The sequence below is a fragment of the Urtica dioica genome, chromosome 2, assembly GCF_054948205.1.
Source record: "Urtica dioica subsp. dioica isolate 48M chromosome 2, U.dioica_male_clone48M_v1_H2, whole genome shotgun sequence".
NCBI classification, from domain to species: Eukaryota; Viridiplantae; Streptophyta; class Magnoliopsida; order Rosales; family Urticaceae; genus Urtica; species Urtica dioica.
The window spans coordinates 37,348,661-37,406,148 of NC_142757.1; the positions used below are offsets into that span (position 1 = coordinate 37,348,661).

The window sequence follows — 57,488 nt, forward strand, 5'->3', positions numbered from 1 at the left end:
AATCGATGTTCTTTAGTTCCCCATTCGCATATTTTTCTACCAAGACTTTGCGCATAGTTTCGCAATTTATCGTGGCGTGGCCGTTGGTCTGATGGAAATCGCAGAATGCGTTTGGGTCCTTGGTCCATTTTTTTTCTTGGGGACCTCCCTCCTTGCCTTCATCTCCTATGTTGAAGGCAAAAACCCGGAGGGGCATGCTGCTTTCTAACCTGTGGCCCGGCCTCCTGGGGGTTGGGCCTTCGGGGGTTGCCCCCGACGCTTAAGGGCCGCACCCACGTGTTTTCGTGTGGCTTCTTTTCAGCCGTACGCTATTTTGCTAAGGAGGTGAATTCATCCTCGGCCTTTGCGTAGTTAGCGGCCTTGTGGATTGCGTCTTCCAATGTAAGGGGGCAGTTTATAGTCATCTCTAGTTTGAATCTCGATTCGTGCCACAGACCGTTCCTTAGGGAGGTTATGGCAGATTCGGGATGACCGTTAGAGATTTTTTTAGAGAACGTCTTTGTAACGAACCATGTAGTCCTTCAAGGACACGTTCTCCTTCTGCTGGACCCCCCACAAGTCTGCTATCGTGAGTTCGTCCTCTACGAACATCGAGTAATGTTTTAGGAATGCTGCCGATAGTTTGACAAAACTATCGATAGAGTTAGGCTCGAGTCTGGAGAACCACTCTAGAGCAGCTCCAAACAAGCTTTCAGCGAACAGTTGGCAATATCCCGCCTCTTGTTCTCTCTCTATCAGCATTGCCCGTCCCATTGCAATTCTGAAGGACATGATGTAAGCTTTCAGGTTCGAGGTCCCATTGTACCTAGGAAGGCGGACCTTCCCGGTACCTCCAATGAACACATCGGTAATGTTTTTAGCAAAATGAGTCCTTCCCGTTTTTGCAACGAGTCGGTCTATTTCGGGAGCCGAGCTGGTCGCACTGTGAAATTTGGAGCGGACTGGTTTCAATTCGGCCATTACCGATTCCTTGAACCTTTCGAACTCAGTCATGCTAGGTTCGCTCTCTTGAGAGGGGCGAAGTCATGTGCGCACTGGGGTGACTGTAGTGACTTCGGTCTGATTATACTGCGTATGGTTCTGCCCGCCAAAACATTGGGGGTGAACGTTCAAGAGGTCGTCACGGGGCGAGGTCCGAAATTTGCTGGGAATGATCCCGCGGGTGCTTCTGCTTGCGGGGGCGGGGGCAGTCCAGTTGGATCGATCGTAGCTTCAGTGGCGGCCTCTTCTGCAGTCCCTCCGAGTTGTGAGCTCGGGCCCGGGGATTGATCTATCCCTTGGGAGACCTGAATCCCGGTGAAGTCCAGGCGGACTCTAGGGGGAAGAACTCAGCTCGTCTGCGCGGCTGACGCCGCGTTCCGAGCAGATTCTGAGGCGGTCATTTCGCCGGATCCCGCCTGCTGATCTGGAGTATTCCGAGGGGTCAAGAGGGAATCTAATCGGGCATTGAGACTCCGGTTGGTTTCTTCCTGACTGTCTATTTTTTTGTTCTGCATATCCAGCATTGCCCTGATCCCCGGAGGGATTTCCTCTCCCGATTCATAGTGAGTTGGGGTGGAAGACATGGTATTTTTTCTCCGGTGAACTTGCTTCTTTCGAGGTTGGTCTTTCCGAAATTTCCCACAGACGGCGCCAAATTTTTTATGTCGATTTCAACAATCACAAATTATAATATGATATATATATATATTTGATTTATTTGAATATGGGTCTCAGAAGACGTCGTATAAGAAACAAAAAGAGATACGAAAATTAATGAATGAAAACGAATATAAGAACCTGATATTTTCATTAATAATCAGATGTATTACAATGAGGGGCGAAGTGCAGAACTCAAACGGGCGAACTCGGAGAACAAGAAATAGAAGAAAGAATATCGAGAATAAATGTATATGCTCGTGTGTGTGAAAATCGACATATCGACTTCTATTTATAGCGGGAGAGAATTCGTTTAAGAGGACACGTGTTGATGATAGGTGCGTTTATTACGCGTAAAACTCCTATTTCCTGTACTAAAAACTAACGAGTCCTCAAGTGTTTTTGATAGCTTTTGTGTGTTTATGAGTGATTTTCAGGTTTAAGAGGTCAATTGGGTCTTGAGGAGGTTATTAGTGTATCATATGACGATTCCGAACAATTTCAAGGAGATTCATACATATTTGGACAACTTGGAGCGAAGCAAGGAACACGACGTCATCTTCTTCAGGATTCTGGAATTTTTAAATGATGATTTGGATGATCCACTTCCAGAACTGGATAGAGCTCTCTCTTAGCTTTCCAACGCATGTTTATTTGCAAAAATCGGACGTTGGAGCTAGGAGTTACGACCGTTTAAAAAACGGTGTGCAACGGGTAGGAAGCGCGCGCCGCGCGGACGAAAATTTCGCCGTTTTCGCCTCCAGAGTCGTACGCGCGGACCGCGCGAAGCTGGAAAAATGGACTGCGCGCCGCGCATGGAAAAGGGCGCGCGGCGCGGTCCCAAAAACAGCATTTTCCAATGTTGCGTTTCTGAGCGGATTTTGGCCATTGGATCAAAATGAAAGGTCCATATGGCTCCGAAAATAACCTCATTCAACCTTAAAAACACAAATACTTTCAGAAGAAGTCATGCATGGAAGGGATTTTGTAGAATCTATCAAGAACATCTTTTCATTTTCTTAGTTTTTCATTATTTTTCCTAAATTTTCCAGACTTGTTCATACTTTGTGGCTCCAATTTGAAGAGAATGAGAGAGCTGCAGAGTTCTACCATTCCTACAATCCTAATAAAAGTTTTCTATTCTCTAAACTCTTATTTTTTTAATTCAAGTTCTCCATATGTTTATGATGTTTCTTGATGTGTTGTTCTTGTGTTCATCTTTAAGTATTTTTATTGTCATGGTTGTTAATATGAATTAGTCTCATGTAGGGCTATGGTGTAGCGGGTTCATTACGATGTAGGATTCGTGGTATTAGAATTGTTAGGTTGTTGTTTTTCTCATCAGTTTTACTTAATCCACAACTATGCTTAATGCTTGTATGAATGTCGTGAACTCATGCTTGTTTTATGTTCAACTCTAATGCTTGAGAAATATTAGGTTGTTGTGTTTTTGTGTGGATTACTAGAATTCATTCCTAGGCTAGAGATAGCTAGGTTGTTTTAGACTCGTGAGATTACTCTTGTTTTTTTAATGCTAGCCGTGCTTGTTAGGAGTTGAGATCGAGATATGATATTTCGGTATCGGTTTAGGTTGTTAGATGCTTGAGAGAGATCTATCAATTCTATTAAAGTGAGTATGAGTAGTGAAAAGTGTGAATCTCAATAGCTTGTTTCTTTTCTTAATTCAGCGAATCCAAGTTGTTTTATGAACCCGTGAACCATAGTCCTTCCCTTTATCCAATAGAACTTTTGTGCATCTAGTTGTTTCATTTTGTGACGTGTTAGTGAATTTTTGTGACAAACCTTCTATCATTACTTTTAGGTTCTCATTCAAACTTGTGAATCTTGAATCTTCAATTTAGCTAGTCCTCGTGGGATCGACTCGTTCTTACGATTTATTACTATTGCGACAACATGCACTTGCGTGTGCGAGAAAATTCGCAACAAGTTTTTGGCGCCTTTTCCGGGGACTAGTTTTAAATTGGGATTCATTTCATAAGTTTTTATTTGAACTTTCTTTTTTATTTTTGTCTAACGTTTGTTCGTTCTCTTATTTCATGGGCCATTCCAAAAATCAACGATGAATTACAATTGGCCAACGTACCAAACGCCGGAGAATGAGAACCACTACACGAAGGTGTGGGATGATCAATCGTGCAATGCGTGGGGAGGGCCGCAATATCATCAACAATACTACGCCCCACCGTCACATCAACATGAGCTCCAACACCAATACTCGGAGTACCACTACATGGAGGAGTGGGATAGTCAACACAATTACTCATATGACTACCCTCACTACTCTCCTCCTCCTCAAGATGACAACTCCAGAGCGTTGTTGCAAGCCGGGATTGATTGGATGTCCGTGCTCTCAAATAGACAAGAGGCTTTCATTGCCAGCCAAGAGGCCTTCTTTGCTCAACAAGAGGAATCCATATCAAGCTTCATGGAGAATAAAGGCCTCATGGTTGCCTTCGAGGAAGACGAGGAGGACGAGACGGACGCTCTAGGTGAAGACGAAGAGAGCGAGGCGGATCCTTCACTGACAAACCCACCGCCCACTTCACCACCGCCAATCCTATCTCCCACAAAGGAGAAATGCCCACAACGTCTCTTTGACATTGTGACTTCATCACCGACACTTGAGAAGCATGGTCTCCCGGTCCTTCATGCCACAAGCTTCAAGCTCCCTCAAGGAGACCTTCTTTGGAATCTGCAGATTCCTCGGTGCTTGTCAATTTCGGTGGCAAGAAAACACAGAGAAACTACCACAATTTAGGGCCAACCCATGTGCCTCATTGCGCCAAGCATGAAAAAATCCGTGGTGATCTCCATCGACCCCATTCGTCCACCTCCCCCACCTCCTTGGAGACGAAGGAAGACACCATCGCGGAGGAAAAAGAGGAGCCCATCACCGCCTCCATGGAGAAAGAAAAGGCGCAATCCGATACCTCCACAGCCGTCGAGTTATCCACACTCGGAGAACCAGCATGCTATCTCGCTTATTCCTACATGGGTCAATCAATGGACGAGGCCTCCCGAGCGAAATTGGAAGATGAGGAAAAAGAAGATCATCCGCATTAAGTAAAAATGTCGCGAGTAGGGGCGATCACCACCCCCGCAAGGTAAGTCTTTTCTCCCCGTTTTTCAAGTCTACATTGAGGACAATGTAGCATCCTAAGTTTGGGGGGAATTTTTTCTTGACTTGCGGGAACTTTTGTATATTATTAGGTTGTTTGTTTTTAGTTTTGTTTTGTGTGTTTAGGTAGAACTAAGTGCTTGTTTGCTTTGATTGATTCATAGTGTTTGCCAAGGATGTTGATAATCTTAAGCCTTAGATTTTGGAGTCTAACCTATGAACTACCTTGTATGAAAGAAGTTGTTGAGCTCTGTTGTTGCCATACTAGACCTAAATAATGCATGTCTCGAAGCTTAAGAAGGCTTGAGGAGTAGTCTAGCAGATCGTTTGAAAGAGAACACCGAACACACTAGAACCCTCTCCGATCTCTAATCGAAGCGAAATTGAGTGCACATTGATCTAAAAATGATGATTTAGGCATTAGGAATAGCCCGTCAAGCCAAAAAGCCAACCCATAATTGTTTATCTTTTAGAACCCACTCAAAAAAGGCCCAACTTAAGCGGTTTTATTATTTTTTAGAAAATTGATTTTTGACCCCTACAGTCAGGAGCCGACTTAAAGCTATAAAACTTGGCAAAGTCCTCCATAGTCGGAGGCAAATTATAAAACTTGGCCCACAAGGTAGTCATCCCAACAAAAAATTTGGGAATAAGCTGGGTCGGGCCGCATCCCAGGTCAGAGACAAATTGGGAGATAATCGGATGCATCGGTAAACCTCCGATTGTGCTCATAATAGCTTTGTTAAACGCGAGCTTCCAAGGAGGAGGATTGCATTCCCCTTTCATGCTCTTCAGAGCTGACACAGTAATTCCTTTAGGGAAATTGAACTCCTTGTATAGGCCTTCGATGTACTTATCTGTGACCCAAGAAGTCCAATGCGAGGCCGAGAACAGGCCCTCTTTACGTTAAAAAACTTCGTCCTCAGAATCATCAGTAGTGATATTAACGCCAAACGTATGCCCGCTGGTCCCAGGCTGCTCGGACCCACGAACTAATTCCAAATCACCTTTGACCTCCATAGTCGGAGGATCGGCAAGTCCCGATTCCAAGCCCAAATGGGCCTCGATTTTCTCTACGGTCGTAGAAGCGCTAGACTCCGTGGACATTTCTTCCCTTGCTTTATCAATAAAGCAATGAAAGATAAAAAAAAATCATATCCTTAAGCTTCTTATTCATGAGCTCAGGGTGGATGGGAGGTCGATGATATACTTTGGACAAAGCGATAGCGAACACTGGACGGTCCCAGCTTATCTCGAGCACAAGATACCAGTCGGTGTCCCAAAAAAAGAGAACGTCAAGCCCAGAGGGGATAATGACATCCTCAAGTTCCGATGCTATATCCTTCTTATCACTCGAGGGCCAATTCACATATCCGGTCTCGAAATACCCCCATTCCGTAACAGACCAGTTAAAAAATGCAAACCTTAAGAACAAGAGCACTGAAATGGTTCCAAGAATCATCGCGACTAGAGATCTTTTTCTCAAAATTTACAAAGAAGAAGAAACATGCATCATAAAAAAATCATAAAAAGAAAGATAAAGGGGACTTGCCCAGAAAGATTGAGAGCGAAGACGCCTGAAAATCAAAGGTTTCACCGAAAAAGTCGCATGGAAAGTTAGAGAAAAAAGAAAAGAAATTCTAAAATTGGAAAATAAAACGCTAAAAAACTCGATAGAAACTTTATATTCTCAAAACGGAGGACCAAGATGAAGCGTATCAAAGAAGCTTCTTAAATCCAACGGCTGAGGTGAAAGGTCGCAACGTTTCAAATAAAATGAACTCAAAACGACGCTGCATAAATAACCTCAGCCTAAAAGGCTCTGAGAATATTCCTTCTCGGCCAGTACCAAGGAGACTAAATAGTAAAAGTGTACAAGGTATAATTGAACTGAAGATCATATGATATTAGTTCCTTACCATTTTTACTAAAACACTAAGAAACTGGAAGGGTGTTGTTAGTCATATGATTTGCACAGTCCGAGAAAGTACTCGGACGATCCGAGAATAGAAGATATATAGCGCTGAGTTCGATTCAAATAGGCCTGAGAACTCTTGAAGGTTAAAGAACCACCCGTTCATAAGTCATGAACGAACCCTATCAAGCAGAACTTCGAAGAGAAGTGAAGATGGTAGGTCAAAGACTAGTCAAAACAAAGCAAACACATGTAAAATCAAAGAAAAACACTCACCTCGATAGTTTAGACTGAACGCACGGCAATGACCGCCTACTACTCACGTAGAAGGGGCAGCAACTTAATAACCATCAAATACGTGGGATTGATCACCCCACATCCTGAAACCTAATACGTCTTCAGAGTCAACATGTCCTTGGACTCAAAACATCTATAAATAGAGGAGAAGAACATCGAACGATGGACAATGAATATTTTCACGCACAAAGTATAAGCCTAAAGCTTGACCTATGGTTCAACGCACCCTCATTTACTTATTCTCTTTTATTAGATTAGTCTATACTTAAAAAAATCTTGTCTAATTTCTTTGAGTTCTCGGGACTCCGTTTTTGGTAACAAGTTGCATTTCGTGAGATAATTGTTGTACTAATTTTACTTGTCAAAAGTTACTATTAATTTTTTTTTTATATATAGTAAAGTGTAGAGAATGCTTAATGTGTGCAAAATTGTAAACTTATGAATAGTATTAATGGAATATATTTGAAAGAATATGGGAAAGATCTAACAGAATTATCACGATTAACTATCAATTTAGAGCAAAAATGCAAAAGGGAAATAATTAAAATATATCGCCTATCCGACTTCCAAATTTACAACTCGCAAAAAACAAGACAAATCACTTCTTTACGGAGATAAATCAAATGAAATAACAGAAAAAAAAAAATAAAAAAAACGTAACAAATTATCAAAATTTCAGATCCCAAATGTCAATGGATTAGGATTTGGTTTATATCTGTTATCAACATTTTATAAATGTATAATAATTATTGGCTTATACGTGAAGGATAAGACTAGAATGCTGAATTCAAATTATTTTCCACATCATCAAAATTGAATATTATAATTAAAAATCTTGAAATGGTAATTAAATTACAATTTCAACGTGCTTTAGTAATCTGTCTCATTTTTCTTAATTAAGAACATACCTCAAATTAAACAACATATGTATCATATTATATAAAAGAGTGTTAAGCATGAGTTTAACTACATTTTTTATATTTAAAGAGTCGGTACAATTTCAATATGGGGCAGTAATTTAATTATTTAAAACCATGTGATGAAATGCTTTATAAAATGAACAGCAGAAAATAGAAATAGAAAACTTGTTGATGACTTTTTGGGGGAACTAAATCTATATATAAGCGCATAAGAAAAATGCAGTAAACGATAATACAACTATAAATTTCTGTCTTCTGAAACTTATTTTATTAGCTAAAGTTTAAGCACTCATCAGATCGATGGAAAGAGAGAATCAAAGTCCCACGAAGGATTCTGAAAAGCTAGACGAGCATCAAAATCCAGCACCAGTAACTTCAGGTTTGTGTAATATGTATATATACGTATAAATATACCACACATAGCCTAACAGCATACAATGATTAGAGTTTAACTTGAAGGGATGATTTCTATTGTTTATTAGATTAAATTTAATGCTTCTGTTGAAGTAATAAAACTTTGAAAATACATAAAATTTGCCTAATAATAATAATAATACTAATAATAAGTTTGTATCTTACTTATGGCTATCACTTTCTTGTAAATACACTTTCCTGCGTATTTGCAATTCAAATGGTCCTTTAAAATTAAAAATTCCCAGTAAATTAATTATGAGTTAATAGCTATAAAATAAATACGATTATGTACATTAAGGATATCATTTCCTGAATTAATTTATAGAGACAGTACTTCCACGTTCCATTATGCATATATACATTTTTTAAAAAATAAATCCTTAAATTCTCGCCATCTTTATAATCATAATCATGTCTTGAAAAAGCTCCCTTCATCAGACTTGTTATGAAATCAATGGAAAAAACAAACCATAAGAAAAAACACAAAGCATAATTAAAAGGAGCATTATTATTTGATGATACAAAACCATATATATCTAACTAGTAATATTTTTTTAACTTTTTTTTTTTTTTTGGTCGTTCTAGTCGTCACTGATGAGGTCTCATACCAAGACTACAAGAAAAAAGAGATAATGAATGAACTCCAAAGCCTGAAAACAGTCTTTGTTTATGGCCCTCCCGGAGTAGGAAAAACACATATGGCCAGACAAGTCTCAACAGAAATCCTCACACACACAGAAGACGATGATGACGAACCCCTATTCGCGGCCACTCTATGGCTCTCTCTCAACAAAAAATACCTCAACCTCTCCGACAAAAACCCGACGCCTCTCCTCAAAGACCTCGCCAGACAGCTCTCCGTCCTTCCCTCCCCCAGTGACAGAGACGACAATCCTATTATGGAATTGGAGGGCTTGATCTCGAAGAAGATCGACACGATTTTTGGTGAGGCGCCAAAGGAGACGAAGAGCGAGAGGAAAAGAGCGGTGCTTCTGGTTCTGGACGGGGCGCCGGAGAAGATGAATGACGTGAGAGAGGACGTGATCAAGTGGATCGAGCCCCTGAGGAAGGAAGAGAAGCTCGGGGTTTTGGTGACGAGGAGGAGAGGGGCTGATCCGGTCGGGTTTCCGGTGAAGGGTTTGGGGGGGCGGTTGTGGTTAGAGTTGCTGGATAAGGTTGCGATGCAGGAGAGTCTTTGTCCGGCGAAGACGAAGATTGCGAAGGACAAGTTTCAGACGCTGTTCTTTGGTGGACGGAGCGGGGTTTCTTTGCCGGCCGCGGCGGCTGTTTTGGTAGTCGGAGCACTCAAACACAATTTCAAGGGTACGACCTCATTTTTTATTTTATTGTATTTTTAGTGTTTGATCATATGAATCAGGAGGGAAAATTGTGATGATTCAGCACCAGGGGGAAAAAATTAATAGAATGATACATACATAAACAAAGCATAATAGATCGAAATACAAAAAAAATAAATAAATAAATGAGAAAATATCATTAAAAACCAAGGATCGAAATACCGTTACCGTTACCGTTCCGAGCCTTCGAATTTACTGGTAACCCCCTGTACCGTAAAGGAATACCGGGGGAAGCGAGAAAAAAAAAAGGAAACCGGTACCGTTGAACTTACCGTTACCGTAGAGGAATACCGTCAAATACCGTATTTACCGAGGGGAATTCATAAAAGAAATATACAAAAAAAATAGTGTAGAATGTTTCAACACAATATAAAATTACAAACACAACAAAAAGTAAGTTCAATAGTACAAACCAAAATGATAAAGTTCAACGCAATCCATCAAATCATTTAATTAAAAGTTCGATCGGTTACGGTTTTAGTCACAAAATTTTGTGACAAGGACGTGGTTGTAATGTTTTTCTGGGCTTAGTTGAAATAAAATGTGGAGCTCGAGGTCAGTTTACAAACGGTGGAGAATTGAGGGTTTTCATGAGCAAATATGGAATACTAATTTCATTTTAAAAGGAATTTTTCTTTTTCTTTTTTCCTTATTTTCTTTTCTTCTTCTTCTTCTTCTTTCTTTTTCCTTCTTCTCGTTTCTTCTCCTCTGCATCAAAGAATAACAGAAAAAAAAAAAAAAAAAAAAAAAAAAAAAAAAAAAAAAAAAATTAAACAACCACAACAACTCCAGCACCTCCTTCACTCTTTCTTTTTCCTCACCCGTGCTCGGCCAACAGCTCCAGCACCGAGCCATCACCGCGCGCCTTGGCCGAGAGAGAACGAGTGCCGCGAGCCGCCGTGGACGCCGACCGGGAAATGAGGAGACCGGCGGGATCTGGGCAGAAATGGTCTTCGTCGCGTCGGGAACTAGGCGGATCGGCGGGATCCGGTCGGGAAGTGGGAAGTTTTGGTGTGGGTCGAGACGGTTTTTGGGCGAGCTCCCCGGAACCACCGGAAACTTCCGGTTTTGGTGGTTCCGGTGCCGGGGAGCTCCAAAAAGGGGGAACCGGACCGGTTCCCGTCCGGTTCCCCCGGTATTTAAATCAAACACACAATTTTGTATAAGGGACAATAAGACCTTTGACTTAACACTATATCATAGAGAACCTTCGCTTTTTATTTAATGACACAAAAAACCCTCAAAAAATATTTTGTTTCAAAACCCTTATTTTCACCTTTTTTTTTTCTTAGATATAAAATATTTTACCCCAGGTATGATTGATATCTACAAACAAATATTTTTAAAATAGTCAAAATTTATTGTATATTTACCAACTTCTAATCTAGGTTTGTCTAATTTAAAGGTCTAATTTTGCCATATATTTTATCCATAAATATTAAGGATGTTTGTGAAATTTATGATGTTTATTATTTCTTTATTTATTTTAAATAATAATCAACAAGATTTTGAGCTAGAGGTTGTTAAATATAAATATGATGTTAATGTTGGCAATTTAAAAGTATTTGAGTATAGAAATCATCAATAGTAAGGATTAAATATTTATTTTGACATAAAAAGGGAATATAATGGCTTTTAAATTATTTAAAAAAAACTCAGGATATTTTCGTGTCATCAAATATAAATTGAAGATTTTTATGATATAGTCTAAAATATAAGTTATTATTGCGAGGATTTTTAATGATATTTTCCCAAAATTTATCTGTTTAATTTTTCTTTTATGAAATTATCAATAACATTTTACAATGATAAAGGCTAAAACAAGCTGCTTTATGAAATTTATATTTCAGTTTGGCTAAAAAGTTATAGGATCACTCTATCATTAATAATGATGTAACTTCTCTTTGAAAAAAAAAATAAGGACAATTAGGCAGGCCAAGTAACTCGATAGTCTATTCTCATTTTAAAACATAATTCAAACTTTATTTTAATAAAATAATAAGAAGAATTTGTTGAAACTAACTGATCTCCAAACTTTTTTTTTAAGATAGTCAAAGTTTTATTTTATTTAGAAAATAGTTCATCAAACCGAAATAAATTAAACTAATAAAAATAATTAATTTTAGTTTTAGTTAATTTAAGGATAAATTACATAAATGCCCCCTGAACTTTTGACCATTTAAAATAAACAGTTAATTTAATTTATTTCGGTCTACTAAAATATTTTTTTAATTAAATAAAACTTTGACCGTTATTTTAAAAGAAGGCTAGACTATTGATCTAATTTCCCAAAAAATAATTCACCAGTCTGCATTAAATTAAATTAATTTAATTTACTGCAGACTGGTGGACTATTGTTTAATATTTTAAGGGCAGTTTCGTTGTTAGTGAGGATTGAACTCATAACTTCTACTTTAGAGATGATGTGAAATTACCAATTAAACTATATTAATTACCATTATGAACTATTTTTTTAATAAAATAAAATTTGTACTAGAATTTTATAGCCAATGAAATGGTTAGGTGCAATAAATTTCTGAAAAATATATGATGTGGTTAAAACTTATCACGCACTCGTGTCAATTGTTCAGGTTAATTTTGATGGCTATTTCTTTTACAAGTAGAAAGCATAACGTTTATAGTTTCCATTTATTTACAATAATAGCAACTTTCTTGTTTAAAAATAAAAAACATAATAATCACTTTCACACAATAGAGACAGACAGACAGTTCAAATTTAATTGCTAAGCAAATTCTTATAGTTTTTTTTTTTTTTTTTTTTTTTTTTTAAACGGATGAAAAAGGAACGTGCTTCAATAATTTTTTTGTTATAAATTATTTTAGAAGGTGAAAACGACTTGGAAGAAACTATAAAAAAGACGCTGGAACCCGCACTTGAAGAGGCGGCCAGGCGGCCCGAGGCGGAGCTGGCGGCGGCGGCGGTGGCGAGGTTCGCTTTCGAATCCCTGCCGTGCGATGACGTGGCGGTGATCGAGTGTTGCTGGCACTGCAAGAAGTTCTTCGGCTGCGACGAGAACCGCGCCGTCCACTACAACGAGCTCATCGCCAACTGGATTCTGGAGGGCTACTTCGACGACGCGCTCATGAAGCACTCCGTGGAGAGGGCCTACGCGGCAGGCTATCGGGCCTTCGAGGCCCTCTTGGCCCGCGGGTTTCTCAAGGCCCACCACGGCGAGGACTTTGTGGCCATGGAAAGCATCGCTCTCGCCGTCCCCGACGAGAGGATCCGCGGCTTCGACGAGCGGTCCAGCCTCGGCCTGCCAGCTGTCTTCGCCGGATACCCCGATGAGAGGATCCGCGGCTTCGACGAGCGGTCGAGCCTCGGCCTGCCAGCTGTCTTCGCCAGATACCCCGATGAGTGGAAGGGTCTCGGCACAATCGCGGCTGCCGAAGGGGTTATGAGATCCACGGAGACGAAGACGAAGACGGTGTTCATTGATGGAGAACGCCTCGGTCGTGAAGTGCTCGATACGTTCTTCAGGCCGGAGGTTAAGGAGTCGCTCGAGACGCTCGTCGTGACGAATCCGAGGCTGAAGAATCTCAACTTCCTCGCCGGAGCGGATAAGCTCCGGATCTTGGTCCTTCGCGGCTGCGGTGACGTGCTCGAGAACATCGACACCGTGGCTGAGCTCGGCTCGTTGACCATTCTAGAAGTCTCCGGAGCGACGCGCCTGAGTAGATTCCCCGACGGTTTGTTCGAGAAGACGACTCGGATCCGGAGCCTGAACCTCGCCGGGTCTCGGGTCGAGTGGCTTCCTTCCCTGTCGTTCGAGAAGCTGACCTTGCTCCGGTGGCTCGTGCTGAGGGACTGCTCAAAGCTCGCCGAGTTGCCAAGCCTAAGAGGCTTCGTTGATCTTGAGGTTCTTGACGTCTCTGGGGTTAGCTCGTTGGAGAAGTTCAAGAACAAGAATTTCGGAGAGCTCAAGAAGCTCAGGGCATTGGACTTTTCCCTAGCCCATAGCACGCCTCTGTTCGTCCACAGCCTGGAGAGCCTCACTAGACTGACGCTAAACAAGTGTGTTGAGCTGACGAGGCTTCCGAAAATGACTGGCTTGTCCGGTCTCCGAATTCTCGAAGTCACCGGGGCAGCGAAGCTCAAAGAGTTCTACGAACCTTGCTTGGAAAAGAAGCAAGCTCTCGAGATCCTCGATCTCTCTGGATCAGCGCTCCCTCGCCTTCCTTCCAGCTTCAATCACCTTCCCAAGCTTGAGCGACTCAACCTATCAAACATGGCTTCACTCGAAGACTTCAAGGACATCAGCTTCTCCGAATTCAAGTCTCTCAAGAGCCTCGACATTTCCAACACAAACGTGAAGACGATCCCCGACCTCTCGAAGCTCGAAAACCTCTGCAAGATCTCGCTCAGAGATTGTCGAAAACTTGAATCCCTTCCAGCAATGGAAGGACTATCGAGCTTGGAAGAAATCGACCTCTCTGGAGCGGTCGAGCTCAAGGAGATTCCAGAGCAGGCCGCGAATATCCAGGCTCTCCGGTGGCTCTTTCTCCGAGAATGCAAGAAGCTTGAGAAGATCGCAGCCCTGACCGGCAGAGCACTCGAAGTCCTGAACCTCTCGGGCTGCGAAGCTCTCGAGGCAACGGAGATCAAGAAACAGCCCTTCGGGAACATGGCTCGCCTTAGCGATCTCGATCTCTCCGGGACTAAGGTCCAGAGCCTGACCTTTCTCAGATGTCCGGACAGCCTCCGCAAGCTGTCGCTACGGAACTGCCTCGAGCTCCGAGAGATTCCGGAGCCAGAGTCGCTCTCGCGGCTCGAAGAGCTAAACTTGTCCGGCGCAAAGTCCATTCAAAACGGGGAAGCAATGAAGTTTGGGAACGCGACTCGGCTACAAATTCTCAACTTGTCAGAAACCTCGATGCATGTCACGCCGGCCGATTTCGCAAAGTGCACTGAGCTCAGAGAGCTCTCACTGAGAGGATGTGTGTTTTCGGAGGCCAAGATCGAGATGCAGAGTCTCACAAACATGAAGGATTTGGATCTCTCGGAGATCTCTGTCGGCTCGGAAAGGAAAAGCCTGAAGTTGGACGATATCAGCGGGATCGAAAAGCTTTCGAGGCTAAGAACTCTTCGCCTATGGGGTTGCGAAGCAACAAGCTTTCCGTATTGGGTCTCGGGCTTAACCGGTCTCGAAAGCCTTCAATTGCCGGATTTGGAGAGAGTCAAAACCTTAGATTGGGGACGGATAAAGCGCCTCCCAAAGGATCTCAACTGGGAAGAATGCAAAATCCTCGCAATCGCAATCGACGGCGATAATAATTATCCGTCAATCTCACTAACTGACGCGAAAATCTTGGAGGCTCTGAAGAATAACCCGAAGAAATGGGACGAGAGCTTCCAAAGGTTCTGCATCTACATCTGCCCAATCGCCGGCTCCGAAGAAGACGACGACGTATACCGAATGAGAGATGAAAAGTTTTTCGAAGATCTATACATGGAGACAATCCGGTGCCCCGAGAGCCTCCGGAGAAGGTTTCTGGAGATCCGAGGGTTCAAAAACTTCCCCGACGGGCTCGGACAGGACGCCCTCGGCCGGGTCGATTGCCTCTCTCTCGTCGAGGACAGTTTCGTCAAAAGCATGTCCGACCTCGGAGCCGAAAGCTTCGAGACCATCACCGGACTCTGGCTGGATCGGTGTGGGGAAATCGAGACCGTCTTCTCGCCGGAGAAAGCCGTGAAGCTCGGGTCGGGATTCAGGATCTTGTGGGCATCCAATCTGGCTTCTCTGACGAGCCTTGGGTTTCATCACGTTCAGGGAGAGAGCTTCAAGAGCCTCGCGCAGCTTTACCTCGACTGTTGCCCTGTGATCGAGTACGTTTTCGAGCGTTCGAGTAGTGTGCCGGAGAATCTCGAGATACTCGAGGTTACGTTCTGCGGGAAGCTCAGGGGCTTGGTCAAGTGTGAGTCTTCGTCGTCGGCTTTGCCCGATTTGCCGAGGCTTCAAGAGCTGCGTCTGATGGAACTGCCTGAGCTGAGCTCGTTCGGGGTCAGCTTTCGGGGTCTGCAAAAGGCAAAAATCGACGGCTGTCCGAAGCTGGAGAAGCAGAGCTTTGTCGATAGCATCGGACGAGAAGTGGAAATCATGTGTATTGAGGAGAGCTGGGAAGGGATAGTCTCCTCCGAGAATCCTACTCCTTTTACTCCTTCTCTCAAATCTGACAAGTGATCAGTCGTGTGATATATATATTATGTTTTTGTCTTTATTTTGCATTTACAGTTTGTTTGGTTTGAAATATTTCAGTTGATTTACGATGATTGTGTGAGGAGTGAGTGAGTGTCTTTCGGCTGTTGTGTAATAATGATTTGCTATATTGGTGGAAGCGCTACTATATGTGTGACAGATTTGCAGGTTGACTATATGTATTATAAATACTACATGTGATTTGTGAAATTGATGGAATTCTTCAAATATGCCATTTCATTTTAAAATAATATTTTATTGTCATCCTTACAGAATTAAATTAGATTTGTTTGCCATCAGAATTTTATTTTCATATGTTTCCCCTAAAAAATTATCATCTCTATATTCTAAAACTTTAAAAACTAAGCCATCAGAACGTTACGTTCCATGTGTTAGTTTTGTGATAAAAGTTTGACGAAATTTCAACAGTTTTGTTTTTTTTTTTTTTTTTTTTTTAATAATTTGCACGGAATATTCTATTATAAAGGTTAAACGCTTATAGATTCAAAAGAATGACATCTTAGTACTATATACATGACTAACTTATTTAAAAGTTTATCTAGCACTAACACGGCGCTTGTTTTGTGCATCCTTCAGATAAAAGGAATGATATAGAATAAATTAAAATTCAAGCACACAAAAATCTCTATAATAATAGTCGCAAAAATCCGATTATCATGAATGTAACTATCAACATGTATACACAAAAACCTTACAAAGATAGTGAAAAGTGGAAAATTCATCTCCAATCAAAACCAAAACAAGTTTTACAAAACAATAGCGTAAAATACTGAAAACCAAAATGAACTTGAAAAAACAAATCCAGAAATAAAAATGAATTTCGTCACTGAGTATAGCAATGCTATTATGGAGTTTGACTCCACAACCACGACTCTCATTACACTACTGCCGGTGGTGAAGCTTGCCGCACTATTAATAACAAAATCATGGTCATCACACCGCCGCCGACAACCAAGATCATACCGCTAAAATAATGTATTTCTACTATTTATACTACCTAGTCAAGCAAAATTACTATTTAAAGTCCAAAAACACTAATAAAATGTAAACACTTATACAATCAAAAGAACGAAATCTTAGTAATATACACGTAACTGACTTATTTAAAAGTTTATCTCCGCTAACACCGCGGTCGTTTTGTGTATCATTCCGGTAAAGGGAATGATATTGAATAAATTAAAATTCAAGCACACAAAAAAATCTCTACAATAATACTCACAAAAACCTAACGGAAAACCTTAATCGAGATAGTGGAAAGTAGAAAATTTATCTTAGCCAGCCACGTGTTTTTCAACTTAACGGCCTTGGTATGACGCAACTGAAACGTAATATTAAGTAGTTTTGCGCCGAAAAAATATTAGGTATATTAGTATGATTTTGGGAAAACATTAGGTTCTTCTGTCGCTATTAACTTGGGCTAAAATCTTAAAATGAAGGAACCGAATTCTTAGTTGCAACAAACTTTTGCTTAAAATCTTTTTTAAACTAGACTTAATACTACTTTAAAATGCCCATATTTGGTCTCTCACTCAAGCCCCCCGAGTTAGTCAAGCCGCCTATGCGCATAACGTCTCCTCGTCGGTGATAGCAGTCACCATCGTTCCATGTCACGTCCAAACCTCCATCGATCGATGTACCTCGTATTTTCTTCTAATGCCGCCCAACAAAAGTCAAACCTGAAAGCAAGACAGCTGCACTTGTTGTTCCTCTTTTAAAAACTGAGGGCTAGATGATTACCAGCCTCAAGTGCGAAGAAAAACCACTGCTTGTTTCAACCTTATGGCAAAAGGCAACCTTGGACGATGAGACTCCTGTATTTATAGCTAGATTGGGGCTAAGCGATTCTCGCAACAAGAAGGAATAGACTACAGTGAGATCCACTCATTTATAGTCAAACACATGTTATTTAGAGCAATATTGTCTCCTATTGCTAATTTTTTTGGGAATTAGAACAGGTGAATGTCAATACTGCTTTTTCTATATGCAACAACCAAAAAGTTACTAAATTGGAGATAAACTAACAAGGCTTTGCTTGCTGCACAAGACCTGCTATGGACTTAAGCAGTTCCTTATGCAATGGTATCTCCAGTTTAATCAATTCATAATTGAACACATGTTTAATAGAAGTGAATATTATTGGTATGTATATTTCAAATGCTTAAATAAATGTACTTTGATCTATTTGTTTTTATATGCTAAATGACATGGTAATTGTGTGTGTCAGTATGAAGTTAACGTATTCAAAGAGCAACAAAGAAAGCGATTTCAAATTGTTAGTGATGATTGTCGTTTGGACTCTCATCACACTTTATTACTGTCGTATTTTACTCTACCTTTACTCTGCTTATGTACATGCCAAGCTGGCTTAGGTAATGTGCCACGCTGGCATATTCTGTTACGTAATTGGGTCCTTAAATACCCAATGATGTGACTCGTGTACCTTTTGAGACATTCAATACAATTCTCATTTATTCTGATTCTCTCGTACAGATCTGAGAATCATCGTGGTATCAGAGCTGTGATTTTTTGTCCGATCCAGCTTCGACTACTCAGTCATGGCGTCGCACTCGTCTTCAGTCTCCAGCAAGTCCTCTACGATGTTTCAGAATGCTCCTACGTTTGCTGGGCATCTAAATCAGTTACCGATTCATCTTGATTGGCACAATTTCGTGCTATGCTGATCTCAAGTTCTTCCGACTGTCAGAGCTCACAGGTTTGATGGCATCCTGTTCGACACTACTCTGACTCCAACTCAGTTCATTGAATCGTGAGATGAGTCTACTCAGACGGTGATTCGACTATCAAATCCACAATATGAAAACTGGTTGAGGTATGACCAATTTCTCATGAGCTGGTTGTTTTCTTCCATAACGGAGTCTATGCTTGGACACGTCAACAAGTGTAGAAGCTCGGCAGAGGTCTGGTTCATGATCGACAGACTCAACTCCACGTCGTCCAAAGCCAAATCTCTACGGCTTCGTTTCCTACTACAGACAACAAAAAAAGGCTCAATGTCGATTGATGAATATGTTCTCAAGATGAAGAGCATTGTCGATAACCACAATGCCTCAAGTCAGATCATCAGCGATGACGAGCTGATCCTGTATATCCTAGGCGGAGTTGGCTAGGAATATGAGTCAATAGTTGTAAACTTGACCTCAAGGCATGATGATTTGACGTTGCAAGAGGTTCAATTCATGCTCTATTCTCAGGAGCTGAGGCTTGAAGCATTCAATTCCACACCAGACTCCAATCACCATGGTCTATCTGCTAATCTGCAGCAAATGCGGCTTATCATCATCAGCCAAACAAAGGAGGATTCAATAGAGGCGGCAGATCTGGATCGTACCGTGGTGGATCTCAACGAGGAGGTCAGTCTCAAGGCCATGGAGTAGAGGTCAATTTGAAGGACATGGAAGACCTCAATGCCAATTATGTGGTCGCCTTGGTCACATAACAAGCAAATGTTTCCACAGGTTTGATGTTCACTTTCCAGGACTTGATCCAAGCCAGAGTCAAGCTCAACCACAACCTCAAGCAAATCAGGTTCATATGGATGATCAGTAGCATTTTGAAGAGGCTTACTACACTCAAACAACAACACAGGCAGTTGATTACAGTAATGTGGCTGAACTCGAGCAAGTCACACAACCACAAGTCAACCTTGCAAGATACATCCATGGTGCGCCTGAGCCTGCCTGGTATCTGGATAGTAGTGCAACAAATCACGTCACCTCTCAGCTTGACAATTTGAGCATCATGACTAACTACAAAGGCAAAGCCAAATTGGCTGTAGGTAATGGCTCTCTCGTGACTATCTCTCACGTTGGTAACTCTATCCTTCATGTTCCTTCATCACATAGTCATCTCAAGATGAATAACATCCTTCGTGTCCCTAGTATCACTAAAAATTTTCTAAGCATCTCTCAATTCACTCGTAAAAATCATGTTGTCATTGAATTCAATTGTGATGCTTGTCTTATCAAGTGTGACGACCCGACTTTTCGGACCGTCTTACTTAACTTACTTTTTAAACCTTAGAAAATTCTTTAAAAAACTTGGAGGAATTTTTTTTTTTAACATATCATACAAAGGTGAACCAAAATTGTAAACATTTTAAAAAGAAACAAAAGCATTAAATAAAAAAAATAGATTGCGTTTCAAAATATCTTGAGAAGTAATTAACCAAATATGAAAACTATGAGATACTCAATTCAAACCAACATACTAGAAAAATAAAACGTAATCCATAAAATAACTTTAATGAACTAGAAAATCTTAACTTGTAGCGGAAAACTTATTTCTTAATAAAGAAAACAAAAACCTTAAAATTTATTTCTTAATAACTTGTAGCGGAAGACTTATTTCGTGAATGGAAACCATGACCCGCCCTCTCGCTATCGACGCCGCTAGTCCACCCTACTCAGTTCTTTGCGAGTTGTTTACCTACAACACAGACGCATATTTTTTTTCGAAAAGATGAGCTTACGCTCAGCGAGAATAATATAAAGCTCACAAAATAAAGTAATGCAATGCATGAGCCGGTTATTAGTATTTTAAACTAATTGATGACTTGATCTTTCTTTTCTTGCTTCTATCAACTTTTAGTTCGGGGTGCCCCTAGGGTAGTCATACCTATTTCAGTGATCACTTTAGAGACGAAGATGTGGGGTTGCAAAGCCCACACTTCGCTCAATCTAGCTAATAAACTTATTAGGGCCTCGGCCCGAGAAATTTCCCCATTTGAGCCTCGGCCCGAGAAATTCTCCATAATACCTCCGTAACTCGAGGCGGTATGACTCCCTTGCTTAACTTTATCTTTTCACTTTGAATCTTACGTTACATACTGATATGAGATGAGCATAAAAACTTTTATATACATTCTCATACCAAAAACATGACTAGAATAAAACATATATCTCAAATATACTTTAACGTAACATCACATGGCATACAACACATAAATCACAAACTACTTCAACTAGTCACGCAATCAAATAACAAATCGCATACTCAAACATATAAATCTATAAACAAGTCATATCATGAATAAACACTCATCAAATTTATTTTGAACTAATCTGTGTTGCAGTGAGATTATTCTCACCTGGATATCGAGAGTTACGATCGTAGATCGTCGAAGGAATTGTACGCTCTAAGAGAATTGGAACCTAAAAAGAGCTGCGAATTTCTAAACCAAGGGATGGATGGGGAGAGAGAGCAGAGAAAGAGCGTTAAAAGAAGAGGATGGATGCTTAAATATGACTTAATTAAACCCTAAAAGCCAAAACCCTAAAAGCCCAAACCATAATCCTACTTATATTCTTAGAAAAAATAATAATAATTATTATTATTACTTTTATTAAGCATACGAATTGTACACGTTATCTGCTTATATTATATAAGATCACATATATATATATATATATATATATATATATATATATATATTACTTAGTATACATTATTATAATATATATATATATATATATTCGTATACGTTATCTTATATTATATAAGATCACATGTATATATTACTTAGTATACATTATTATAATATATATATATTACGTAAGTATGTGTATATATATAATACATTACTTACTAAATATTATTATAATATATATATTACGTAAGTATGTATATATATATATTATGTATTATGTTATGCAATAAATATATATATATATATATATTACTTATATATATATATATATGACCTTTAATTTATAACTATGATATATATATAACAATATATATAAACTATGTATATTTATACACACATGATTTACTTATTATATATATAATTTATATATACAATATCCATATGTTGTAATCTAAAGAGTATGGTAAAAAAAATCAAAAACACTCTAAAGCACACATAAAAAATAAAACTTCAAAAACTACCACATAAATAAATCATTCACTACTACTTTATTAAAAAAAAACTAACGTAACTCGAACACGAAATTTTTAGCTTTTTAATTAAGCTAAAAAAAATTGGGATTTAACATCAAGGATAAAAGAGATGGACGTGTCCTAGTGAGTGGAGCTGTTAGAGATGGTCTGTATCCCCTCTCCCTGTCGTCTTTCAAGCCAATTCCAATTCAAGCCTCACCAAAGTCAAGCTCTCTCAAGCCTGTTGTTTGTACTGGTCACCTAGATGAGTCAAAATTGTTGTATAACCAGTCCTTACATAAGTGTTGTAGTTGTAACTACTGTAAACGTGTCAAATATGTCTCAAACGTGTCAAATATGTCAGCAAGTCCTTGTTCACACGTTCAATCAAAGATAGTCTTGTGTCCTGTAAACAATCTGAGATAGAGATCTGGCATAGACGTTTAGGCCATCCTTGCTCAACTGTTATCAGTCTTGTAATTCCTCTGTCAATAAATGAAATAAACAAAGTTCCAAAATGTACTTCTTGCATTCTTGGCAAAATGCATCAGAAATCCTTTCCTTCTTCAGTTTCAAAAACCACAAAACTATTTGAGTTGTCCATTAGATCTATGGGGACCTGCACCACATGTGTCTAGAGATGGTTATAAGTATTATGTCTTGTTTATAGATGACTTCACTAAATATACCTGGATTTTTCCTCTCAAACTCAAGTCTGACTATGTCTGTGTTCCTTAAGTTCAATGCCTTTGTTGGTAGACATTTCTCCGCCAAGATTCAAACTATACACACAGACTGGGGTGGTGAGTTCAGAGGTCTAAGTATTCATCTAGAGACCCTAGGAATCAGACACATTCGATCATGTCCCTATATCCATCAACAAAATGGATCTGCAAAAAGAAAACATCAACATGTTGTTGAAATTGGCTTATCCCTCCTAGCACAATCAGCCTTGCCAAGTGAATTTTGGTAGGATGCATTCTTCATAGAAGCGACTATAATCAATGTCCTTCCCACCCCAACCCTACAAAACATGGCAGTCAGTGAAGCAGTTAAATAAGCCATTTGGTTAAAGGGTCTAGTGAATGAACTTGGTTTCACTCAGAAACAAGTAATAGTGCACTGTGACAGTCAGTCTGCCATTCACCTATCAAAGCATCAAGTGTTTCACGAGAGGTAAAAGCATATTGACATCAAGATGCACTTTGTGATAGACATTTCAACTCTGTGAAGTCAAGATAGAGAAGATCGGCACTGAAGATAACACATCTGACATGCTTACAAAATCAGAACCTTGACACAAGTTTGCACATTGTCTAGAACTGATACGGGTGAGGAAGAAGATAGAGGAGGGTGGTCCTTAGGGATCAGGAACAAGAAGACTAGGGTCACTAAATGAAGGTCTCACGACTGAGGTGGAGAATTAATCGAGATCAGTCTTAAATCTTCATCACAAGCTCTAGTGTGCATATCCTTAAATAACAAAACCGTTGGATCATATGGCCAGAGGTTGCTTCCTGCTCAAGGCATCGACGGCTGGGATTGAAAGTAGGTTTTTTGAGTTGTTTTGACTTGTATATATAGAGGAGAATGAAAATAAGTCTGTAGTAACTTCATTCTACCTCAATTAGTTGGGAAACACTTGGGAAACACAATTTGAGAGAATTTTTGTCAGGACAAAACACAAAAAAGGGAAATAGTGAGAGAGAGGGAGAGAGTGTGTAAACAAACTTGATAGTGATCTTGATCTTCGTTGCTGGATGTAGGCACATTGCCGAACCAAGGTAAAATTATGTCTTATTATTTTTCCGCACTTGATTTGTCGGGTTTCATTGTGATTCTGGTTTGCTTGAAATTGAAGAAACCTAGGGTTTTGAAATTGAATTCCAAGCAAGAATCTCTACACGGATATATTAAGAAAAACGGGAACTCTATAGCTCATAATCTTGCCTCTGTGGATTTTGATTCTTCTTTTACTAATAGTTGGTTTGGTGAACCCCTTGATTGTATTCGATCTTCTTTGCTCAATAGAAGCCCATAAAACCAAACTTACTCTAAAAAATGTAGAATGAATAATAATAATGATAATAATAATAATAATAATAATAACAATAATAATAATAATAATAATAAACTTGATTAACTATTCGTACAAAATATTTATAGATGTCTTAGCAAAAAATACACACTAAAACTTTGAAGTTTTTAAATTATATACACATCTTTAGTTTTTCATAACGACAGAAGTAGTTCTAATTGTTGCTAATTTCATAAGAACATGAATGTTGTTAAAGTAGTCCTTTCAGCACAGATCATTTACTTGATCACCATTATTGGCTTCCTCAGTAGAACAAGATTTATAGTCTCCTAAATCATTGACTTGATCACCATTAAATTCCTCTCCATGAACTGACTTGTTGGCGTAATAGGTAGTCTTGATCGTCAACGGTGCTGTCGCCACGGCTAAAATAATGATACCAACGCCAAAGCCTACACACATGTAACCCAAGAAATTGTTAGTTTTCTGAATATAATAAGTTAGAAAATCTAGTTTTTTTTTTTTTTTTTTTTTTTTTTTTTTTTTTTTTTTTTTTTTTTTCCTTTAGCTTCAAACATTTCACTTTTTTTACGTAGTCAACTCCAGAGTTCTTTCATCCATCTCATATTTTCTTTTATTAACGTTATTCTTAATTTCAAAGGTCCAATATGATTATATTAATTCAAACTGTCATACTAGAAATTAATTTCTATTTTTTGTTATATATTTTATGTATCTTCAAGATTATTGAACAACACACTGAATTTTGTCCGAGTTCATTGAATTCAAACAAAATAAAAAATTCTGAATTCCGATAGATTTTTAAACCATAAATGTTTGTTGGACTCCGCTAGAGTTCAATGATATCGGATGGCTTCAATTAGCTTCAACTATCTTCCGTATAAGTAAAAATATTTGAGAAAAAAATAATCTTTTTTTCAAAAATAAATTTTACATTTGTTTATTAATTTTTAGAGTGAAAGAGAGATAAAATGAGATAGATTAAAAAAATAAGATTAAAAAGATTGAGCGTAAAAATAAGGTTGAAAATAATAAAGAAAGATAATTGTTTGAAGTTATTTTGGTTCAAATTGTCAAAATAACATATTTATAAGTTGTGGTATTTGCATCTTACGTCACAAATTGACAATCCAATTGCAAATAAGTCACACACAAAATTTTTAGAATGTTTTAGAGGAAGATGAAGTGATTTTTAATGAGATATTGTAAAAATTCAGAAGATATGAAGTAACTAATAAAAAGATTAAATGATGAGAGAGATAGAGTAATTTGAAATTTGCACATGTGACACGAATGTAAATACGTGACACAAATGCAATTTTGACAACTTTGTGACACAAATGCAAAAACTCGACGAATTTGTGACATTGACGCAAATTTCTCTTATAAGTTTCTCTATACAAAGCCCTAGAATATGGTAGCAAATAACTTATATGGAAAATGGGAATTTAAAATACAAGAATAGAGCTTAAAATTGCACCATTCCCAAAAATACGGTGTTTCAATGTCTTTCAAATTTATTATTTTTCAAAATGTAAATAATTATTTTTCTTATAAATGAAATATACATAATAATAAAAAATAAAATAGAGCCGAAAACATAAACAATAAAAAGAAAAATATATGTAACATAAAAAACAATGGTTTACACATTGAAAACCCTATGTTTGTGACAAATATGTAATCAAAGATGAGTTTCTTGTTAAATAAACAGTATATATGAAGTTTTAAGCATAGTTAATCGGTTAATGCACCGAAGGCTTAATGTTAATATAAATTTCAATTAAAAATAATCGTTCTTTTAATTTTTAACTGCTTAATTCTGGGTTAACCAAGAATAACCCATATTATATGACTTATTTAATTAAAATATAATTAAATATACATTAATTATAAAGTTAAATCAAGTAATTCAATTTTATTTATAATAAAATTAAAGAAATATAAAGTAAAACTAAGCTTACTAATTTTAAAACTAAATTTAAATATTAGGTAAAATACATAAATAACTTGGTAATCTTGGTTTATTTTGGTTAACCTAATAAAAAAATTTCAGTTAAACGACTAAGCTTAAACATAAAATTTTTGTTCAAGATTAACATGAATTAATTGAAAAAACTCGTCTTTATCTATATGTACAAAGATTATTACTTCGTAGCATATGGAAAATGATGTGAAGTGATAAAGATTATTACTTCATCTTTAATTAAATAAAAGTAATAATCACATTTCGTAGTAACAAAAGTTTTATTACTTCATCTTTAATATGATAAACTGAGGAGATTATTATTACTCTTTTGTTTTCTAATTGTGTAAATAGAATAGATACATCATATTGTTTCCAAAAAAGTAATATAGGCTTTGGCCGTGGTTACCTCAAGCTTGAAATTTCCAAACGTTTTCAGAGCAAGAAATAAAAAAAAAATTGCAAACGTTTCTCCCATGACTTGCTTGTCAATCAGTAGTCAAGAGTTGACTTCATTCATTTGTGTATGACTTGGGCCAATTTTAATACTAGCCAGGATAGGGAGAAGAGACTTGGAAAGTTACCCGGTTGTAAAGACTAAGTCCAACTTTTTCATTACAAAAAAAAAAAAAAAAAAGACAAGTCCAACTTCTTCTTCTTCCTCATTTTTTTTTTTTTTTTTTTCAGAAAATACAAGTCCAACTTTGCAACATGGTGAAACTAACTTATAATGCAATTTAGTACTACTAATAGAATTCGAAAGGCAAAAACAATGATCTTCGCATTACTTACTTTCATATAGTTATTTTTTTTAATATATTTTCTTTATAGCCTTTATTATACGGCAAGCTTAGGCTCCTCAATTATTAAAAAAAAAAAAAAAAAGAAGCTTTTAGGCTCCTGAAATTAAAAAATATAAATCCTGTGCAATTTTCTCTCCAACCGTAGTTTTCACACGAAAAGCACTCTCCTATAGTAAGTAAGTTAACGTGTATGCATGGCCAATCTCAAAGACTGATAAATTATATTCCTTGCGTACAACTAACTCGAACAAACTTCCTTCAAAGCAACAAAAGAAAAAATTTATTCGGATTAAGCTACAATTTGGTAGACTTAAAATATATACGTAGCTTGTCCAAGAATATATATTAATTCAAGTGATGCAGATTTTTCAACACCTATAGTACATATGTAGATTAATGAACAAAAACTATCTTCAAACTATTCATTCTTACAGCTTTTTAATCAATTTTTTTTACAAACATAAAAAATATTTGTACTGATATATCCAATATCAAAACAACTCAAAATCATTCAAATTCTAACAATATAAATTATGTAAGTGTTGTTTAGTATTGTATGGCTATGTTATAATATAAGTAGCAAGTCTTTTTTTTTAGTTTGGACAAGTATGTTCTAAAAGTGATAGATTTTATCTGCAAAAAAAATAAATTCGTATTTTATTTTATATAAAAAAAAAGGCTATAACACAGAGCGAATATTATTTTGGTCAAAAGGATCAGAAGTAATGTACCATGGATTATTTTGCACTAGAAAACAATAATACCGGAATTGAGCGGAAGAAGGCGAAAATTAGATGAAGCAAAGTCACCGTGCGTACCTTGAAGAAGCCCAGCTGTAACGAAGCCACCAACTCCACGACGCAAAACAGAACTTTTGTCGTCCCAAGTCAACCCCAAACCAAAACTATCGTCGTCCAAATAAGGACTGTACCCGAACGGAATCCCAACGGTCTTGATTGCCTCGCAAGAAACCGGCACTTCTGTATGAGGCTCCACAGTGTAAACATGGCGTCCGTGGCCACTGAGGCACGGAATCTCGTCGTGTGAGGTCAGCTCGGCCGAACAGTTGAGATAAGTATAGCTCTTGAGGCGGTAATAGTAGCGGAACGGAGTGAGCGAGAGATCGAGGTCGAGAAACACTCGGTGGACGCACCGTTCGGGGTCGGTTAGGTCGAGCTTTCGAGCATCGTAAGAGACCGATTTCACGGCCAGATCTCCATCATGAGACGGGAAGCGAATCACGGTCGAGCCGGTTTCTTCCGCACAGCGAAGCTCGAAACCCGGGTTGGTTTCGGGGCCCCCGTGGAGGGTGTTTTGGTAAAAAGGGAACCGGGTTTGTGGGCCATGGTCGGAGCACTTTGGGAAGGCTTTGGCATTTTGGATGGTTGAAGTGAATGAGATGATGAGAATGGTGATTGTGAAGGTCAAGTGGTTAGTCATTGTTGGAGGAATAATGCCTGGATTGGAAACTGTCCTTCATATATAGACTATAGAGTAAATTAAATGGAGTATAATAATTATGATTATTATAACTAAAAAAGACTTGGACACGTGGTTAGCTCTACTAGCACGCCAAGATGGACACTAGGGCCCAATCAAGACGGCTGAATCGGCCTCCAAAAGGCTGAAGTCTTCTTCTATGCTAAGTTACGGACCAGTTCAAAGTGATACTCGAGGTTGTTTGGCATGACATGAATGAGTAGTTATTATTAAAATAAATTCGTTGAATGATTTTATGTGCTTTTTATAATATAAAAAAAGTAAGAGTCATTCAAGTCATTATATATTTATTAAACTCATTTATAATGTCAACCGTTTTTAAATATATTAATTTATTATATATTTGTTCGTATGAATATAAATGAATTATATGTAAATATTCAATTTTAATTTAAGATAAAGAACTATATATTCTAATAATTTTATTATTAACCGTAGCTAAATAAAAAAATCATCTTCTTTTATCAACAAGTAAAAAGTTAAAATTCATAGTTTAATAAAATATCATCAATATATATATTAATTTTATAGAAGATATTAGCTAATAGAAAAAAAATAAATATAGCAGCTATACATAAAACAATGAAGAACTTATATATATATATATATATATATATATATATATATATTTTAGATCTCTAAAAAAATAAGTTAGAGGATTTTACGATTTTTATGACATATTAATTGAGTTTTTATCAATGATCATTTATGTTATTATATTTCTAACTTACGAGGAAACAAGAAAATTATGTATGTTTATATTTTTCTTGAAAATAATGATATTGATAAGATGTTTAAGAATTGTGAATATGAATACATTTAATACCGTTTAAATGGTTGTTACCGGACGTGAATTATTTTATTTCCCATTTGAATTGCCGTTTTCATAAAATTCTTGAACATTTATTTAAAATGTCAGTTTGAATGATCAGTTCAATTGTCACTTTAAATGGAGACAGTTTGAATGAAATAGTCAGTTTGATTGTTGCGCGAAACATATCCTATATTATAATTTTATAAGCTGTGTTTCTCTAGTGTTTATCAATATTAGACAGGGGCGGACCCACGTACGTGTCAGTTGGGGCATTGCCCCTTATGTTTAATATTAAAAATAAGAATTATTCAAAATACAATATCATTTTTCAAGAAAAGATTCGGCACATTGAATTTATTTCTTTATTTTCAACTTCTGTTTACAATTACCAAGAGTATGTTATTGTACAAATTGAGGAGCCCACGCATATTTTATTTATGGGTTATTAGGTAAATAATCACATTTACAGTTTAACATTGCTAAATAGCCAACGTTTCGTAAATCTTAGGTAAATAACTATTTTAATATATTTACAGACGTAAATCTTAGGTAAATAGTTACTTCTATTTATTAGGCCACATCATCTTTATGGCGATTTACCTAAAATTTACGAAACGTTGGCTACATAGCAATTCCAAACGTTTTAATAATTGACTATTTATCTAATTTTTTGTACATTTCATCATTTTTATCTTGGAAACTAGTCTCACACAATTGCGACGAGCTCTTATCCACCGTAATTCCCTATTTCTAAATTATTTATAGTCTATTACATCCTCCAATGACATATTATCATTGAACTTTTCTCTTTTTTTTCTTTAAGTGCTCTTGGTTTTTAATTCTACACATAAATACAATAAAAAAAAAAAGATCTAACAATTTTTTATTCATACAACTCATAAATAAGTTTTAGATCTTTTTATATGTCATTTGTAAATGGTTTTGTCTTTTACTTTTTCCCATAAATATTTTCTTACAATTGTTTTAGTGGATGTTCATAGTCGAATGTTTCAGGTGCTAACATTAAGTTTTGAAGGTTTACTGGAATATATTCATGATTCATTATAATAATTCCAAATAAAATAGTTACACATGTATTTTAATTATTTTGAATATGATGTATAATATTACTGATAAAGTTTTATTTTTATTTTTAGAAGCGGGCCCTCCTCTAATCGAAGTCTGGCTCCGGCCCTGCTACTAGGCCTGAAAGTTGGGACAAAGCCATGGTTTTCGTTAAGGGATTTAATATAAATAATAAATCTGTAATGTTGCAGCTTAAATTAGGGTCCAACGGGTATATAGCTCAATAGAACTTAAGCTTTTGTAAAATAGTCATAGTTTGCCAACTATAAGCAAACTAGCCCAAGTAAGATTAATTTAGGTTGGATTAAATTTAATCCCAACAAATTATATAAAGACAGAATGTAAGCTTTATGAAGGCTGGATTAAAATTAATCGAGGCAGGATTAAAAGTCATAATACTCTCAATTGGCTATTTTTTTATATGTAATGTTACTATGCCTATTTTGCAAAAGTCATAATTTGAATTGGCTACTTCATATCATTTTTCCCAAAAATTAACGACTTTATTTGCATTTAATATATATCAGATTGCATTTAATATAGATTTATTTTCTTATTAAACCTTTTTTCGCTTCAAGAAATATGTATCAGATTTCTTCCATCAACACGTTAAAACTTAAAAATTTGAATCGTAAATTCACTCCCTAGAAGAGATATTATTATTACTTTAATATTTTTAGCAGCCTTTGAAGTCAATCCATAATCTTGACAAAAAAACAAAAATTAATAATAATAACCATGATTCTTATTGAAGCATACAGGGATGGTGACGCATCTAGAAAATAGATTTAGTGGGGCATAACAATATATACTTATAAATGTTTGCAAATTGTTAATATTTTAAAATTATTTTTGTAAAAAAGTGGCGATTATTATTATCATTTTTAAACGAAGAGAGCAAACTAAATTTTAATAAACAATACAGCTGATTATAATAATAAAATATAACCTTTAGCATTTAGATTTACAATATGAATAAACAATTACAGTTAATGATATATAAATTTATTATTAAAAAGGTATATTTAAATTATTTTTAATAATAAAGGTACTTAAATCATAAAGGACCGTGTATAATAATAAACAAAAAAATAATATTAATATTCAAATTAATAATTCCAATTAAATCATTTTTGAAAAATAAGCGTATTTGGATAAACTACAATAAAAAAAAAATAAAATAAAAACATTCAAAATGTCATCAGGGAGCATTCAAGTCAATTATATTCAAAATACTTTTTTTAAAGTGCAGAAATTTTTTAATTTATTAGCATTCAATCAAAAGATTAAAACTCATGTTTAAATCCATTTATAAATTTATCATGTTTGAATTCACAACATAATACTAGAATAATTTTGTAGTTATTTTTTTAATATAGTATGAAGAAAAAAACATTTTCGATTAAATAATTAGAGTTTGGAGTTAAGAAAAAAATTATATGAGTATTGAAAAAAAGTATATATTTATGCTTTTAAGCGTTAAGAAAATAAATGCTTTAAATCAACAGAAAAAATAAGGAGAAAATGGTGGCAATAATACCCAATGTTTAATCAAACCATGACTTATATACTCAATCTTTTTATTCTTTGGCAAAAATACCTAACGTTACTATTTTGCCATCCGTTACTACTAAGTCCGTTACATGTTATTTGAACGGTCAAGATTGAACAATTAATAACTATTATTATTATTATTATTATTATTATTATAATTATTATTATTATTATTATTATTATTATTATTATTAAGTAAAAGAGGAAAATGAATACACTAAGAAAAAAAAAAAAACAACGGAGGCCTAAAACCCCAAATCGACGAACACTAAAACCCTAATCGACGACAGATTTCGACGAACCAGCCTCTATCGACGATGTCAGATCAGGGTGATGGCGAGGAAGACAGATTTCGGCTTTTGGAAAATGAGTTTAATCATTCTGACGCGAAGAAGGGTCATAACCCAGAAGGCAGAGAATGGCGTGAGGTGTTGAATGAAATCTGCAACGTTGAAGCGGCTGACGATGAAGAATCTGATGGCGTGGGATCAGAGAGTTGTCTCGATAGTCTCTGCAGCGATGACGAGGATGGTGAGCAGGTGTCGAAGAAGAGTAGGAGAGAATTCAACCCTCGATTAAGTCTTGACAATTTTCAGTTCAAATTAGGTATGGAATTTCCTTCTATGGTTCATCTGATGCATGTTTCGAAGGAAGTGTTCATTCTGAATAATCGGGAGTACAAGATTGTGGTGAATGACGCAATACGGTTAAGGGCTAAGTGCAATGCCGAGGGTTGCAAATGGCTCTTGTATGCACGGCTGCAGGGATCGGAGAAGAAGTCAGTAAGAGTAAATACTCTGAATGATAACCATGAGTGCGGAATAGTCTTCAACAATAAGCATGTCACGAGTCCTTGGCTAGCTAATCGCTTCCTAGAGTAGTTTAGAATGAATCCTAACTTGGATTACAAGTGCTTCAAGGAAATGAGTGATGCGTCCAATTTTTGTCACGTCTCGAGTCCGGTGTTCTACTCGGCGAGGAGATTCGCTCTTCAGAAATTAGAGGGCTCGATAAAGGAACAATATGCAATTCTCGATGACTATTGCAAACAGCTCCGATCCACAAACCCAGGTACCACAGCTATTCTTAAGACTAATCTAGTTGAAGGAAAAATAGTATTTGAAAGGGCTTACATTTGTTTAACGGCTTGTAAGGACGGGTTCAACAAAGGTTGTAGGCCGATCATAGGGTTTGACGGCTGTTTTCTTAAGGGTTTTAGCTAAGGAATGATACTTGCTGCTATTGGTCTTGACGCCAATAACTCTCAATTTCCAATAGCCTTTGCCGTGGTCGAGAAGGAAAACACATCATCGTGGACTTGGTTTATGTACCTGTTGAGGGAGGACTTGTAAGTCGATAATCCAAGCTGATTCACTATGATGAGTGATAGACAAAAAGGATTGGAGAAGGCTTTAGGAGAAGTGTTTCCCGGGGCTGAAATTCGTTTTTGTGTGAGACACTTGCACTCAAATTTCAAAAAAGATCATGGGGTTTTATTGCTCAAACAAATGTTGTGGGCTTGTGCAAGAGCTACTACACGGGAAGACTTTACTAAGCGGATGCAAGAGTTGAAAGATGAAGTTTCTAAGGCACATGAATGGTTGATGAAGAAAGATCCGAGGGAATGGACCAAGTCACATTTTAGAGTGGACGTCAAGAGTGATATGCTTCTCAATAACATGTGTGAGACATTCAACTCGGTGATCATGCCAGCTCGCGATAAGCCAATTGTGACTATGCTAGAAAAAATTAGAGATTGGCTTATGCGTCGATTTGCAAATAAGAGAGTGGAAGTTCATAAATGGAGAGAAGAGGTCGGTAAACGCATCCTAAAAATCATTGAGACCAATAAGAATGTGACAAGGTATGATCTCTTCTTCAATTCTTATAAGTATTTGTGTGTGTGGCCGTGTGTATTTGTGTGTTTGTGTGTGTGGCCGTGTGTATTTATGTGTTTGTTTGTATGGCCGTGTGTGTTTGTGTGTGTGGCCGTGTGTGTTTGTGTGTGTTTATGTGTGTGGCCGTGTGTTTGTGTGTATTTGTGTGTTTGTGTATGTGGCCGTGTGTGGTTGTGTGAGTGGCCGTGTGTGTTTGTGTGTGTGCTTGTGTGTGTGGCCGTGCGTGTTTGTGTGTGTGTTTGTGTGTGTGCTTATGTGTGTGGCCGTGTGTATTTGTGTATTTGTGTGTTTGTGTGAGTGGACGTGTGTGTTTGAATTTAACTTGTATTTATTCTCAGATATTGTCAGGCAACCTTAGCCGGTAATGGGAAGTTTCAAGTCACTTTCCTAGGGTCTGAACAATTTGTGGTTGACTTGCGAGCCAAGGTATGTACTTGCAGGTTATTTCAATTAACCGGGATACCATGTGGGCATGCCTTGGCTTGTATATGGTCATCGGGTCTTAAGCACATGGAGTTTATTGACGACTAGTACAAGAAAGAAGCTTTCACAGCTACGTACTCGGGGATTATCGAGCCGATGACCAGTCCGGACAAGTGGCCAGAAGTTGGCCTAAACCCCATACTTCCACCCCCTGACCAGCCAATGCCTGGAAGACAAAAAAAAAGAAGAAACAAATCAAATGATGACGTACCACCCGATTTTGGTCCATTCCCGGAACATATAAACAAAATATCGAGAAAAGGGCAAGTAAATCGATGCAGTAACAGTAAGCAACAAGGCCATTCAAGGGTCACGTGTCATAACACAACTGTAAAACAGGTTAAATTCATTGCTAAACTCATTTAGTCTATATTTTATATGCTGCAAAATCTGATTCAATGTCTTTTTTTTATTTGCAGACTCAACAAGTTAAGAAAAGGGGTCAACCTGTCAAGGCCAATCCAAGCCCAGCGACTATTAAGCGAGCCGAGAGAAGGAAAAGGCAGCAACAAGCCGAACAAGCCAAGTCCCAACCCTCTCAATCTTGTAATTAGAAGGAAAATTTAATTACAGGTCTTTTGGTATGTTTACAGGTCTTTTTTTTTTTTTTGTTAAAAGTGATGTAATTAGAACCTGTTTGGTATGTTTACAGGTCATTTTTTTGGTTAAAAGTGATGTAATTAGAATCTGGGTTTGGTATGTTTACAGGTCTTTTTTTGGGTTAAAACCTGTAAACATTGGTATTATGTAAAGTCTGATATTTGAAAATGAACCTGTAATGTACAAAACCACATATTCCTGGAAATGAACCTTCTAATGTAAACTATAAATGCCTGGAAATGTACATAACCACACAGATTTTCCATTGCTTGAAAATGTACATAACCACACATGTCTGATTTAAGCCATTACATGTAAACTGCCTTCGAATTTTAACCATTACTAAAATTACAAGCTAATACAACCATAACCATAACCCATAATCCATAACCCATAACCTAGTACCAGTACATCAAAATACAGACCACAACCATAACCCAAAACACTCTGAAACATCCGAAATTCCTCTGATTCTGTGAGTTCCGAGTATCCTTGTTAAGGTCTCCGAGTTGATTCATTTCTTGGTTAATTCCTCTGATTCTCGCATTCTCAATTTGTAAACTCTCGTTCTCATTTCGTAATCTCTCGTTCTCATTTCGTTCTTCACTGATTCTTCTGATGAGTCCTGGGATCACTTCCTTTGATCTCCTGCACATTTCAGGGTTAATCCACACAAAAAAACTGCAACCTCCATTTCTCTGCAAAATTAAATCAATTGTCAACAGAAAACCGGGAGCAATTTCAGGGCAATTTCGTCCACGCCTGGTTTAACAAAATAAATCAACTGATTCTTCCTTTGAACTTCGTCCACGCTTGGTTTAACAAAAAAACAAGCTCCATTTCAAGGCAATTTCGAACACCTTACCTTGTAGCAATTTCGAAACCTCCTCCCTGGGTTTAACTCCATCCACGCTGTCCTTTGTACCCATGAAATGTCACAATGGCAATTTCGTTTAGAAATCCCAACCGAAGCTGAGTTTGTCTACACCGAGCCTTCACGATAACTCCGACCACTCCTCCGGGTCGAACTCGACGACTCGTATTCCATTGTTGAAAGTTTCTATCTCAGAAATTAGAAGAAGAAGAAGAAGACACGGCGAATACACAAGAAGGTCACGCGATTTTGGAATTTTTTGGAGGTTTAGGATTCGAGTTTTAGTAGTATCGGCGTTTAGGGTTCATGTTTTGATTTTGGGAATTTCGAATGACAAACCCTTCTCTATTATATTTAGAGTTTTAAAATTATTTGATCACATTTAATTGAAACAAAATAATTTATTTACTTATTAACAGACTTAGTATATAAGATAATGACAAGTGTATCTCCGTTTATATACTAACAGACTTAGTTGTAACGGATGGCAAAATTAACGTTTAAGTATTTTTGCCAAAGAATAAAAAGATTGAATATATAAGTCATGGTTTGATTAAAAATTGGGTATTATTGCCACCATTTTCTCAAAAATAAGATATAAGGAATTGAACCTAAAAGACATATGTCGGATTCTGCCGCCCTGACCAACCAACCAACTTCTTAAACACTGTGTTGTGAAATGTGAGTATATGATGTAAACAAACAAATATTTAAATATATACAATTTTTAAAAAAAATATATAAAAAAAATTATTTTCTCCAATTTGTTTTAATGAGGGCATGTACCCGATTTTTTCAAGGATTAATTTCACTTGTGCCCCCTAAATTTTTAAGCAAACCATAGACTTTGTCCCGCCTTTTGTTTTGTAACAACTGATTACTTTCAACTTTATTACTTTTTTCAAAACTCACAATTCCGTCAAATATTTAACAGATTTAACTAAAATATTGGGTAAAATCGTAAAAAAAAAGATATTTTTCATTTTTTTTATCTTTTTAACATTTAATATTAGCAATATCTATTAAAAATTTACTCTCTCTCTCTCTCTCACTCTCTCTCTCTCATTTCAAAGCTGAGTTTCTTCTTTGGCATCGTTGATGGGCTGGTGATCTCCGGCGGCGGCGGTGGCGGCCCTAGGGCCGGAATGCTTTATGTGCTTCTTGGTCTTGGCCTTCTTGGCCTTCATTATGTTTCTTCTCGTCGGCATTGATCCACATGTAGTCCGCCAGAATGTAGAACGGGTCGGCCTCGCCACCATCCTTGAACCGCAGGCTGTCGCTGGACTCAGCGTCGCCTCGTTGAAAGGAAAGCATTTTCACTGCAAGATATGGCACAAATTATCTTTCCACTAAAAAACAAGAAAAGAATTCTGACTTTGTAGCTTTAAATAAAGATAAGAAATCAGCGATAAAAATTTATATAATAAGATGCAAAATTGTTCATGACTGAAAACTCACAATGTCTTGTCTCTTTATTTCTCTCTGAACCATCATCATGACCATCTTCATTATGTATGTTGTCACTATCGGATTTTCCAGTTATACGATCACTTTACATTTCTTGTTGTTCATACGAAAATGTTATCAAGGATAGTCCCACATCGACTGGGTGTTACGATCCTGGGCTCTTTATAAGGCTTGTGGGTTACTCCTCTAATTACCAAGCTTGATTTTAGATGGAACCCCACACCTTTAATATGGTATCAGAGCGGGGCCCATTCTCGGTTATGGGCTACCCGATCGGGCCTATACTTCACGCTTCCAGTGCCTGTGCCAATGTGTGTCTGTGCCTGTGCGCGTGAGGGGGTGTATCAAATATAGTCCCACATCGTATCCTGGGCTCTTTATAAGGCTTGTGGGTTACTCCTCTAATTACCAAGCTTGATTTTAGATGGAACCCCACACCTTTAAGGTGGTATCACCTTTAATATGCTCTGATACCATATTAAAGGTGTGGGGTTCCATCTAAAATCAAGCTTGGTAATTAGAGGAGTAACCACAAGCCTTATAAAGAGCCCAGGATCGTAATACCCAGTCGATGTGGGACTATCCTTGATAAATGTTCCCCTTCCACGGCGCTTAAGAACAATCGGTTTGGTATCTTCCAAAGAAAGTTTTGAGACACCAGGCAAACACTCGGAGGAAATTAATTTATCAGACGATCGGCCTGCAATGGCTTCCCAGTCTGTTGACGCAATAATAACTGGTCATATAGGTAATCCAAGTTGTAACAATACAAGTATTCATGCACTGGGCTCTGAATCTCCTAATAGCATTGACCTTGTTGGCCAAAATGTCTAGCGAGCTCCTACACAGCAAAAGTCATGAAAGTAATAAGAGCTTTTTCTTCAAGTACTACAGATGGCTTCTTTGTCTCTCTCTCACCCTCTATTTCTTCAGCCCCTATTTCATCACAACCCACTCCAAAACAGACAACAATAATAATTATATTAATAATTATGAGCCATTTACCTCTCACCCAAAACCCTCCATTGTTATGCTATCGAGAGCACTTATCAACGTCTCTTCTCATCCCCGTCACCACCACCAACAAGGATGGATAGAGTCAACTCTTTTTTTGTTTGAGTTTGACCGGTTCAAACTCACAGAGATGAAAATGGGATTATTGTTATACGCATATATAAATTTATATCAAAAAATTAACTGTTAAAAATACAAAATTTAAGGGTATATTGGTAAACTTACGTTTAAACTCATTTATACAATGACACGTGTCAAATTCTGTTAGAAATATTAAAGCGATTATTACGAAACAGAAAGCGGAACAAGGTCTGTGGTTCGTCAAAAAGTTCAGGGGGGTAAAAATGAGATTAATCCAATTTTTAAAATAAGTAGGTCATGCCTGAATTTTAATCGATCTAACCTTTACTAGTCTACATGAGAAATGTTTAGTCAAGAAAGTTGGAACAAGCCGTGAGTAACCTCTTACCACCACGATCTTATATAATATAATCTTGCAAATTTAGGTACTTGGAGACTCCCATGTATGAACGTGAAATCGTGAATTACTCGGCGACTCATTAGGGAATGATTATATATTGAAAAATTATCGGACTAAGCCACTTGAAAAGTTGGTATTACAGTCTAGCCAACGTTATACATAAGTTTGAAATCTAACTACGGATGATGACGTGGCTTTATTATTCATTTAGCAAATTACTAGATTATCCTCTATTAAAATCGGCTAACATCAACATGCAGCCAACGTTTTAATACACGCCAACTTTTTTGTTTCAAATTATATATATATATATATATATATATATATATATATAAAGAATACACGGCAACTTTTAATAGTCCATAATATTTTATTTTCTTTTTTATAGTTTAATTAGTTGATTTGAAAAGAGCATTCAAATATGCATAATCCATAATGTAAAGCAAGTTTTCGTGGGCTAATTTAAATTAATTTTCGTTTATTTTACACGCGATAAGTTTTGGCTACAAGTTTTCTTGGGTTAATTTCAGTTAATTTTCGTTTATTTTATATGCGATAAGTTTTGACTGTCTGAAACGGTGGCTAGTAGTTGGTTTCTATGATTTATGTTACATAAGGGTATTTCTGATATTTTCTAACCGTTTATTTCTGTAAATGACTATATTACAAAATTTACCAAACGTTAGTTACATCCTTAAAACCATGTTTGAAATTGGCTACGTTCCCAGATTACCCTTATATATTTTATTTTTTGTTATTGATTTAGGACTAGTTGGAGTTTTTATTTTTGATAGGTTTAAAGCGGGAATCTAGATTATCCTCATAGCTACTAGTTTGGATAACTACAACTTTGGACAGGCTAATGAAAACTGGTTTGACTCGGATGGCAAACCAATTTCAAAACGGAATCCGGATTCACAATTTTTTTAAGAGAAGAGTAATGGGTTACACAACCGATTTCAAATCCAAATTTTGTTTTCAACCCTATTGTTACAATTATTTAAAAAAAAAAACAAAAAAATTCAGTTCGTAGTTGGCAAATTTAACCAAACAGCTTTAGGTTTCACCCTGTTGCGAATTTTCTCGCACACGCAAGTGCACGTGATCGCAATAGTAATAAATCGTAAGAACGAGTCGATCCCACGGGTACGAGCTAAATTGAAGATTCAAGATTTACAAGTTTGAATGAGAACCCAAAAATAATGATAGAAGGTTTGTCAAAAAATTATCTAACAAGTAAATAAAATAAATAACAAAACTAAAGAACGGTTTTACGATTATGAAGACGGAAGACTATGATTTCACGAGTTCAATCTACGGTTCGGATTCACGGAAATTATGCACGATTATTGTTGTTCATATATTACTACTCGTACTCACGCTAATCGTATCACTAAATCTCTCTCGAGCATCTAGCAACCTAAACCCAATGCCGGAGTTTTATCTCTCGATCTCAAGTCCTAAAAAGCACGGCAAGCATTCACAACAAGAGTACACACACGAGTCTAAAACAGCCTAGCTATCTCTAGCCTAGGAATGTATTTTAGTAATCCAAAACAAAAGCACAACAACCTCATCTTTCTCAAGCATTAGAATTGAACATAAAACATGCATAAGGTAGCTAATTTCATACAAGGCATTAAGCATGGATTTGAACTAAGAAACATGACAAGAACAACAACAATAAAATCAATCTAGCATTAGGAATCCATAACCGTCAAGAACTCGCTACACCAAAGCCCTATGGAGGCTTAGTTCATGGTGATACGAAGAACAAAGCAAACATAAACCAAGAACAATGAAACCAACATAATCTTGATAAATAAATGGAGTTCAAGAGAAAGAGATAGAGGAAGAGGATAAAACTATAGTGGTGGTGGCTGGACGAATTCCGGTGAGATGGCACTCCGATCTCCTTCTTCTCCAAAGCAAAACCAAGAGAAACTCTAAGGAAAAAATGAAGAGCAAAGAAAAGCTCTCTCTCACATGAGATGAGATGAGATCTCCCAAGCCTTTGCATGCATTAATCTCATTGTATTTGTGTTTTCAAGGCTGAATGAGGTTATTTTCGGACCCAGATGGACCATTCATTTTGATCCAATGGCCAAAATTCGCTCAGAAACGCAACATTGTAAAATGCTGATTTTGGGACTGCGCGGCGCGCCCTTTTGTCTGCGCGGCGCGCAGTCTATTTTTTCGGCTGCGCGCGGTCCGCGCGTACGACTCTGGAGGTGAAAATGGCGAAATTTTCGTACGCGCGGCGCGCGCCGCACGCTTCCTACTCGCTGCAGACCGTTTTTTAAACGGTCATAACTCCTAGCTCCGATGTCCGGTTTTTGCGAATAAACATGGGTTGGAAAGATAAAAGAGAGATCTATCGATTTCTGGAAGTGGATCATCCAAACATCATTTACAAATCCCAAAATCCTGTAAAAGAGGACGTCGTGTTCCTTGTTTCGCTCCAAGTTGTCCAAATGTGTATGAATGTCTTTGAAATTGTTCGGAATCCTCACATGATGCGCTAATAACCTCCTCAAGACCCAATTGATCTCTTAAACCTGAAAATCACTCATAAACACACAAAAACTATCAAAAACACTTGAGGACTCGTTAGTTTTTAGTTCGATTTTAGGAGTTTTACGCGTAATAAACGCACCTATCACACCCCTCGGCATCCCGAACTCAATATTCAATTAAAAATAGAACTATGATATTACCATTAAAAAATTATTTCTGCGTATTACGAATCACGACTGTTAAGGTTTGGGTCTATTTAGAACCCAAAATATGTGAGCTATACTAAAAATTTGAAGAAAAATAAAATTGAATAAGAAAATATATGATAATTTCTATGTTTTGCTTGAAATTCGTGGAAAATATGATAAAATGGAATTCCCCTTAATTATAAAGGAAAAATTGTACAAAATAGTCATTTGAAACTTATTCATTAGCAAAATAGTCAAAGTTTCAACTTTTTCAGCAAAGTAGCCAAATTTACGTTTTCAAATTTTTTTTGACAGCCAAGCTTAAATTTTTTTACGGTTATTATAAACAATTTATCACTTTAAAAAAAATTAATCTTGGGGTCAAAATTTTTTTTTGAAACCAGATTGCTGCACATTTTGGCTTTTTCACTAAATTAAGACAAACCTAAGCTATTTTGCAAATTCATAACTTTAAATTGACTATTTCGCTACATCACCCAATTATAAATTAGAAGAATTTTTGTAACTCATCACTTCCCGAGTTTCTTTTAAAATTATAGTCAAAGTTTCATTTTATTAAGAAAATAACTCTGTAGGCCCGCAGTGAATTAATTAACCAAAGAGTAAATTTAATTTACTTGTTGTCGCATGAAAATGAACAACGATTCAAAGCCTTTGGTGGTTCGACCCAAGTGTGGGAACTCAAAAGTCTCGAGTTGTTGTTCCTCCTGTCAGAGGCGTTTTCTAAAGACAGAAAGGTGGTGAGTGGAGGGTGTTACTACACTTCTTATGAGCTGCCTACGTACCTGAGCACAGTAAGATCAAGTCATAACGTAATTCAATGTGTGTGTTCGTGATCAAGATCCTCCAGGTTCAACCCGTATCGAGAAAGTTCAATTATTTTGTTAGACCTATCTAGATACTTATATTCCCTGAGCACCGTTGCTTCCCCATCGAAAGATTCTTCCGAACGTTACTTACTTCAGAAGTGTGCGCAATCTATCGATTCTGAAATCAACCCTTAGGTGAGTGAACATTTACATTCTTTCAGGAAGACTGGATTCCGGATACGTGAATTAGTTTCCGCTCAGATCATATTCCGGATTCTCAAGACATAAGTTTAACCAGCGTTTCAGTAGCCTTTAACAAAATGAGTCAAAGAACCCGGCGATATGACCTAGAAGTCCATGATCACTTAAGGGTTTAGATCAAGTTTCACTGTGACCATCATAAGCGACCCCGGCTAGTGTGCCATAACGGTACTTAAACGACACATCTAAAACTAAAGTCTGTCCAGTTCGTACACTTACCACAAGTGCAAAATGCTCCCACTAAGTGTTCAACCTTTACTCGTGTTTCTTATATATGATTTTAGATTCAGTTATCCAGGCATGAAACAATCATCGACCATGTTTTAGTTCACCGCCCAAACTCAGATGCCCAGCATACGATTCAGTTTAATACGGAGACTATATATTGATGAATGTTTGATCAATCTTTTATAAGAAATAACCGCTTTCAATTCAAATAGATAATAAATATCGAACTTTATTTTATTAATAATTCCAGCGAGAATAAAATCTTCTCGTGGGCAAGAATTCCACAATTATGTTGGTGCAAACACTATTATGAGACATTTCAGTACTGAAGACTGGAAAAACACATTCTCCACAGCTAAGGAAGAACATGTTACTACAAAGAGAGGTTATGATAAGATAATGAACATGCTTGATGTTCAAGGAGTTGTTATAACACCATATACTGCAACAACAAATGTGCCATGGTGTTTTTGAAGATCTCAATGCTTCATTCGAGAAGGCAGTTCACAGAATTCAAGTCATCGGAGAACTGCTAGAGGAAGTGAAGTTTGGATTAACACGCATGGCTATCATCACCAACCCTTGTTATTATGCTCAGATTGGAACACTTAAATACTTATTGGGTCTTTGTGTTATTGAGAATTAATTTTCTCATGAGCATGTATGTTAACCAAGGTTTTCAATTGACTATATATTTTTTTTGTTAACGTGGAATTGAGGGGGAGTAACAGCGTGGAATAATGTTTAATCGGAAACTGGGTTAATTTCCTTTCTGGGGGGGCAAATTAGTGAGGCATGTGTCTTTCGTGTGAGAATTTTTTGCAAATCCGTGGAAAATTTGGCATAATATTGTGAATTCAATTTTATTTCCCTCCTTATTGATAATTCGATCAAAGATTCGCTCCTCCAAAACCCTAACTCTGCATCTTTCTCCCTTAGATAATGGCGACTACCCGAGCTAAGCGTTTGGTAGTGGATGTTCATGCTCCTGTTGAGCCCATTGCTGTGACAGAACGCCTTTGAGTATTATTGCTGAAGTTGCGTCTCAAAAGGTCTATAGGTCTTCTTCTCCTTCAAATACCAACCTAAGGAGTGGGTTCTGTGAAGGAATGGCCCAGGTTAGCCCTAGTACTTCTTCTCCTATTGATTTTGAGAACAGAGAACCTATAGTGAGTTCAACAGAGTCTGTTGCGATTGCTACCCAAGCTGAGGAAACGAAAATTTCTAACCCTGAGAGAGAAATAGATCCGACAATGTCTGATGCGTTAAAGGACTTAAAGAAGAAGAAAACATGAAAGACGAAGAAGAAGAAGGTTTTCCAAATGGCTGAACAACTCAGAGAGACTCCATTTGTTCCTGTCACTGAAGGACAGGATGCTGAAGAAGTGAAGAAGAAGGTCATTTCACAAGGACATATGAAGAGTTGGTGGGTTCAGATGAGCAAAAAGATGTTCAACCGGAGCCCAACAAGAAGTAAAAAAAGAACAAGGTAAAGGAGAGTGTTGAAGAAATGTCCAGAGTCCCTAAGAAGAATGAGGAAGCCAAGTCAGAAGCGCCTCAGAAGAAAAAGAAGAAAGTTGGAGTAGGAAAAGAAAAGAAAAAGAGTAGAGCTGGTGTGTCTATTTCGAATGCTGCGAAGTTATGCATGAGAAGATACAAGACGATGGTTTGGTTGAAAGAATTGACATGATTAATGTTGATGCTACTCTAGAGAATGACTCTCCTCAAAGATCCACGAGGAAGAAATATGTAGCCTTGAAGCCTGGCTCTGGAGAGACTCTTGTCGAGAAGAAAAAGAATGATGTTTGGGGCAGAGTGAGATTTTCTGCCGTGAAAGATGTCTGGAAGAAGGGTATTTGGTTCCGATCGATGGAGCACGCTGCCAAGTGGGACGATGTGTTGAAGAGATCATTGGTTCATGAAAAGAGACTGGATGAGGGCAAGTACACTGTCCCCCAAATTGTCACTCTGCTGAAAGAGGTATGATTGTTTTCCACTGTCACTTCTTCCAAAAAGTACAATGCTCTGCTTGTGAGAGAAGTTATTGTGAACCTAACCAAAGATTTTGGCAAATCTGCCAGTCCAAGCTTTGGAGAGGTTCTGGTCAGAGGGAAGAAGACAATTTTCACGCCTCATGTTATCAATGATTACTACAATTCGTTGAATGCTCAACACTCTAAACCAGAGTCGGATTATTGTAGGATCACAAGGTGTATTGCTGCTAACGAGAATGCCAGTTGGGTTGAGAACAAGATGTCCTCAACAGTTCTAAGCACAAAGTAATCCCTGCTCTATGGGATTGCTATTCGAAACTGGTATCCCAACAAACACATGAGCTCTCTCTCAAAGCCTATGGCTCATCTACTGTATGTCATTGGGAACAATCAGCCAGTGAACATTAGAGAGATCATTTTCTCTCAAATTTCAAAGCATGGAGATTCTTATAAGGTAAACCATCCCATATGTTTTCCTTCTCTGATTTATGATCTAGTGACGAAGCAGGATCCATGGTTGGTGGCAAACGAGAGTGCTTTGTCCAATGGTCCTAAGTTCATCTACGCAGAACACAAGCTGTTCACCGGGAAGCACAAGAACAATCTTGTGATGGAGAAACTCACTCTTCGGGTTCATGAAGATATGCCATCATCCTCCCGCTCAGCCAATGCATCTATCTCTTAATCTATGAGAGCAAAGATCATCTGCCAACTTGACGCGGAGGTCAAGTTTTAGACTGCTGCTATCACTCAACTGATGAACCAAAGGAGGCTCCTTACGAACCTAATCAGAGACCTTGATACCCGGTTGAAGATGTTGAAGAAGACTCTGACCACCAAGATGAAGAAGGAGATTGAAGAATGGGCTTTACCCATTCCCTCTGAATCCAAAGAGTTTCTAATTTTTTTTAGTTTGTTTCTTTTTTAAGAATTTTAATTTGTTTTTTCAAAAAATAAGCCAAATAAGCCACTGAAAGTCTAAGAATTGCTAGATAGCCAACTTTTTTTTTGTAAATAGTCACCTCAACTTATTTATGGCACTCAAAAAGACAAAATATCCAAAAACATTCCTGCCTATTTTGTTTTTTTTTTTGTCTTTTTTAGTGATGTAAATAAATTGAGGTGGCTATTTACAGAAAATTAACAAAAGGTTGGCTATTTACAGAAAATTAACAAAAGGTTGGCTATTATACAACATGCTATAAGTCAAATGGCTATATAACTAAAGTCCCTTTTTTCTGTCAACCTAGACGGTGTTTATTTCCCTGGCTTGCCTTTTTATGGCAAAAAGGGAGAGTATTTTTGGTTGATCATAATTCAATTGCTACGCTTTAACATTGCAGATTATGCTTTTACTTCTGTACTTACATTGAACATGAACATATATTTTTTTGTAAGAAACACTCTGCGTAGTGATCATGTTTGTTTTGCCATAAAATGTCAAGGGGGAGATTGCTGTTATATTCTATGGCATAGTTTATTAGGCAAAACAAATTCTAACAGAGTTGTTCAAGCCGGAGCGTCAACAAGTTGTTCAAGCAACTTATGCAACTTGCAGTCAGGGCAGTTGTGCCTTTTAACTTACGCGAAAATCCTGTAACTACCACATTGGTAAGTTACCCAATTTGCATGGAGATGTAACCTCGGATCTGTAGGGATTCGTTGATTTTGTTTCCGCGTAGGATTTCAGAACCTAACCATATATAAATCAACCTAGGATTTGTATCTTTGGTGAACGAGGTTCTTCGACTGTTTGGCTATTCACGAAACCGTATTTTCATTGTCTTTCTTCTCATTCGAGAGAACTTCATCGACAACATGCATTAATTAACTCAGAGCTTTTGTATCGTCATACTAAGCTTGAGATCTTGTGTCGCATAGGTGTGTTATGGATCTTCGGTGCAAGATTAGGGTAATACAAGGAGAGGAGTCTCTAGTTCAAGGCGGGCTTGAATCCATACCCACTAGAGATAACCATTGAAGAGAGGTGTTAGCGACGAGGATTTTTGTCTAACTTAATAATCCTATAATCGTGGTTGATTGAGATAGTAAATTGCTTTTACCCAGACGTCGCAGTCCCCTAAGTAGGCTGTTATACCGAACAGAATTACCAATTTGTCTGTGTTCTTTACTGATTTCTGTTTGATTGTTAGTCTCCACAACATTGCGTCTAATCTATTAAAAAAAAAACAATCAGTTGTTCTACAAGTTGCTTAACCTAAAACTGGAACACTCATCTTAACAACGTTAGTTAATTTCAAAATGAATGTGTCTTTGACCCTCTCTGAGGAGGGGTATTTATAGTGGATGTGGAGGCCTAGGACGGCCTCTTGACGCACCTTATGGAGCGCGTCGCGGATTTGGGGTGCGTGCCGGTCTTGGAGCACGCACAGAGCGCGCATGGCCTCATGTTTCAAAAATTTAATAAACAATTATTAAAATCTTATCAGTAATTATTGAAATCTGGTCAACAACTATTGAAATCTGGTCAACAACTATTAAAATCTGGTTAACTGTTATGAAAATCTAGTTAAAAATTATTGAAAGCTAGTCAATAGTTTTTGGAATATAGTCAACAACTATTGAATCTGATTAATTGTTATTGAAATCTGGTTATCTGTTATTGAAATCTGGTTAATTGTTATTTATGTAAACGAGAAAGTTCAGCGACTAATATTGAAAAATTACAAAAAAAGATTACTTTCGACTATTTCCACAATAATTAAAAGGTCCACCGGTTATCTACCCATATAAAACGTTAGAAATTTTGAAATAGTCAACGTTTCGTTAATTTTTTGTAAATATCCACTTAAATCTATTTACGCTTTCAAAATAATAAAAAGCGCAGAGTAAATTTTTAGTAAATATGATTATTTACAAAATATTTACAAATTTTTTTGACTCTTTACGAAAAATTTACGAAACGTTGGCTAAAACGAAAACGCTTATGTTTACGTGATTTATATCGCTAAATTTTTTATAATTAAAAGGAGGCTATTGATCAAATTGCCCCTGTAAATTTTTCATCTCATTTTCGTTTTCCTCGCATTTACAAGCCAAAAGGCGAAATGATAAAATGTGACAAGTTTATGTCCGTGACTGTGAGAACATAGACGAAATGACTTTATAAAGCATCTATTTTGTTAGAGAGGAACGATTGCTGCGTTCGGAAAATGAAAATTACGTGGACAGTTACATTCAAGTTCTCCGTAATACTAATCTTATCTGTCAAATAAAATAATAGGGCATACACTAGTACACAGTGGACAAATATCCTACGTCATTGCTGTAAGATCCCAAATAATTTAATTCGATGTTACATTACAAGTATGAACAACACGAAGAAGCAATATTACAGAAAAATCAGAGGAGCTCCCTTGCTAGCCGGCCTGGCTTTTCACCCACGAATGCCACGTCGCCATTATTATGTGCGCTCAGCAGATGATGCTGCGATCGTTCATCGCTCTCGGCCGAGCCTGACGAAGTTTCCGATGCTGATCCGTCTTTATCATCATCTGCATTTCCATACACCCATAACAGACTTTCACAAAGTATATCTAAGGACAAGTTACACAGCTTCCAATTCCGAAAATAACAGTTTCATCGAGTCACGCACAAATCGCAAAGTCTCTCTTCGTTCATTTTTAGAGAAAGAACAAAGTTGCTTGGTTTCAACTTTCAAGTTGCAGATTCATATTTTGTTCAAATCGTACTCTGAAAGCGGTACATTTGAAGGCAAGTCATGTACTGATGATCATATTTAGTAGCTTCAAGCTCAAAATCTTGAAGCAAACTAGTTTTATTCAAAGTAAACCTTCAATTAAAGCTCCAAGGAAAAGGACAATCGTATCCGTATTGAAATAGTCTTTCTAATGAGTCGATTTTTTGGGTTATATATATCTTGACGAAGTACCTCGAAGAATGAAAACACGCAAAAGCCTTACTTATCTATATTTCAGACAGTGAAATTATGGATTCATTAATAAGTACTGGAAGCAGAGGAAAGGTTATTAACCCATATTTGTCTACCTTGAAGAAATTCTTGAAGGAAAGGGAATGAGAAATAAGCTTACAAAGTTCATGGGAGAATCAACATACCAGAATAATTTTGATGATCGGGAAGATGTCTCACAGCATCAATCTGAATGTTCTCTGGGAGAAGACAATTGCAGTACGAACCTGAAACTCGAATAATAATACATCAGAAAGCATGATCCCCCATCTTCAATGTAGAAATTGTCACGACGATTTTATTCTGTTTTTCCTTTTATTTTATTTTTTTTATATATGATTAGATGGACTATTTCATCTCTGCCTGTTCTAAGGATCTCACATCAAAAAAGATAAAATGACATAACAAGATTTACAAGGCCATGAATCACTCTCTCCATTTTCAACTTGTTTCGAGATGGAAGCACATTATACTTGACATGCTATCAGAGCCTACAAAAGCCGCACAAGCACTGCTTATCTCAATCAATCATTTCGATATCTCGTACTTTCCTATGGTAAAAAACGACGAGTATCTAACATCTAAGAACATTGGTTAATCTCAGAACCCATGACCAAACATACGAATTCCTGGAACAAGGCTATAAGGTCATGTATTACTCATCTTATTGACAATCAATTTTTAAGATCGAATCTCCCGATACTAAACATGTACCATGAACATTCCCACAACAAAAAACAATTTTCAACACTATAAATAAAATTAAACAAAAAAAAAAAATTCAGAAGAGAGTGTCTCACCTACACGGGCTAGGCGATTGACCCAGCCGGGTATAGGCTTTCCGGTGAGCCTCAGGCAAACTTCATCGGTAAAATGGTTACAGTTCTTGGCAATCAAATGATAAGTGTCTCCGTGGTATTTGGTGGAGAGATGAACCATAAACGCCTGGAATTCCACAGGCGACAAATCGATGCTTCCCAACAGCACCGATCGCCGGAAAATAAAGCCGGGGCAACTTCTGGGCTCCACCTCAAACACGCCACTCGAAGGATAATCATGGGCTCCGAAACCGTACTCCATTCCATGTGCTGTTTGGCAAACACACACAGTTCAACTCAGTTCATCCCAAAAACGCACATATATATATATATATATATATATATATATATATATATATATATATATATATATATCCGATCATTATCATCTACTTATTTTGCGTTTTACTATCGAAAATCCCAAGTCATTAATTACGTACTTCAGTACATTAAGAACGAGATAGATCTGGGCTTTGCTCGTCAAATATAGCTTTCAAAATTTAATATTTTTTTTTTATCACAAAATGAAACACGGGATTAGGCGTTACCTTCAATACCGGAATGGAAAATCCCGAGGCCGAACCAGTAAACGTAATTATTTACAGGCGTTAGATCGTAGATATTCAGATACAACAAGCCACGACTCGGGTCACCATTGGTCGAGCTCGAGCTCGGACTCGATGGATGCAAACGCATTGAAAGAAAAAAAAAAACAACAAAAAAGAGCTGCGCTGAGAATTACAAGGTCTTCATCGACCCTAACTCGAACGAATGGATTACTATTTGGAATATGTAGTTTTTGACGGGTTTGGTCTGAATGCTTTACGAAATTTTATTTAAATTTTTATTATTATTCTTTTTTGAGGGGATGGGCATGACGAAAATCAAGGCCTTTTGATTTTACTCTGTTTATTTATAAATATCTTGTCTACTTAGTTTGAAATTGAACTTTGTTTTGTTTTCCAATAAAGACACATGGATTTTTCCTTTTCTTTTATCTAAAATTTGTCAACTACGGTGGTAAATCGGTCTCGGTCGTTCGATCCAAAGGCTGCTGAAGGGACCTTGGGTGGGAGGAATAAATGGGCTTTTTTTTTTATAATTTTGATTATGTTATAAAATATAACTTATATATTATTAATCAAACTATTATAAGTAATATATAATGGGAGACAAAGATGGATGTTATAGCTTGAGTGTATAAATAGCTAAAGAAAGATGAGAGTAAACAAGAGTAAATTTTTTTTTACCGGGGATAGATTTTAGAAAGTGAGAAGTATGCTTTTTATAAGCAATGTTACGTATGGTGAAGATGACAAGTGGTAAAAGTTATTTACAAGTGTAAATGGTAACTTGTAGGAGTATGATAACTTGTATGAGTATCCCATATCATTCGTAACACTCCCCCTTGGGATGCTCATCATGCTAACGTGTTTATGCTGCCTCGTAGCCTTACTAGGAAAAACCCAGTTGGATAAAAACTTTGGTAAAGAAAAAAGAGTACAACCACCTAAAGCTCCCCTTCATGCTGACATGTATGACATCTTCATAAGTTTTGTAGTTTACGCATCCCAATGTCATGGACATGTTTTCTGAACACTGAAGTGGGGAGAGCCTTTGTAAGGAGATCTGATGAGTTATCGCATGAACGAATATACTGGATATTGAGAACATTTTTCTTTTCTAACTCCTGAGCGAACTTTGGAGGGATATGCTTTGTTCTGTCACTTTTGACAAATCCTTCTTTCATTTGAGCGACACAAGCGGCATTGTCTTCAAAAAGCATGATTGGATCATCGATCGATGGAAGACCACTTGTGGCTCTGATATGTTGCGTCAGGGATCTTAACCACACGCACTCGCGACTTGCTTCATGCAATGCAATGATCTCAGCGTGATTTGATAATGTCACAATAAGTGTTTGTTCTAGGAACGCCAAGAAATTGCAGTCCCTCCACACGTGAACACATATCCAGTTTGATATCTCCCTTTATGTGGATCTGATAAATAACATGCACCTGCATAGCCAATCAAAACTGGTTTCGTATTGTTAGGGAAAAACAATCCTAAATCAATTGTTCTTTGGAGATAACGAAACAAGTGCTTGATACCGTTCCAGTGTCTTTTGTAGGAGCTGAGCTAAATCTTGCTAATAAATTAACATAAAAAGCTATGTCAGGTCGAGTACAATTAACAAGGTACATAAGAGCTCCAATTGCACTGAAATATGGTACTTCTGGACCTAGAATCTGTTCAGATTCTTCACATGGACGAAATGGGTATTTTTCCACATCAAGGGATCTAACGACCATTGGGGTACTTAATGGAGTTGATTTATCCATATTGAATTGCTTTATTATCTTCATTGTATAAGTTGATTGATGCACAAATATGCCACTTTGTATGTGCTCAATTTGCAAACCGAGACAATATTTTGTTTTCTCAAGGTCTTTCATTTCAAACTCTTTCTTTAAGTAAGAGATTACTTCAAGAATCTCTTCATTTGTCCCAATAATGTTCAAATCGTCAACGTAGACAACAATAACTACACATCCGGATGTTGTTTTCTTGATGAAGACGCAAGGACAAAGAGGGTTATTTACATATCCCTTTTGTAGTAGATATTCACTTAAGCGATTATACCACATACGTCCGGATTGCTTCAATCCATGTGATGATCTTTTTAATCTAATTGAATATCGCTCTCTTGGTTTTGAACTTGATGCTCCAGGAATTTTGAATCCTTCGGGGATTCTCATGTAAATTTTAGTATCAAGCGATCCATATAAATAGGCTGTAACAACATCCATGAGGTGCATATTTAGCTTCTCAGGAACCACTAGACTGATCAAGTATTTGAACGTAATTATGGAGAATAAGTTTCCTCAAAATCTATTCCATGCCTTTGAGAGCAAATCCTTGTGCAACAAGGCGAGCCTTGTATATGACAATCTCATTTTTCTCGTTTCTCTTTCGTACAAATACCCATTTGTATCCAACAGGCCTTATATCTTCAGGTATAAGTACAATAGCTCCGAAAACCTCATGCTTGTTAAGTGAGTCTAATTTAACCTGAATTGCATTTTTTCATTCAGCCCAATCGTGTATATTTTTACATTCAGTAACAGACCGTGGTTCAGGATCCTCATTTTCATCCATAACATCACATGCTAGATGATAAGAAAATGCATCATTGATGTCTTCATTTCGGTTCCATCTTATACCGGTATTGGCATAGTTAATCGAGATTTCTAGATTTCTCTCATTGTGTATTTCTTCAGGAATACTTTCCTCCATTTTGGGGTCATCCCTTTTCTCTGCTCCTTTTCTTTTCCGGGGATTTTTATCCTTGGAACCGAATGGTCTTCCACGCTTCAGGCGTGTTGTAACTTTATGAGTGACTTTACTTTCGAATTTCCTTTTTGGGATTTCAATTTGCGCAGGAGCATTTTCAGCTAGAATGTGTGATTTAGTCACTCTTTTTGTGTCTACAAATGCATCAGGAAGTTAATTTGCTATACCTTGCAAATGTACAATTCTTTGAACTTCTCCTTCACTGTCTTTTGTGTAAGGTTCAAGATGCAATAATGTTGGTACAAACCAAGTAATTTCCTTTTCTAGTTATTTTCGTTCTCCCCCTAATGTTGGAAAGTTTTCCTCATCAAAGTGACAATCAGCAAAACATGTTGTGAAAACATTACCAGTTTGAGGTTTAAGATATCTCACAATAGAGGAACTTTCAAAACCTGAATAAATTTCAAGTCTCCTCTGTGGCCCCATCTTTGTTCTTTGGGGTGGTGCAATGGGTACATAGATAACGCAACCAAAAATTCTTAGGTGAGATATATTAGGTTCTTGACCAAATATAATTTGTAGCGGGGAGAGCTTATGATATGCACTTGACCAAATGTAATTTGTAGCGGGTTTGGTCTGAATGCTTTACGAAATTTGATTTAAATTTTTATTATTATTCTTTTTTGAGGGGATGGGCATGACGGAAATCAAGGCATTTTGATTTAACTCTGTTTATGTATAAATATCTTGTCTACTTAGTTTGAAATTGAACTTTGTTTTGTTTTCCAATAAAGACACATGGATGTTTTCCTTTTCTTTTATCTAAAATTTGTCAACTACGGTGGTAAATCGGTCTCGGTCGTTCGATCCAAAGGCCGCTGAAGGGACCTTGGGTGGGAGGAATAAATGGGCTTTTTTATAATTTTGATTATGTTATACAATACAACTTATAGATTATTAAACAAACTATTATAAGTAATATCTAATGGGAGACAAAGGTGGATGTGATAGCTTGAGTGTATAAATAGCTAAAGAAAGATGAGAGGAAACAAGAGTGAATTTCTTCTATCGGGGATAGATTTTACAAAGTGAAAAGTATGCCTTTTATAGGCAATGTTACATATGGTGAAGATGACAAGTGGTAAAAATTATTTACAAGTGTAGAGGATAACTTGTAAGTGTATGATAACTTGTATGAGTATCCCATATCATTCATAACAGATTCTTATTTCTATTTGATTTTAATTTGTATTGTAATTTTCAAAGCTTTCTAATTTTATTTTATTTTTAAATTCATATCCCAAGATAATTACTATTCCACATATATAAGTCTAATTACTTTAGACCTGCTACTACATGTATCGAAAAAACGAACCACAACAACGAGTTATAAAATAATAAAATAAATAAAGTTGAAGAAAGGTAAAATATTGAAATAGTTTGTTCAAGATGTGTACATATTCTAAAAAAAAAAATTATTCTAATTATGTTCACATGTTTTATCTCTTGAATTCTAGCCACTTTTATTTTTGTGGATTATTTATATCTTAATCAATTAAATTAGGTTGCTATAAATAAGGGACCAAAATATAATTTGAACTTAAAAAATAAATAGAGCTTTCTTCTTTCTTTCGTTTTAGAAAAAAATATATTTGCTTTCTAAATGGAAGAATTTGTTGCAAGTAGGCAATCTTCTGACTTCTTTTAAAATTCTAGTCAAAATTTTATTTTATTTGCAAAATAGTCCTCCAAACCTAAATAAATTGAATTAACTAAAACTTTTAATTTAATTTACTTCAGTCAGAGTTTAGTTAATTGAATTAACTAAATAGTGAATTTAATTTACTTCGGATTGGTAAACTTTATTGCCCAAAGGCTACACAGCCTCATACAAAGTCAATGGCCTTTATTAGTTGGAAACATCAGAATCCACTTAATTTCAATGACATAAAAAAAATTTGAAATGAGGCCTTTCTTTGGAGGATGCCTTGGGTCGTTGCCCCACTCGCTCCACCCTTGGGCCAAGCCAGGTTGGATCACATTGATTTCATTTTTCCGTTCCTTTTGGTGATGACATTTCCTCCCCAATTCCCGGTTTTAGGAAATCGATACTAATTGTAGAAGAGTCTAATGGTTGGGTATGTGATAGAAATCGAGTGGTGCTCCATCTGAGAGGGACTTGTTGGGTGGTTTTAGATTGATTTTTTTTAGCTAAATTAATGATTATGTATTTGTTTGTTTGGTTCTTTGTTTAATAAACTTTATTTTATACACTCTAATTGTTTAGACTTTGCTATTACGTCCATAATTTTTTTTTATGATTTTCATGTCGTGAAAATGTTTTACTCATCGTTCGAGTTTTCACTTCGAGTGTTCGATTGGTTCTCGAATGTTTCGGTTAATCAACTGACTTCTAAGAGTTTTTTTTAGAGAACTTACGAGTTGCTTGGAATTTAATATGGTAACGTTCATCAAAACCCGATGTATGATCTTTTGTTGTCTTGAAATTTAATATGGTAACAATGTTGTCTTGGGGTCTCATCTGTCATTGTTAGAAGATGTATGATTCTGTTAGTGTTATTTTTTTAAAAAAATAGAAATGTTTCGAGCTAATGTTTATATAAAAAAAAAAACATTACAACAGATGCGGATCTTTTTTTTTTTAATTGAAAAATGCTATTAAATTTATCTTAAAAATTAATTGTTTAGTTTTATTATAATCATGAGCCACAATGACTCGTGGGCATCAGAGATTACTACTTTCATAGTGTTTGGAGGATACAAGGAGGTGACGAACTTGATCGAAATTGTGCGAGCTACTAGCCCATCATGTATTGCAAGACATTTATAGAGAACTGGTTGAACTCTATTTCAAATGGACCCCAAAAGACACATGCAACCATCCTCAAATAGTAATTAATAACGTTTTTGTGTCCCAAGTCATGGTCATTGTTCAGAAGGAAATGTCACCATTGAGAACTACCCATTTTAGATGTGCACATCTTCGTAACTAAGCTCCCTTACTTTGACAACGTTGGACTTCAACGTCTTTGTTGTTACATTAATTGGAGATTTAATATTGACAAATTACATAAAGAATCGTAGAATATAATTACAAATAGTATTGGGTCTCGTTACAATTATTTTTTGGAAATGTCGCAGCTTCTATTGTAAAACGTTTGTGTAACAGTTACGGCCCATTCATTTTTGGGTTGCTACTCCGATTTGAAGTAGGATTTCAACATGAATTAATTAAATAATTGGTTGGTGCTCCTAATCCATTTTCAAGAATCATTATGACCTACTTTTCTCCTTAAATAGGTCAAAACTACACCGTCTTCACTCACGTCTTCTAAGAAATTTATTCGAGAGATTAGAAAAGCTTAGAATGACATGTGTTCAAACTCTTGAGGTGTCTTTTACCTCTGTTTTGTTGTTTATATTCGGGTGATTGTATTAGAAGCACGCTGTTAGGTTTTTCCATAGACTTTTTTTTGGAAACACGTTTATAAGTGTCGAGAGAGATATTCTGCGGGAATCGAGAGGATCTAGAACTTAGGGTGAGCCTGTTGGAATAGATATAGGGTTAAGAAAAGTTTAATTGCTTCTAGCAAGCGGCGGAGTATATAAAATTTCTTTAAAACACGTAAAAAGTTTTTACAACCTAGACAAAGTGCATGAACATATAATTTAAAATTTGAAAACTACATTTAGTTTTTACTCGGTACCAACCTTGAATGGAGCTTGAACGTTGAGAAGCCTTAGGAAGGTTGAAACGTTCGTCTCCCCACGCAGCTCGCCTCTCCCACTAATCTTCTTGAACCTATTGAGTAACCACGAAAATTTCTACCACTAGAGTCTTTGAGTGTGGTTAGGATTTAGTGTGTGGGCACTTTTAAACACGATGACTGAAGAACAAGTCTTGGAGCCAAAGAGCTAAAACAAATGCTAGGTCTAATGAGGACCTAGGTGCCAAAACAAAAGAACAAGAAGGGTTAGAGAGAGAGAAAGAGATAGAGAGAGAGAGAGAGAGAGAGAGAGGCGGCCAAACAATCTTGAGAGAGAAGCTCTCAATCTCAAAATTGTGTGTTGTGAGTTGTGAATGAGGTGGGGTATTTATAGGAGGAGGATTACCTTCAAAAGGTAGTTTCCTCTTTTCTATAGAATATCATATATTCATAAGCAAATATTTGCTTTCCTTTTCCTCATGTCACACGTCCAAGATGGCTTCTAGAAGGCCTTGGATTTGTTTCCTCATTTGTCCTGCCTCTCTCCTTGTCGCCCATGTCATTTCCTTGTGGAGGAAATTTGTTTCCTATTTTTCTTTTGGCAAGCATCTTCATACATCAATAGACAAAATAATTCTCTTTTTCCTTTGTTTGGACGGTTTATAGGCTTCTAGAAGGAGCTTCTAGATGTTTCTTCATTTCTTCATGACAAGATAAGAAAAGCCCATTAAGAATTTTCAAATAAAATTCCATGAAATGAAATTAGTCCTCAAGGCCCAATTACTCTAATATGGCCGTGTGACACATTTCATTGTCATCATATGACAATGTCAAAAAACTTATTTATTGACATTCATACCATCCCATGTCCAAAAGGACAAAATTACCCTTTAGACAATTTTCGTAAAACTTGTCTAGTTCTTGTTTTGACTTAGCTTCTTGTTTAATTAATCCTACTCTAATGACTTGTTGTAGTGACCTCATGGATCCAAATGAACAAAGCTTGAGCTAGCATACTTGGACTCAAAAGTTCACAAACCTTTTCGAAGTTCTAGCTTAATGTCATCTGAATCCACTAAAGAGTTGACGCTGAAATCTCTCGGTTCAAATGAATATATATGCTACTCAAGAATTCTACTTAATTGTAATGAGTGGATCTATTGAATATTATCTATGTTTACCCTTCATGAATATCATCAACTAGATGGGGATTTACAAAATTACCATTTTACCCTTCTAGCTGTTATTTCCTCAACTCCTT

General features: G+C 36.8%; 3 protein-coding genes and 1 pseudogene across 3 annotated transcripts; 2 read left to right on the top strand and 2 right to left on the bottom strand.

The window, feature by feature from the left end:
• Positions 1 to 8,949: 8,949 nt before the first annotated feature.
• Positions 8,950 to 16,070, top strand: LOC149404589 (putative disease resistance protein At4g19050). Its single transcript, XM_089606742.1, has 2 exons — positions 8,950 to 9,646; positions 12,526 to 16,070. The coding sequence occupies exons 1-2, from the start codon at positions 8,956 to 8,958 to the stop codon at positions 15,882 to 15,884; spliced, it is 4,050 nt and encodes a 1,349-aa protein (XP_089462868.1). The 5' UTR covers positions 8,950 to 8,955; the 3' UTR covers positions 15,885 to 16,070.
• A 7,898-nt stretch (positions 16,071 to 23,968) lies between these two features.
• Positions 23,969 to 28,098, bottom strand: LOC149404590 (RING-H2 finger protein ATL22-like). Its single transcript, XM_089606982.1, has 2 exons — positions 27,465 to 28,098; positions 23,969 to 24,308 (listed from the first exon to the last, which is right to left on the bottom strand). The coding sequence occupies exons 1-2, from the start codon at positions 28,084 to 28,086 to the stop codon at positions 24,121 to 24,123; spliced, it is 810 nt and encodes a 269-aa protein (XP_089463108.1). The 5' UTR covers positions 28,087 to 28,098; the 3' UTR covers positions 23,969 to 24,120.
• A 5,106-nt stretch (positions 28,099 to 33,204) lies between these two features.
• On the top strand, positions 33,205 to 34,650 carry LOC149404591 (uncharacterized; annotated as a pseudogene).
• Positions 34,651 to 47,605: 12,955 nt separating this feature from the next.
• LOC149404592 (deSI-like protein At4g17486) lies at positions 47,606 to 50,094 on the bottom strand. Its single transcript, XM_089606713.1, has 4 exons — positions 49,754 to 50,094; positions 49,188 to 49,475; positions 48,534 to 48,614; positions 47,606 to 47,950 (listed from the first exon to the last, which is right to left on the bottom strand). The coding sequence occupies exons 1-4, from the start codon at positions 49,899 to 49,901 to the stop codon at positions 47,799 to 47,801; spliced, it is 669 nt and encodes a 222-aa protein (XP_089462839.1). The 5' UTR covers positions 49,902 to 50,094; the 3' UTR covers positions 47,606 to 47,798.
• Positions 50,095 to 57,488: the final 7,394 nt, after the last annotated feature.

Bases quoted from the DNA above. Each gene is read 5' to 3' on its own strand.
- LOC149404589 (XM_089606742.1), top strand. From the start codon at position 8,956: ATGAATGAACTCCAAAGCCTGAAAACAGTCTTTGTTTATGGCCCTCCC. The intron at 9,647-12,525 runs GTACGACCTCAT...AAATTATTTTAG, and splicing joins ACTCAAACACAATTTCAAGG to AAGGTGAAAACGACTTGGAA.
- LOC149404590 (XM_089606982.1), bottom strand. From the start codon at position 28,086: ATGACTAACCACTTGACCTTCACAATCACCATTCTCATCATCTCATTC. The intron at 24,309-27,464 runs GTACGCACGGTG...ACATGTGTGTAG, and splicing joins TACAGCTGGGCTTCTTCAAG to GCTTTGGCGTTGGTATCATT.
- LOC149404592 (XM_089606713.1), bottom strand. From the start codon at position 49,901: ATGCGTTTGCATCCATCGAGTCCGAGCTCGAGCTCGACCAATGGTGAC. The intron at 49,476-49,753 runs GTAACGCCTAAT...TTTGCCAAACAG, and splicing joins TTTCCATTCCGGTATTGAAG to CACATGGAATGGAGTACGGT. The intron at 48,615-49,187 runs GTGAGACACTCT...TTCGAGTTTCAG, and splicing joins CAATCGCCTAGCCCGTGTAG to GTTCGTACTGCAATTGTCTT.